General features: G+C 40.6%; 4 protein-coding genes across 21 annotated transcripts; 1 reads left to right on the plus strand and 3 right to left on the minus strand.

The window, feature by feature from the left end:
* Positions 1–1013: 1013 nt before the first annotated feature.
* On the minus strand, positions 1014–22141 carry NFYA (nuclear transcription factor Y subunit alpha). Of its 12 annotated transcripts, none has more exons than XM_048496927.1 (10): positions 22025–22141; positions 15132–15246; positions 13867–13950; positions 11820–11966; positions 9314–9445; positions 8240–8345; positions 6358–6524; positions 5756–5929; positions 5244–5345; positions 1014–3980 (listed from the first exon to the last, which is right to left on the minus strand). In XM_048496927.1, the coding sequence occupies exons 2-10, from the start codon at positions 15204–15206 to the stop codon at positions 3927–3929; spliced, it is 1041 nt and encodes a 346-aa protein (XP_048352884.1). In that variant the 5' UTR covers positions 15207–15246; positions 22025–22141; the 3' UTR covers positions 1014–3926. The 12 variants fall into 12 exon arrangements, with proteins under 12 accessions (XP_048352884.1, XP_048352880.1, XP_048352881.1 ...); XM_048496923.1 differs by having other exon boundaries at positions 13867–13953; XM_048496924.1 differs by lacking the exon at positions 22025–22141 and adding an exon at positions 21553–21944.
* A 107-nt stretch (positions 22142–22248) lies between these two features.
* Positions 22249–31931, plus strand: OARD1 (O-acyl-ADP-ribose deacylase 1). 7 transcript variants are annotated; one of them, XM_048498504.1, is made up of 6 exons: positions 22249–22359; positions 23268–23342; positions 25696–25840; positions 29290–29348; positions 30110–30222; positions 31486–31931. In XM_048498504.1, the coding sequence occupies exons 1-6, from the start codon at positions 22357–22359 to the stop codon at positions 31586–31588; spliced, it is 498 nt and encodes a 165-aa protein (XP_048354461.1). In that variant the 5' UTR covers positions 22249–22356; the 3' UTR covers positions 31589–31931. The 7 variants fall into 7 exon arrangements, with proteins under 7 accessions (XP_048354461.1, XP_048354465.1, XP_048354462.1 ...); XM_048498505.1 differs by lacking the exon at positions 22249–22359 and adding an exon at positions 22360–22483 and having other exon boundaries at positions 31486–31930; XM_048498506.1 differs by lacking the exon at positions 22249–22359 and adding an exon at positions 22360–22429 and having other exon boundaries at positions 31486–31930.
* Positions 31932–33318: 1387 nt separating this feature from the next.
* Positions 33319–42708, minus strand: APOBEC2 (apolipoprotein B mRNA editing enzyme catalytic subunit 2). Its single transcript, XM_048498501.1, has 3 exons — positions 42168–42708; positions 34857–35404; positions 33319–33893 (listed from the first exon to the last, which is right to left on the minus strand). The coding sequence occupies exons 1-2, from the start codon at positions 42329–42331 to the stop codon at positions 34864–34866; spliced, it is 705 nt and encodes a 234-aa protein (XP_048354458.1). The 5' UTR covers positions 42332–42708; the 3' UTR covers positions 33319–33893; positions 34857–34863.
* Positions 42709–51869: 9161 nt separating this feature from the next.
* Positions 51870–60124, minus strand: TSPO2 (translocator protein 2). The gene is made up of 4 exons (XM_048498511.1): positions 59893–60124; positions 58486–58699; positions 56980–57118; positions 51870–54971 (listed from the first exon to the last, which is right to left on the minus strand). Exons 2-4 carry the CDS (start codon positions 58656–58658, stop codon positions 54792–54794), a joined length of 492 nt encoding a protein of 163 aa, XP_048354468.1. The 5' UTR covers positions 58659–58699; positions 59893–60124; the 3' UTR covers positions 51870–54791.
* Positions 60125–66812: the final 6688 nt, after the last annotated feature.

Consider the following 66812-nt stretch of genomic DNA (forward strand, 5'->3'; position numbering starts at 1 on the left):
TATCTGACGAAGGGTGTTTTGACTCTCAAAAGCTTATATTCCCAAAATCTTGGTGGTCTCTAAGGTGCTGCTGGATTTGAATCTAGCTGTTCTACTGCAGATCAATACAGCTATCCCCTGAAACTATTTTTTTGTAATATGTTATGTGTACATAGACTAAGTGTTGTCTTATAATAATTCAAACAGCCCAGCAAGTGGCAAGAGAACAAGTGTGTGTGGGTGCTGATCCTGCCCATTCCTCTAAGGCAGATTCAGCATGGGTTAAAAACAACGGTGTGAAAACAATGTAAAATGGTTTAAAAGGGTTTACACCGTTTTCACACCGCTGTTTTTGGCCCATGCCGAATCCGCCTAAGAGTCACTGCTGTACTAAAAGGAACAGGTTTTCACACCGTCATGCAGATATAGCTTAGACCAGTAACCAAACCAAACAATTCTCCACAATCCTGACATTCATGATAGAGCACATTGAATTTGGACTTTGTCTTGCATAGCAGTTCACATGAATTGCCTAGATGACTGAGAGTATACAGGTATGTATTAATCCTGCCAAACAAAAAAGTTGCGTTGCATCAACTGCTCTTTATGTGCACCCCAGTGTACAACGTAACCGTGAATAAAGTGCAATATTACAATACAAAACAACAGTAGTACGACTATTATTGAAGTCAATATCTCTTCCAGTGAGGCACAATTATTGAGTATTTGAAACAGTCACTTTAAGACGAGAATCCAACAAATGTTGCAACACAACTTTTTTGTTTGGTTGTATTAATGTTGCATCATTGTGGTATATTATACTATGTATTAATCCTGGCCATGAATCTTTAAAGTGAAGACAGAGCCTTCCTGAATTTGATAAGAAGGAGACGTTCTCAGCTTGCAGAGTAGTTCTAAGCATGCATCGACCCACCAACAAATATCACATTGTTTTTCTTCCAGATTGCCTGAAATTGTTCAGCATTCCTGCAATTCCATGTGAACAGCAAAAATTAGATCAAAAGCCAATGGCATATTTTATAAACATTTTTATTGGTTGGATAATGTACACAGTACTTACAGTTGTATCTATTAAAGACAAAATACACTTCAAAATGCAGCATAAAAAATTATAAACTTTTGAACTATATACAAACTTTGTCTTACATTACACAAATATTAATGCCTCCCATCCCCATTCACAACCCCCCCAATTATTTTTTTGTACATGCAAAACATTTGAAAAGGTTTAGCATCACTTGGGAGTTTCAACTCTATCCCGCAAGTGTCAACCCTCTTTAAGTGGGCTCAATATTCCAATGTCAAACAAATTTGTGTGTCAAAGAATTTATACTTTTCTCAAACTTAATACAGCCTTCTTCCTTCCTCTACATCCAATTAAATATTTCATGGTCTTATTTTTCACTTCCCATCAGCTTGTTTTGTCATTGCTTCTGCTTTACATTTCACTTGCAGCAGAAGGTTTTGCAACATGTTGTAGTACAAGGCTCTCACTATGAACAACTATTCTGAAGTAAGGGTAACCTACACACATTAGGTTGAAGCCACAGGCCTAATAGATCCTATCAGGACATCTACACCGTTACAAAAAAACCTAAGTATAGAAATTTTTTACAGACCAAAAATTAAATGTCTATGCATAATCTACACATAGATATCACAAAGACCAATTTTGTTGTTTAAACATGGGGAAGGGCAGTAATGGCTAAGACTTTTTGAAATTGCAAATGTCTTGTTATATTTTACAAATACACAAAGAAGCGGGACAATCCTGCTTCCTTTACTTCCCAATTTGCAGAGTTGGAAGGGGGAAATGGAGAAATAACTTGAATCCAGACTATCAAATCTTCGCCTTTCCATGTCTACCGCTATCTCAGAATGGACCAATGCTCTTAATATTTACAGCAATGCTGAAAAACAATCATACCAAAACAAAGCATTCATTGATCCTTAACTAAGACAGCTTACTTAACTGTCAAATTGGATATTATTGTGAAACCAATGAACAGAACTTGTAGGCAAGTATTGAAGCAGCCAGCTAAAAAATGCCATAATGGAAGCCCAAAACACGGTGGAAACCAATAATGGAAAGGAATGAACAAAAAGATTTAGAACAAACAAAGCAATTCAGAAACATGTAACCTACATGCAAGTTTACAAATGGACAACAGCATGAAATAAGATTTATTTATTTTTAATTTGCTTCCCAAAACATAAGTCATAAATCACCATAAAATATGCATTGCCCAACCTCTACTTCATATATGGAGCTTCACCTGGTTTTGTCCTCCATTGTTCCAAGGCTTAGCAGGGAAAAGCTCACCATTAAGAAATGAAACTAAAGCATTAATAAAGTTAGCCTGAAGGAATATCAGTTCTTGATGACAGTTAGCTGGCCCAAAAAGCTCTAATTCCAATGAACTGGGACAAATCTATAAAATTAATCACAAATCCTTAGAACTGAATTCTACTTTTCATTTTAAGCAATGAAAATGAGGGCTTATAGAGGGTACCTTCCTCAAAATGAAAACCAATGTGTACTTTCTATCTTGGTACTTCTTCCAATGGCATCACAGCCTCCCTATAAAGCTCAGTAGTCAATAACTAGACCCCTTCTATCTTAATGGCTTTCACTTCACAGCTCATCTTCCTGTAATGGCCTGACTCCTGTTCTATAACACTTTCAATCCTGGTGAGCAATGCAGGCTTAACATATGATTGTAAATATATAAAAACAAAACACAGTGCCAGATGAACCACAAAACACTAGCTAAATATAGGTAATGACAAGGGGAGAAGCAGTTGCATGCTTCTTGCTAGAAAGGGCCTCAATTTATCTCCAAAAACTGAGCTATCAACTGCAAAAACAAACCGCACTCTCATACCCCTTAACATACCTAATTACCAGGCAGTCATAACCTAACTAGAGCAGCCACTGAAAAGAAGGCTGCAGAATTGTTATGTGTCAGATTTACAAGGAACATTACATAAAAAGTCGGAAAGGATTGCCTATACTAGCTGTCTTTCTACTAAGCAGGATATAACAAGGTTCAGTTTGGTTAGGGCAATGGCACAGGTATGTCGTCTGATCTTGGAGAAATAACAGCATCAATTATACAAGACAGTTTGTCTGGGAATAATCATTGCCTGCATTTCAGAAGAGCAAGCCTGTCATCCCTAAATGACTTAAACAGGATTTCAGCCAGTTCCAACACCAGCCAAATTTTCTCCTCTCCCGTTCCCTGTGCAACCCTCCCCACCCAACCCCAAGAACATGCGTATATCACTTCAAATCTTTTCCAACACTTTGAAAGAACAGATTTTGTCCTAGACAGATAATTCATGACAATTTATGTATGATAATACTTCAAGAAAAACTTTCAACGTCTTATCAAAGCTTCTCTAGAATTCCATCGGCAAAGATGCTGCTACAGGGTGTTGACAGCAAGTATAAAGTCCAAGGCTGTGAGGTGGGACCAAGAAGACTACATGGAGAAAACAAGGTGAAGGTGTAGGCTTCTCAGCTATAGCTTCTCCCGATATCAGTCATGTGATTGCAGAGCTGTGGCTTCCAAATGGCTTAAAAGCTAGCCCTATTTCAACATGCCAGTTATTGCTGAGGCAGTGGCCGTTTCAAGCTGGGCCACTGTTATTGTCAAGGATGTCAAAGGCCTAGAGAGTGAAACCCGAAGCTCCTTGATCTGAACTGGAAAGGCAGATACCCAAAGTCAATAGGTGTTCCCATTTGCTGGGGGCCTGGCAGTTAAAATCCTAAAACAAACCATTACTGAGACTGTGGAATTTGTTCTGAAGAAGAGAAAAGGGTGTGCATATGGCAATTTTCCCATTTGGAAGTTCATCTGATAGGGAGGACAGGAAATAGGAGATACAGCATTTGTCCAGATGATTTGTTCTATAGCTAATTGTTAAGATACTCTGATCATCTGTGTCATCGCTTCTTCATTTGCTTGGGTTGGATCCTGTACAGAAAGAGAAAAATATAATTTTTTAACTTGCAGTCTTCTTCAAATCATCTATTTAAAGTACACACTCTAAGATCCTGTCTGTTAAGGTAAATGCTCAACTATTCTGAAACAGCAACTGACAGTTCTGGAGGTTAAATTTTGGATAAGTGCTTCTTTTCTTTCTGTTCAAACTTTGTTAAGTAGTAAACTAATACTGCACCAAGAAAACTCAAATTACATTTTCCGAATAAACAGGTTTTGAAAGGCCTGTGTTCTGCTTTCAGTATAAAAGATGGATAGCCGTTCTCATAATGTTTCAGAAAACTGATACAGAAACTGGTAATAATATAGTTCACACTAATTGTCTCTTCTGGCTCACAGATCTGAAAGGTATTACATAAAAAAGCACTTTCCCCCAGTTGTTTTAAGTGCTGTAGCACTAAACCAGAAGAGGAATAAAATGCACTACAAGGAAAAAGTACCAGCTACACTGAAGATTTTGTGCCACTTCTCATGTAGATAAGCAACACAAATTACCACATCAAATATGTGACATGCAGGTGTATAATGTCAAAACCAGCGTTTCTGACCGTTCACTAACAGTCAGATAAGTGTGTCCTATTTCTCTTAAATATTGTCAGTAAGGCATTAATCCAAACTATTCTTTCACTCAGAAAAAGTCTGGGTGAGCGGATGACACGGAAACATATCAGGCCAGCCCAAGCAGGGCTTGAGTCGGCATGGTACAGTGGTTAGGAGCAGCAGACTCTAATCTGGAGAACCAGGTTTGATTCCCCACTCCTCCTCATGAGGGCTGCTGGATGACCTTGACCCAGTCACAGTTCATTGAGAACTCTCTCAGCCCCATTTACCTCACAAGGTGTCTGTTTGGGGGGAAGAAAGGGAAGGTGATTATAAGCCACTTCGAGACTCCTTAGAGATACAGAAAAAGTAGGGTATAAAACCCAACTCTTCTTCTTAAAAGTTGCACAGCAAAATCCTAATGGCAATGTCAGCAGCCCTGCTTCCACAGCATACCTTAATGAACACACACTCCCCTATGAACCTACCCAACCACTGTGCTTTGGCTACCTCTGCCGTGTGAAGTTAAGCACATGACATCCCGAGAACTGGCCTTCTCAATCATGGCACTAACCCCCGCTTTCCTCAATACTTGTGTTTTTTGCCCTTATGGTGGTTGCTGAGAGCAAGCCAGAAGTAAATTTGAAGAATGTGCATATAACTATCTACTAACCAAAAAATAAAAGTTTTGCGTACCTGCATATGAGGGCTATCCTTTTCTTTTGGTGAGAAAAACCGACCACCTTCTCCCCGCTTCCTGGCCATGGCATGACGATGGCGGGACTCATGCAGATATTTCTGCAAACAGAACCATACAGTTGAAAGAATGAAAATGATCCTAACAATTCTTGCATGTTAATGTAGACCACTCATTTTACCGTGGTCACAAGGAGAGCAAGTGCAAACAAGTATCCCACACTAAAAGTAATAGAAGGACAGGTCTGGAGGCCAGGATATGAGATTGCCAATAACAGTGAAAGAGGAAATGGTGTGGGGAAAAGCATAGAGAAGCAGAATTAACATTTCCCATTCTTGTTGGGAATGCTCTGTATTTGCCTTCCTTATTATACTGGTAGGTCAGAGACATTCTGTAATTGACTAAAATCCTTTACTGTTTCAGTGGATGAGTTAACTACTATAAACAAGTGGTTGTGAGGACACACGTATATCCTATTCTGCTTGTCAAGTATATTTGATCGTAACCTCACCCTTCGCTCTTTAGGGATTTTCCCTTCTGCTTCCAGCTTGGCTCTTGCTTGCCGCCTCTTTAGAATCCGGTGGTACTGTTTAGCATTAACATACAGGGGCTCCTCTTCAAGCATCTCTGCTCCAGGCAAAGGTATCCTCTGGATAGCTGGAACAGATCCAGTCCCTGGCACCATCTGTATCAAGGCAAGGAAACAGTTCTCTTACATGAATGCATTCAAGCTGGATACATAAAAAAGAAGTTTTAAACACTTATGGTTCTTAGAAATTAAATCTATTGGAAAACAATCTATTGGAAAACAATCCTGCAGTCAAGAGTTTATTCAAATTCTACAAGAAAAACTTGGCATAAAAGCACAGTCTGACCGTTTACTATACTAGATTTAACGCAATACCAAATAGAAATCACAACAAATAAGACATAAAAGCCTTCTTCTGGCTTTGCTCCATTGTCAGAGAAAGACAGTTCATAAATAACGTAAATAAACAAGTTTCCTAGACATATACATTGTTACTAAGAACAAACTGGGACTTAGAAAACTGAACAAGAAATTATTCTGTAAATAAAATCTGGGGTGGAGTACAAGACAAATTAAGTACGTACCATCACCATTCCACCTGAATTGACCACATTTCCAGCAACAGGCAGTGTCACAGTTACTGTCCCTTGTCCACTGCTGGTTGTGTTGGTGTTCGCTCCAGCCTGAACTATCTGGGCTCCAGCCAAACTGGCTGCTGGGATGGTGATCATGCCTGTAACAGGGACTGTAACTTTAACAAACAAAAACAAAACAAAAAACATACACAAAAGATGAAGGGAACATAATTAGTCCCACTTCAGATTTTATCTCTCTGTTCTGAAATACACTTATGAATAACTGGATTCACAACCAACTTGTACTAAATTATAGATTGGTGTGAAAGAGTTTGTGCTTTGTGTGTGGAAGGTTCAAGAGAGACCCGGGAGCAAATTCCCACTCTACTATGAAGCCTGTTTGGTGACACTGGGCTAGTCACAGTCACTTAGCTTAACCCATGTGACAGGGTTGTTGTGAGGATAAAATGGAGAAGACAAAGAGATAAACTGTTCCCCACTGGGAAGACATGTGAGGTATAAATGAAGTAAATACAAAAATAAAATGTATTTTATGAAAAATACTTTTATCCTGCCCTCCCAGCCAGTTGGTGCCCTCAAGGCACTGAACAGCTAAAACTAAGTTTAAAACAATATATTCATAATAATAGCAATTAAAACAGGAAGATGGATCAATGAGGGAACACCAATGAAAAAAGAAGTCTTCAGCCCTAGAGAGTTTCCTTGCCATGACTGAGAAGGCCCTTTCTTGGGTTGTCACCCATCCAAACTCATATAAGGGGACACCCAAGCAGGGTCCTGACCATAATGATCAGGTATGTTTGTGTGTTATGGTGGCCATGGACATATTATGATCCTAAGTTATATAGGGCTTTAAAAGTCAATACTACTACCTTGACGTGGCCCTGGAAGAAACGGAACAAGAGTAGAGTGACATTCTGTACCAACTGCAGTTTCTAGGAGGGCAACCCCAACCTTCAAGTAATCTGGATATTACTTATGTATTCACCATGGTGGCAAGATTTTTTACCCAAGGATAGTTGAATCTGGCTACCAGCTGAAGGATACTACGATCAATGGAATCGACACCAATGAGGCACGAATCTACACTGCCCATCTCCCCAAACAGGTCATTTCACTCCCATATCTAGACCTGATACCACATTGGAACAATCCACTTCATTCAGAAATCCTTGAAGTTGCCAGTCACCACTCATTCATTCACCCTTGCTCAAGAATGAAATGTGTGAGACTAGACAACAGTCATTCAAATATCCTGGGTCCGCAGTGCATTTCTTCAGAACACACCACTGCCTGTTTCATGCTTGAGGTAACCACTCCCTCTCCCAAGGATTTAATCAGTTCTTTGGTTTTCTGTGTCTCCCTGATCCAGTTAACCAGTTCCACCCCGCAACCCCCGGGGCAGATTTAAGCAACCAGAAGGTGCATGGGTAACAGAAGCACCCTTATTCTTCCTGTGCTGCCCTTTCTCCTGTCTTAGCATACTGCAACGATCTGTGGGGTTTTTTTAAAGCTATATAAAACACATCTCACGTAAAGCAAGCTTTTGGCTTTTCTAAAAAAAAATAAAAATAGAATGCTCAGTTTCAAAAAGAAACTAGAAAGTGACACTTGTGATAAGCCAAATCAATGCTCCACCGCTTAAACTCAACACATCTTGCAATGTGTTCAGAGTCTTCAAATGGCATACATCAATGTAATTTCTTATGTTCTCAATTTCACGGCCCCAAAAAGCTACAAAAATAGTCAAATGAATTTATGAATTTTAATTATCTTGGTTTCTAAAGACAAAAAAGCAAACAATACATATTGTTTTGAAAATGGTCAATACTATTTTTACATCCTTTTCCATGGCATGTAGAATTCTTACCTTGTTGAAGAATTGTTCCATCAGCATTAACTGGTTGATAGACAATTGTCTGGCCCTCAGCTGTCTGCGCCACCTGCTGACCTTGGACAGCAATTTGAGGTTGCGTCTGAGGAGTACAAAAATATTCAATCAGACAAAATACAAAGCAATACAAAACTACAACACCGTATAATTTTCTAATGTTCTAGGAACAACTTTAAAAAGAACTCACATTTCTTGATTAGGAGTGCTCAGACCAGTACTGAGCATTTCATTTTACTTTAGTCCCTCACTGCCATAAGTAAAATCTTTGCATTTTCTATGAACATATTTCCATCTCTTGGAAATGGGGATTCCAGTATCTTAATATTTTGTTTCCTTAAACATGGTAGTAGGTGATTTGATGAGTACAAAGGTGACATGAGAGAAGTATAGAACTTTAGACAAGATCATGAAGAAGCTAGAATTAACACATGAAATGAGGTAGGTGTTTATGATAATTGGGTATACAGGAGCTGTAACAAACTGGCTAGAGAGTGTCAAGTATTAGCTGGGTGATGGTTTGCTGCGTCTAGCTGTATTTTAATAGCTTATTCATTCTTTATCTGAATAGGTCAGACAAATCATGTAAAATCTGTACCACAAGCGCCTGTTTTGGGATAACATACAATTCTCTCAGAAATCCCATCAAGTGGAGCATAACAGACAAAATGATGCAGTATGTCAGTTGCACCTCCTCACATGATTATAGCAGATCAAAAAGAGAACTAGTGATCTGGATGTATTTCTATACAGACTTCAGTAAATTGCAAGGATATGACCATTGAAAACAACAAACTGAACACAAATTTCAGCGAACTCAAACAAATTATAATGGGATGTGTGTGGAATCAGGACTTATAATCATTATAGTACAGATCAATATAGTAAAGCATACAAACTAATTAGATAAATTGAATATCCCCCCCCCCCCAATATGCATGTGAACCAAATTAGATAAGTTAATTATTTCCCCCAGATGACGGCCAAGTCTTTCAAAAGTATATACAAATCCACTTGCTCTCACAAGTTTTCTCTTCATTTTCACACTTTTACCTGTGTCTGGCCAGCAGTAACTGCAGTTTGGGGCTGCTGGATGATGATTTGCTGTGTCTGGCCTTGCTGACCTTGAACTTGCACAGCTTGCCCACTCTGAATCTGAATCTGGCTGGGCTGGACCAACTGAATCTGGGGGGAGAAAAGATAAATTAACTACTGTCACAACCTCAGACTTGATCAATGAAGGAATCAATACTTTGAAAGCAGAATTCTCATTTATTGATGGCAAGCACAGGAAAGCTGTTGACTTAAACTGTCAGAACTGAGTACATTACAACAGGCAAAGCATTATATCCCCCACAGATATGTCAGGCCCACAATCTCCCCTTCTCGCCTCTGAAGTGGGAAGGTACTGTTTCACACTCTCACATGTTCCTCAGATGGTGAGAAATGGGATGAAAACACTGCAGCTTTCTACCCCACCTCTGCAGCTGCAGAGGTAAGGACAGACTGGTACAGGGAAACATTCCCAAGTCTGCTTGAGCAGTAAGCATTCAGTAGATACAAATATGGCAGGACCCAGGCTAAGACACTAGAGAGTCATGACAACTACCATGTAAAACCTCAATATTGGCATTATCTAAATTATTCTCAGATAATCTCAACCTTCAGCTGCCAACAAACCAAACCTGATTTTTCCTCTTATAAAGCCAGAACAAAGACAATATATGCAATTACTAAAGCAAGGTCAAAACAACAGCAAAAAACCATTAATAAAAGATCATTAAATTTCTAAGCAAGCAGAATGGAAGTCTGAATCTTGCTGTAAAAGTTCCTTCTACCTGGAATTTGGAAGACATCATTTTTGATACTTGGGGTACTCCAGTATTCTTCGATGAAGGAAACTAACTGAAGACTTCAGTCTTTGCCCAAGGGATTTGTGCACTAAAACTACCATCAAAAATGCCTACCCCAATAACAACTTTGTTAACAAACAGTTAACATACTTCTAGAGTGTAATGAAGATATTATAGTTTGCTAGAGAATATTGGGAAAAATCCCAGCAGACCAGAGATCACAACTGAGAAAACAGCAATCCATCTCCTGTTGTGCCTGTCTATACCCGGGGGGGTGGGGGGGGGGGAGGATGTCTTCTGAATCCCAGGTAGAAGAAACTTTTATAATCAGTTCAACAAACCATTCTCTGCTGGAACCAGAGTACATGATTTTAATGACTGGGATATTATAGACATACAAATTAGGGGGGGGGGGGATTTCCAATCCCTCACTGATTATATAATTTGCTGATGCCTATTTGCCCAAATGCTGTACCATCTAAGGTAATGGTATTCAATCTGTAGTGTCAAACCACTGTGGAGAATGAAGTTTTATAAATTTCCAGCACCAAAACATTTTTTCTGAAGGCAGCATTTATCGCAGAGCTCTAACAGTGATGCCCCCTCCTGCATGAGAATCACAAACTTGTAGGCTATGTGAATGCATTGTTGCAGACAGTCACCTCAGAAAACCTTTTGCTATGGGATGAAGAATATGAAACAGAAAATGGATTTCCTGAACAGAGCCATCTTTTGAATGTGAATATGTAGAACTCTGTGCAAGTCTGCAGAATGTTAATCTTTCTCCATTGGATGAACTGGATTGGGCAGAAAGGGGGTATTGTTAGTTTCTGAGTCTTATGAAACTGTGACCGAGGCCCCTTCTGCACACGCAAAATAATGCGTTTTCAAACCACTTTCACAATTGTTTGCAAGTGGATTTTGCCATTCCACACAGTTTCAAAGAGCACTGAAAGCAGTTTGAAAGTGCATTATTCTGCATGTGCGGAATGAGCCCAACTGTGGGACAGAGGTGCGATGTGAACAAAAGACCACCTTATCCTTGTGAAAAACAAACAATTCTGGTCCAAGGTAAAGTAGTCCAATTCTGATATACAACTTATTGAAGTGACCCTGTGTTAGGAGACTGGCAAAAATGGCCAGCATAGCAATAAGGATAATTTCACCAGACTGGAAAACCATGACTTTCTAGGTCAGTAGAGTGATGCATATCAATTTGGTCCTGGTCTTCTCCCACTTGAGTTTCTTTATCAAGTCAGAACAGTGCAGAACAGAGACAACATTGATTTGTTCTGTCCTAGTCACTGAACAAAGAACTGTTCTGAGGAGATGCAAACAGCTCCAACTGAGGGCTTTTGAAACATCTGAAAACCCAAGGATCCAAATTCCATTTCCTTGGTTCGAGTGTTCCCTAATGAGCAAGTTTGTCATTGTGAATGCCTCTGATGTGTTCTGCCCTCTGTGTAAGAAGCACTGTATCAGACCATATGTAATGATCTTATGGAATACTCCCAACACCACACAGATGGCTCTTAAAAGGCACTAGAAAAATTCATCAACCATTGGCCTATCAACAATTATTAGCAAAAGTAGTTAAGAATAGAATTTCTGCATTCAACAGCATCAGACTGCTGGAAACAAACATCAGACATTGTGCCATGCTGGTTTGTCCATCAATCTTTATTTCATGGAGTTGGCATACCGACCTGTTGTAGTCCCTGTGATCCTGAAACTGGAACTTGCATAATGGTCTGACCTTGACTCCCTGGTACAGCCTGCACCATGATTGGCTGACCAGTTGATGTGATCAGCTGACCTCCACTCACTTGTACCATTAATGGCTGACCCTGCACCTAAAGAAATAAGGAAAAACAACACAGTGAAATAGAAATCCAATAAGTTGTATATTATCAACTACACTGATACACTACCTACACATAAGTCAAAATATAACACAAATGAAAATAACATATTAGCCTGAACTGAGATGTATTTGCTTCTCAGAAACTCCTAGTTTGCCCTACCATCTACAAAATGCCAGATACAAGAAAAAGAAACCCACCACTGGTCTCTACCTGGATAAAATATGGAGCAACAAAGTATGTACAGCCAGAGTTATAGATCACACAAAGATAAGTCATTACAGAGCCCTTAAGGGTAGTATCTTAAGACCAGCAAATCAAGGACTTTTAACTGCCATTTTCCAACCTTCTTTCATGTACCCCTTTTCAGCTAAGGAGCCTGTGCAATTAGAAGCAGAAGAGAAAGTAGTATATAAGCAGGAGAGGGCAAGCTATATGCTTGGAGTCATGTTTTGCATATCTGTACAGAATTCAGAGTCAGCAATATGATCTGTATCAGAGAACTGATGGTAGACAAACTATTGCTAACCAGCTGAAGTTTCAAGGCAGTTCATATAATAGTCATGGTGTAGGTAATTCTAGATCCCTGAAATATTGAGATCTAAACATATGGTGCCTCTATTAGCCTTTCAAACACTGTACGTTGCGCAAAAAGCTCTGCCTTTTTTTCTTCCCAAATATACTTCAACTCCAATGGCTACATATTCAGGAAAATAAAGTTTAGATATTCAAAATTTTAACAAGAGAGGGATAGGAGCATGCAGATGTACTGTTCACCCACAGATGTCAGCTCTGCTAAAAAAACTATAGCCTGCTGGCTTGACACAAGGACTGTTTTCATGACTAGAGAGATTTTGCCCAAGGTAGATATGATTAAGAAAAATCATGAGGAAAACAAAGCAGAAGAGAGTTTTTTTTAAAGATGACATATGAGAATCAGTTGTCAAAATCTACTTCTCCAGCAGCCAGCTCTTCCTTTCTTAGAGTCTGAAAGGGGATAGTAGACAGTAATGTTTTCCAGAGTGTTAAGCACAGAAAGAAACAGAACTGAAGAGGAGCTCAGGGTTAACTCTGGACTAAGTCAACATAATATAAGCAAGTCTTTTTTTTTGTATTAGTTCACTGGATATTAATTCATTACATTCAGAACTATTGACCTTTACTTTAGAACCAGATGCCAATTTCACAAGCACCTCCTCCCCACAAGCAAAACAAATCACTGTAAACCCCTGAAGAAAAAAAGCCCCCAAAGAGAGAAAGGTGAACAACTTAAGTCATAACATTCACCAATGAAAAATTAAAAATGCTTCAGACAGTCCTGGCACAGCTTACAAATGAGATGATGCTCACAATGACAACCATTTCACAAGAGTACACATCAAGGTCTGAAATATCCCTTCTCAATGGATCACAATTTTAATCTAATTAATTTTTCAGACTAATGTAATACAAATAACGACATCATCTAATCTGCTTTAGTAAGATTTTAAAAAGTTCTGAGCTTCTTTAAATAAAATCTGATTGGGATGAGGGAAGCAAGGGTGCACCAAGTGTCATTGTTTAGGATTTCCTTCAAAAGAAGAGGCTGCACTATACAATGCTTTCTCTCTTTGCTGCCTATTCAAAATAAGGATCTTCCTATTTATAACAACAGAAACTTCATGGAACGGCATGCAGCTTATGGGACACTGCATGCAGATCAGCTCCAACAATTTTGTTAATTGTACTTTTATCCATCTACAGTTAGCATAAGCCATAGCAGTTACAGAGCATTAAAAATGTTACTATTCTTCTGTTCCTATTTCAAGCTCCAGTACAAACACAGCATCAGACATGAGGTGATGGGGTGATTCATGCAGTGCTCACAGGAATACAACAGATAGATCACCACTACCTGGAGGGTCTGGACTTGCTGGCCTGAGGCAGATGCCACCTGAGCCTCAGTCTGCAACTGGACAGCAGTGACACCACCCTGCTGCTGGGAACAGGAACAGGAAGAGCTTGAAACTTTGCAGGAGGGCAGGAAAAACTCAAAACAAAAAACATCCTTACTATCAGCAGAAGAACAGACCTTATGTGGCTTTGCTTGTTGTGATAACCACTAGTGCTTGACTTGAGCTATATTTACTAACAAGAGAACAACAAAGGCCCCATATTAAAATTTGGAAACTTAAAACTTTTTAGGTTTTGCTAAGAACATACATACATACATACATACATACATACATACATACATACATACATACATACATACATACATACATACATACATACATACATACATACATACATACATACATACATACATACATACATACATACATACATATTAGAAGTCTATGAATTCTAAAGAACAAATCTCAATAACCTCTTGGAGGATGTTACCTATATCAGTATACCTTTAATAATGTACTGTTAGGACCCCCCTAAGAAACAAAAACATACCAATCTATGAAAACAGAGGTAGGCTAAGATAAGAAAGGGAAATAAAGTTACACTGACCAGCTTAAAACCACTCACTACATCATTAATATGTATACTACTACACAGAGCCTCACTGAACTGACTATTTTGCTCTTATCTGAACAAGCAAAACTTTCCTTCCTGGTTCAACAAATCAGATCAAAGGGAGTCTGTACTATTACTCAAGAAATACTACAAAAGTCTACACTAAGTGAAGTGTGACTGATATTATGTTTCGTATGCACCACAATGCCTGCTCCACAGACTGAACTGTACAGAAAACCAAAGAACTGATGAAATAGTGTTAAGGCCACCTATCTACACAGATGATATGATCAATCCTTCCATTTTTTAGGCATTCTGAGATTTTTTTCAAACTTTCCCGTATTCTCATAAAAATAACATATCATCTTACACAGTACAGAAGAAAAACAAAACCACTTTGGAAGAACAGGTGGGAGAAAAGCAATATAGAAAGAAACTAATTTAAAAGTCAAAATGCTTTGATACTGTGTATTATGGCACATGCTCAGACTAAGACATATTGATTTACAGGAGATTTCTTACATCTTCAGGCAAAGTAAGCTCTAGATAAAATCACAACCAGTAAAGCAACATCTATGCTCATTGGTGTCTAAAACAGAAGCGAATAACCAAAGCCTTGAGCTCATCCTCATAAATAATTTCCCACACCTGTTGTTGAATCTGGCCAGCTTGTACAACTATCTGTTCAGTCGAACTATTGCTGTTTGTTGTGTACTGCTCCATTTTTTTTCAGTCTTCTGTACAGCAAGCTTCAACTGTAATCCTAGAAAGAAAAAGATTATTCTTAAAGTTGATCAAAAATGTCAGGAAAAATGAAAACAGTACATTCTTCTACTTAGGATGCCTTAACAACGAAGCAATCCAGCTTTCCAATTATCTAATTATTAAAATCATATTTAAATAACTTTAAACAGAACACATATTGAAAATATTTTGTAGCATTCAATATTTTTATTGCCAGGATTGTGGAAATCTATTCTGGAAGTGCAACTTTCATTTTTCTTAATATGGTGTGCTTCATATTTCTTTAGAGCAGGAGCTTAGTTCTATGAACCATTTGGGGTTTTCAGTTAGAGCCTTAGAGCTGAAAGATCTTATCTGAGGCTTTCAACTATAAAGCACACTTGAAGATCAGTTTACAAATTCTGTGTACTCTGTATACTGCGAAACTTTGCTTCCAAGGTCTTATTCTTCTTCAATAACTACTTCAGAAGTCAAGAAAAACTAAAGATCTTCCATTTATTTATTGCCTTAAAAACATACAAAACAACAGATAGCATGAATGAGCCTGCTTCTGCTTCGAAAGTTGGAGGTGAGATATTCTTGTGGGACAATTTTTACATAGCTGCCTGTTGCCCTCTGGCTAGTTCTTTGCAGATTACCAGTTTTTTAAAAACTGACACCAGTGTTCACAAACTACAGATTTTTTAAAAGTAAAAAAACCCACCTTACTGGGACTGTCTTGGAATAAATCCTACTCATAAACTCCCCCCATCACTCATCCCATTTTGGGGGTCCATATGTTACCTACATACAGGGGCCAGCAATAGAACTAAAATAAAATATAGAACACTTTGCAACCAAACAAAATCAGTAAAGTACCATATTACCAAGAACAATATACGTTTTCAGCACAGATTAATCACCTTCAAGGATGATTCAACAGAGAACCTACAGTAAAGATTCCTCATAAAGGTAAACAACAAATAACAGCAATATACCTGGCTGACATGTGAAGGTCACAGCACAAAACAAACCAACAGAAGACAACACACAGAAGTACACCAGACTATAATAAATCAAGCAATTATGTTTATCAGAGGAATGAGCAAATAGCCCCTAGGTCTGTTTTACCTGACCTGCTAATTGATAACCTGAGTTCCTTCTTCTTACCACACACTGAGACAAGCTCACTTAACATTACATTTGATGTTATATGAATTACATTAACTGTGGAAACAGCCGCAGTATGGCTCCTTCCAATGTTCCTTGGTTTATATCAGAAACTTACACACACATGGCAGAAGCCCACAGAAGCCTGTCAAGGGAGCACCACTCCTCCCAAAACTTAGGTGATGCTGGTGAAGGAAGAAACCAGATCATCATGGACTCTGGTTACACAACTTGAGTCTTCTGATACAATCAAGGCAGCATGTAAATGTGTTGCACTGCAGTGGCTCCCGTGTCATATAGGTTGTGTCAAAATGAGAATTTATTGCTTCTGTGCTGTTTCCCCCACTCTGTACAGCCCCATCCCAAACACCCAAGCCATTCTAACCATGTACATGTGTGTGTATATATATCTATCCATAACTGATCTCTGGATGTTGTGCAGGACTAATGAAACTATGATGGATGGTGAAAGGAGGCTGCAAACAGCAAGAAAAGGGTTCATGACACTTCACAGATCTTTTTTGAGTTGGAAAGACTAAATGCCATCTCTCTGGATCAGCTCCTGTAGTTAAAAAAGCAAAAAACTCAAGTCTCCTTAACAGTTGCATTCTCTGAAGGCAGGTTAAGGACAGGTCTCTTACAGCTCCAACCTAAAAAACTAGTGTTCATGATCAGAGGTTTCTGGGAACAGGATTGCTTTCAGCAACACTCCTCAAGTGAAAGCAAATGTTATATAACTTCCTAATGTCTGGGGCTTATGAATGAGACAGAAAGAAGCAATGTATAAAGAGAGCAGAAACTGTTAATACCAAGATCAATAAGGAAGCATTCAAAATAGTTGATAAAAGATTGCCTATGGCATCACTCCCTTTCTGTCCACATTTCCAAGGCTGATTAATATGCACATATCAAGTCTAAATGAAGGTACAAAGATATTCTAGGTAGTGCCTTCACAAAATGGAGCCCCTTTCCTTCAAAACATGCCCAAGTCTGACATCTTCTGGAAGAAATGCACTTTTAAAAGCTGCATTTTCATGTCCATGTTTAAGGTATCTTAAATAAGCAGGTTTTGGAGAATAAATTTTCTCTTATCTCTTAATGTTTTAAGAAGAGCATTATTTTGCATCTGCTTTTCTAAACTGCAATTTGCCAAAATATTTGCAATATACTGGTAGTAGAATGGTAAATCTGTCAGAATTTATTACTAGTTAACTAAATAATTTTCTTTGGCAACTTACTAAAACACTGACTTTGCATCATAAAATGTTTTTTAAATACAGGAAAATATGGTGAAAAGTGTAGGTTATACAGTTCCTTTTTGTTTGGTCACCAATTGTATTTATACAACTCAATTTTATACAAGTGTATTGAAAAGTAATTTACAATGGGACGAAGTATCCATAATGTTACACTCCTTAGGCACAAAAATAAAGATGTACTGATACTAATCTGCAACACAGCAACTGAAAATGTCGCTTCCAGAGTTAATAAATCTCACGTTTTGACAGGAAAATTAAATTATAATATATTTCCAGGTTCAGCCATGAATGTTACTGCCAGATTTTAGCAAAGCTTTTAACAGTTTCTGAACTTCCAAAGAACAAAACATTTATTACAGTTGGGTTGTTTATCAACATTACACCTTAGGATTGCATTCTGAACCTCCCCAACTGTATTACACTTGAGGAAGTAAAAGGTTTATTCAGAAAATCTGGAATATTTTCAAAAAGTTGTAGGATAATGTGTCAAACACTTGGAAACTAGATAACTATGAGTTTCCCCATCACTCTGTCTTTCTTCTGTTTTCAAAAGCATTCTGGAGATGAGCAGTTACGAGCTACTCCACTGCCATAGCTCAGTAGTTTATTTTCATCTCTCATACTCCAAAATCAACAGCTATCAATAAACAAGTGCAGTTTATTGATAGAGAAATGCTTGATATCTTTACTACAGTATGTCTTATAGGCTAATAAATAAAGAGGACACTAACAGTGCAATTCAAAGAAGACTTGAACTCCAGTCGAAGACCACTGAAATTAACTCCAGTCGAAGACCATTGAAACTTCAGTCGAAGACCATTGAAATTAAGGGGTAGGGAACCTGCGGCTCGAGAGTCGCATGTGGCTCTTCTAACCTTGCACTGTACCTCCATGAGCAGAGCCGCCGGCCCCATCCTTGCCCACCCTGCAGGCAGCAGGGCGGGCGCACCAACTGCCCACGGTTGGCTGGGCCATGCCGCGGGCTTCCCCTCTCGCCTGCCCCATTGGAGCGGGGCGGGTGCTTTCCCGGCGGCCAGCGAGGCCGAGCCGCCGGCTTCATCCTTGCCCGCCCTGCAGGCAGCAGGGTGGGCACATCCATGCGCTTCTCAGAATGAGCGGAGTAAAAGGTAAAAAAACCCCTATACATAAAGTGTTATCTTTATTTTAAATGTCAAAAATTATTTGCGGCTCCAAGTGTTTTCTTTTCCCGTGGAAAACAGGTCCAAATGGCTCTTTGAGTGTTAAAGGTTCCCTACCCCTGGACTGGAATAACACTCTTTAGGATTGCACTGTAGAGCACTTTGGTCTCAAAATGGTAAAACCATCTATTGGAAACAATTTATGATTAATCTCTCTATAAGGAGAAACAATTTTTGAAAGTTTTTTTTCTAAATTCAAGTACAATCCAGATTTACCTAACAGAAGACAAATACAGCCTCTTCGTATATAAATTAAATTGTAAAAAGGAATAATTATTATATTGCACTCCCTTTCTTCATGTCGCTGGATGGTACACAAATCAAGTACTATTAATTTCAAGCTTTTTTTTGTTCACTTTCTTCTGAGGAAAAAAATTGCACTAGGAAAAGCGTCATAAAAAATAAAAGTAATTATTCCATAATCTTGTGTTTCAGAAAGATGCTAGATCATTCACTATATGAAAACAAAATGTAGTTAAGAGTCTTAATATCACGAGCTATACCTTTTTCAAAATTAAATAAATCTACATTCAACTTTTTTGCCCTAACAAGGGTCAAACTGACAGCTAACAAATTAAAATATGCATAATAAAATCACCATTAAATATAACAACAAAGAACTAAGCTAAAATATGTACAAATAAAATAACAATTAAAACATTTGGTGAGGAAGGGAGGGATCACTGAAATCAAGCAAAGAAAAAGTCTTCACTTGCTGGAGGAAAATAACAAAATAATCCTCTTTGGGGAGGAGGAAGAGTTCCAGAGTTTGGGTGTCATGACTGAGAAAACCTTCTGGGTTGCTGCTTGCCTAATCTAAAAAAGCGAGTTACCTGAAGCAGAGCCTCAAAAGATGATTACAATGGTTGCGTAGGATCACAAGGGAGAACACAGGTTTTTTTACATATGTTAGTCCTAGACCATGTAGGGCTTTACAGGTCAACATCAGTCCCTTGGATTGTGCCCAGAATCAAAATGGGAGGCCTATGACTTATGCCAGTTAGCATCCTAGCTGTAGCATTCTGCACCAACTGCAGTTTCTGAATGCTTATCAAGGGCAGGCCTATGCAGAGCACAGTACAGTAAATAAAGCCTGATGGCAAGCAGAACAGTGGCCTGTTCTATTTCACAGTGGGCTGAGAAGTCGAAGCTGATAAAAGGCATCCCAAATTACAACTGTAGAACTGTGTCCAAGAACACCCTGACAACTGTAGAACGGTGTCCAAGAGCACCCTGACTACAGACCTGTTCCTTCAATGGAAGTGCAAGCCCAGCTAGGACAAGTGACAACTTTAAAGAAGAGTGGGATTTATATTCCCCCTTTCTCTCCTATAGAGACTCAAAGCAGCTGACAATCTCCTCCCCCCCCCCCAACAAACACCCTGTGAGGTAGATGGGACTGAGAGAGCTCCGAAGAACTGTGACTAGTCCAAGGTCACCCAGCTGGCATGTGTTGCAGTGCACAGGCTAATCTGAATTCCCCAGATAAGCCTCCACAGCTCAAGCGGAAGAAAAGGGAATCAAACCGGGTTCCTCCAGATTAGAGCACACCTGCTCTTAACCACTACGCCACTGCTGCTCCTGATTCCAGATCAGCTGTTCTGCTCACCAGAAGCATTTCTGTCTTGCTGGGATTAAGCTTCAGTTTATTTGCCCACATTCACTTCAAAACATCCTCCAGGCACTGATTCAGGATTTCTACAGCTTTCCCAGAATCAGCTGGAAGCACAAGATCAAACTTAGTGTTGTTCTCATATTGGTGACAACCTAGTCTAAATCTCTAGCTGACGTTTTATGTAGATGTTAAAGATAGGTGATAAGATGAAACCTTGCCAGACTGCATAGGCCAAGGGGTAGAGCAACAGTCATCTACCACCATGTTCTAAGACTAGGAAGGTCCATAACCACCTCAGCACAGTGCTTTCTAATCCCAGCCTGGAAAGGCAGTCCAGGACACCATGACCAATGGTATCAAAGTCCAGGAGAAACAAACTTGCTTTTCTTTGTTCATCTGGCACTGCAGGTCATTCATCAGGGTGACCAACAATTAGGATGGAAAGGACTAAACAATTCATCTCATCCAAGAAAGATTGAAATCCCTTCAAGCTGCAAGACATGTCACTTCTCTTTACAAAACATACAAGTACACTGCACTTACCTCTTACCATTAATGACAAAGATTAATTTTCTTTGTACAAAATGTTATTCTTATCTTGCAAAATATACTGATAATATAATTTTGTAACACGTAAGAGTTCTTGCGTTGAACTAATCAATCACCAGTTAACAGCAACAATGTTTTCTGAGACAATGGTACCATTACTGCACACAAAAAAATACCATCTTGCATGATGCAAAGGGGAGAAGACCACCTTTGTATCCTGAAAAGGCCCTACAGCACCGAGTTAAGGCCTTAGCCAACCATTTCCTAGGGATATACTGCTTGCAATTAAAACACCAGGAAGTCCCGTTAAGACTAATGAATTTATTGCAACATAAAACTTCACAAGCCAGATCCCACTTTCTCAGGTGCAAATTGTTTTCAGAATACTGCCATCATGGAAGAAACATTTCAGTGCAAAAGATCGCATTTAAGAGCCAAGAATTTGGCAGAGAAACTAACAGGACTTACTAAGGACACTGAACTCATTCAGTATATATTCAGTTACTGTCCACGGTTTCTACGCTGCCGTGAAAGGCAGCCCAAGCGTAACTGACCTCGCTGAGCAGGAGCACCCAGAGGCAAGGCGACCAACTCCTAACTACGCGTAACCGCCTCAGTCTGGACAAGGCCGGCCGCTCCTCCCTCCCCGAGAAGCCATCCCCATGAGGGAACTTTTCCATAGGGAGCGGCCGGTGGGTTTCCTCATTTTCCCTTTCAGCAGCTTCGCCCCATCCACTCAGTGGGGTCCACAAAGGGCGCTGCCCCAAAGCTTCTCAGAGGAGGCCACGGGGCCACCGTACCAGGCGGCCTTGCCAATGCTCCCCCACCCCGGAGCCATCCCAGCGCTCTAACCAGCCGCCCCATCGCCACGTAAAGTCCGGGCGCTCGACGGGCCACAAGCGCTCGCTGCCCCAGCGCTCGCCCAGCCTTAGCCCCACGCGCGGCCTTCTGACTGGCCACTCGGCCCCGCCAATCCCGGCTCTTGGGCCGGCGCTCGGGGGCTCCATATTGGCTGCTCGCACTCACCGTGCCTCGCTCCCCCGGTTCGGGTGCCGCTCTGATTGGCTCCGCCACCGGTCCCCGAAACCCAATCAGCGCCTCCACTCAGCCGCCGCGCAAAATGGCGCCCAACCCCCGACGCCCAACAAAGAGAAGAAGAGGACGCCACCGCGCAGGCGCTATACAAGAGCTCCTCCCGCCGAAGCTTGCGCTTGTTTGAAACTCTGCGCGCATGCGCCCGGGTGGGGGTCTTAGAACTCTCGTGCATACTAGGCAGTCCTACTATCGTTTCACTCTTTTCACTACAGGCGACTTCTCTACGCATGTGCAACCGAGCATAATTTTAATGCTCTTTTCCTATGGTAATTCATAGCCCGTACATATCGCCAGCCAATACTGCGTGCTGATACCATAGAGCTTTACGCCTAGAAGGTCGTATTCGTTGGTTGCCATTTTATTCTTTGCATTTGGGAGAAAATAGGACAGGTACTAAGCAGAGGAATGGGATACCTGGGGACAATTTAAGAGTTGAGGCTACGCGAAAGCTTTGCCTTTGTGCATTCTGGGTTGGGAGGTAATGACACTTTTCTCTACAGCGCCATATTATGGGCGCTAAAGTTTTTTGGGTCATGACTTCCATAAGATAGGGGTTGTGTTGTGGAGTCGTCAGGTACAGCAACCGTTACCAAGCTTAAAAACTAGAGCTATCAGACATCCTTCAGAAACTTGTTCTTTACCCTCAATCGTTGTAGCTAAAAACTTTTGATGTTTAAAGGCTCTCAGAAATAGAAAGAACATCCCAGAGGGAACAGCGCTTCCTCCTCCAAACACCATACTTTTAAAGGGGCATTTTACGGTCTGGTTAGTAAGAACGTAAGACAGAGCCTGCTGGATCAGACCAGAGTCCACCTAGTCCAGCACTCTGCTACTCGCAGTGGCCCACCAGATGCCTTTGGCAGTTCACATGCAGGATGTGAAAGCAATGGCCTGCTGCTGCTGCTCCCGAGCACCTGGTCTGCTAAGGCATTTGCAATCTGAGATCAAGGAGGTTCAAGATTGGTAGCCATAGATTGAGTGCTCCTCCATAAATCTGTCCAAGCCCCTTTTAAAACTATCTGTATTTACTTATATTTATAAGTTTTGTATGACTGTAGCTTTCTAGTTCCTCCATTCAAAGGCCATTACAAACTCTTCCCTCCCTTACCACACTCATTACTTCTACTGAAAACTTTCCCAGTAATACGTGTGTTCATTTTATTTTTCCCCATAGTTTTTGCATCTTAAGAAAACTTTGCAAGGCTTTCTCATCGTCATGGCTTCTAAGCAGTCTGGAAAAGAAGAAAGAGTGTGTAGAGGAGTATTTTTATATATTGTAAAGCAGTTTTATGGATGTTGGTTGTGGTTTTAATTTTTGTAGAGGAAAATAGCAGTATTCCAAACATTTGATATTACATAGTTGTGAAATAGGGTGATTTGATTATGGGATTTAGTTTAATGTAATAAACAGAGAACTCTTAAGGACTTATATTCATAAAATTAGCTGAGCCAACCTTGTGCTTGTTCTCTTTCATTTTGGTACACCACACATATTGCTTAATATCCTTGAGCTCTGATTTGGTTTCTTATTTTTAAGAAAGTTGTGCTCTGTTCTCCTTTCAAAGGCCGTTTAGCAGTATTGTTCTGACAGAACACACAATCTTGTTTTCGAGGTGAGCTTCATCTTTTACTGGTGCAGGTTGGGGACTTTGATTCCCCCCTACAGTGCTGTTCTTGCAGTGGTCACAAAGCCACTGACAGTTTTTGCAACATTTCTGAAAATAAACACATTTGATATTTACATGTCACCAGCACTGACTGTAATTTCCATACCATGTCTTTACACACCTGCTTAACTTCTCATCAGGAATGCCTGCTTTTTTTTAACCAACACCTACTTATTCACTCATTTTCCTGTACATTGTGGGTTTAAACAAAGCACACAGTGAGTGACCTCTGAAGTAGTAACCATAGTAACCTCCTCTTCCATGGTGTTAAAAATACTACCTGTATTTATAAAGCAATATAAATAGCAAAATTGCTAGCTAGTTTACTTCAAGTGTGCCTTGTGGCCCAATCCTAAAGGGGCAGGGAGGGGGTGACCAGGCTGATGGAGGTAGCAGGGGGCCATGGTGGCGCATTTGTCCTTTCCCCTGGTGTAAGGGGCACATTGGTAGAAAGGGTAAAGATGCCATGCCCAGGTGCACCTCAGCTCTGTGGCGGCGAAACCCAGAAGAGGGTGCTGCTGCAATAGCATGGGGCATGTGCCAAGGCATTCCCAGGGGTGGACCCAACTATAGTCGGCTTCCACTTAGGCTTTCATGCTGCAAGTGCTGCAGCCAGTGCCCCCAGACAGGTGACATAAGTCCATTTTGCCCCATGGGGGGCTTTCAGGCAACTGGGAGGTTTTTTTTTCCTGCCTCCCCATGCCACCTGAAAACCCTCCAGAGGTGGCAGCACAGCACAGTAGTAGCACTGTCCCAAACTCCCTCAGACTTTGGATTCTCTGCTAGGATTCTCTTCTTGCAGAGAGTAACTTCTACTGAATGCAATATGTTGACTTATTTCTGAGTAAATTTCTGTTGGAGTTTTCTGTTAAATGAAGTTGTCAGTGACTTTGACAATCCTGTGCGTTACATGGAATCAAGGACGTAGGTAAGAGGGGTGGTTCTCGGGTTCAACCCCCCCGTTACATGAACGAAGCTCCACCCCCCGTTTGTGATTTTTTTGGGGTATTTTTTAGTTTTCCGGTTTTTGGCCTGGACGCAGTATTTAGGCTAGCGGCATCAAAATTTCAGGAATTTGTTGGGAAACTCTTCTGATGATACCACCCAGGTTTGGTGAGATTTGGTTTAGGGGATTCAAAGTTATGAACTCCCAAAGGGGACGCCCCATCCCCCATTGTTTCCAATGGGAGCTAATAGAAGATGGGGCTACACTTTTGAGGGTCCATAACTTTGGACCCCCTGAACCAAACTTCACCAAACCTGGGTGGTATCATCAGGAGAGTCTCCTAAAGACACCCTGAAAGTTTGGTGCTGCTAGCTTAACAATTGCACCCCTGACAGCAGGCACCCCCCCCCAATTTCCCCAGACTCTTCTTTTAAATCCACCCCCTTCAGCATGGATTTAAAGAGAGAATCTGAGGTCCCCAGTTTTAACATTGAAAGTGATGCTGTTTCAGGGTGGGGGATAATCCACCCCAAAACAGCATCACTTTCAATGTTGTTTTAATTGGGGATCCCAGATTCTCCCTTTAAGGTGGAGTTAAAAGGAGAAAATGGGCTCCCTAAACACCATTTAAAGTGATGCGATTTGGGGGTGGATTCCAGCATCACAGTGGCTGCCCATGGGAGGGGCGGGGGGGGCACAAAACTCAGATTTTGCACCAGGCTCCATTTTCCCTAGCTACGCCTGCCTGGCCTTGGAGAGCTACTTCTAAAAGCACTGAGGCCGGGGGCGGGGCTTGGGGAGGCATGGCCATGCCCCCGGGGGGGGGAGAGTGGTCCCGAACCCCCCTCCCCAAATCTATACCTACATCACTGCATGGAATGCATGGGATTTCTGCCTTAAGCTTTAGGACTCTTTATGATTCTGCCTTCACATGTTTTCTAAACCAAATGCTTTTTTCTCTCATTCTTTTTGAATGTTCTGGGAACCAGATCAGGTATGTGAAGGGAGACCTTTTTACCTCTCCTGGAACTGATTCCTTGGCTCACTGCATCAGTGAAGATTGCCACATGAGTGCTGGCATAGCTGCCATTTTTAAGAAAAAGTTTGATGGTGTGCAGGAACTCTTGAATCAAAGTAAGTGATGAAGCAGTGTAAACTAGATCTGTTTATAAAATGTAAAAATGTTGGTTCTTTTGGAATCCTCTAGTGCTTTTGGGTTAAATACAGCCCCATAGAAGCTCACAAAAATGAAATATCAGAAGTACACATTCCTGTGCCATCTTTATGGTAGTCTTAAAATACTGACCTTTCTGATATTGAACTCTTGGGAATTGTAATAGTTACTGATTATTTTAGAACCAAAACCTAGACTCATTCCGCACATGCAGAATAATGCACTTTCAAACTGCTTTCAGTGCTCTTTGAAGCTGTGCGGAATAGCAAAATCCACTTGCAAACAATTGTGAAAGTGGTTTGAAAACGCATTATTTTGTGTGTGTGGAAGGGGCCCAAGATTTGTTACTTGGCATACATGAGAGTGTGTGTGTATGTAAATAAATGAATTGACAGAGCTGTTGATTTGACAGTTTTGACAAGTTCTCTTTCTCTCCCCCTCCCCCTCTCTATATGTGAATGAGTTCATCCTCTCTTTTGCTAGCCAGCAAAGTACCAGTAAGTTGTTTCAACCTGGAACCTAGATCAGATGTTTCTTGGCCAACATGTGATTGCTTATGAGAATGCTGGTGCTGGTATGCTTGTTATACAGGTGGATATCTATATGGAAGAAGTGGACTTGCTGTTGTGATTTATGCAATTAATAAATTAATAAATTTTACCTCTGTTCATAGAATCTGCCTCATTATTCGTTAGTGCCTTGATAAAGGAGATTTGCCGTAGGTTAAACAACAGACTTCCTTCAAGAAAATGATTAAGTAATCCAAATACCACTATTGCAGCTCCATGTAATATCATCATTATTGTTTGTATCTGATTATTCTTTTTTCTCGTCTTTTGTTTTTGTAACTTTGTAGTAAATTTTAAAAATTATATTAAAAAACAGGCTTCATTCACCTTCTGTGGAAATATAGGACTGAAGAGTAGAGTTTAAAACACTCATGCCACCATTTGAAACACTTACTGTTAAGTCCCTAAGAAAAGGTGGGAAATCTGACCAGCTCCATCAAGGTGTGCTTAGCCTGCTTCAAAAAGTTAAGTGGGTGAAGGGGTTTGTTGCACACCCATACATAGTAATGGGCAATGTTATAGTGGGAGTTCTCTTAATCTTGGTTACCAGCAACACATCCTTACATTTCCCAGTCAAATTATCCTTCTGATTTCTTTGTGGCTGTCTCCCTTTTGATTGATAATTGACCAAAGAAATAAAAATTCTCTTACAATTTGAAATTCTTACTTGTTAACCTAAAATTTGTGTAAGTCCTTAGTAGTCATTATTATTATTGTCTTAATGTTATGCTGTAATCCTGCTTTGGCATTTTCTGCTTTAACCTTCAAGTCTTCCCTATTTTCTGCCAGTAATATGTTTTCTGCGTATCTCAAATTGTTCATGTTCCACCAATTTTCATTCCACTTTATCTAAATCTAATACAACTTCCCTTATGATATGGTGGATAATGGTTGAAGATTAAAGGGAAATAAAATACATCCTTGTATGATGACATTTTTGCCAATTGGAAACCATTGTGTTTCTAACAGAAGCCTCTTGTCTGGAGTTTAGGTTGCACATCAAAACAATCAGATGTTGTGGCACACTCATCTCTTTTAAAACCAACCATAGTTTTTCATGATCCATATAGTCAAATGCTTTCCTGTAATCTATGAACATAAACTGACTTTCTTCTTAAATTCTTTTGTATGCTTCAGTAACCAGCATAAATTTGCAATATTATCTCGGATCCTCTATTCTGGATCCAGCTTGAATATTTGTCAATCTTTGTTGTAAGATTTTGAGCATTACTTCATTTGCATGAGAAACTAACACAATGGTCCAATAGTTGCTACAGTCTCTGACGTCTCCTTTTATGGAATGTAGATTGAGTGTTTCCAGTTTGTGGGTCTTTGTTTTGCTTGCCATATTTGCTGGAATATTCTTGTTATGATTTTGATGGATTCTATTTCTGTAACTTGAAAAGGCTTTATTAATATCCCATTTATTGCTGGTGATTTATTTCACTCAATTGCTTTGAGTGCAGCTCTCACTTCACTTTCTAAAATTGTAGGTTCTTCTTTGAAGGAATCTGTCATCCTTTCACCTCTTCTACATAGTTATTCAGTTTATTGTTCCCATCTTTTCTTTATTTTGTCCTGTTCAGTGAATGTATTTCTGTGTTGATCTTTCAGCATGCCTAACTGTGCTTTAAATTGCCCCTTGATTTCTTGGATCTTGTGGAACAGATCTCTTGTTCTTCCTTTTTTGTTGTTCTCTTCGATTTCCTTATATTGGTTATTATAATGGTGTTTTTCTTTAGCTTTATTCCAGTTTCCAATATTAAATATTCATTGTTTGTACCACAGTCAACTCCTGGTCTCTTTTGCAGAGGGAATAAAACCTTCCATTTTCTGCATCCAATTGTTAAGTTTCTGTATTGGCCAGTGATGTCCATCTATACAATCTTCTGTTCATTTGCCTAAAACATGGTCTTAATGAACAAATAGTTGTCTTTGCAGAATTCTGTGAATCTCTCTCCTACTTAATTTCATACATTTAGCCCAAATTTTGCAATAATATTTGATTGTACTGTGTTTCCTATTTTTGTGTTCCAGTCACCTATGTTTAGGTGTGTGATCCATTTCTACCTGGACACCTACATAAAAGCTTTCAATTTCTTTCTCTTCAACATCTCTAGTTCTGGTATAAACTTAAAGGATAAACTGAGTACTAACTTTCTGAATTAAGTAATATATATCCTGTCTGTGATTTCAAAGTACTGTGCCGATGGAACAGGAGTCCATCAGTATCCAGAGAGCTTCAGGTTTGATATTTGAGTTTGTGCATTTTGTGGAATGCATGCATGCTTAGTTAGCTTTTTAATGTATTCTGTTGCTGTTAGTTGATTTATAATAGCCTGTTTATTTTACCAAGGCAGAAAATATTGCCTTGTTAAGAAGATGTGGCATGCTGGCTGTATTTACACTGTGATACCCTTTTCAGAAAAACTCTGTGAGCGCTTGTATGTTTAGAGTTTACCTTACAGTTGCTTCAGTATGTGCGTTCATTTGTATAAAGGCAATATGATATAAGAATTTGAGAAGTTAATTTCTATGATTATTTTAATATTTATTATTCAGACACAAAACTTCTTAAATTCTGTTCTGTCAAAGAAAGTCACAGGGCGCAAATATGTATGCGTGTGTATTTATATGCACACACACTCACACACGCATAATTACAAACATTTGTATATTGAATCAGAGTGCTGTTACATTAGTCCAGCGTGTTAGGTTTTTTTATAGAACACCTGTAAAATGTCTCAGGCATTGTTGAAAAGCAGCATACATTTCTGCAGTATTTTAAGGAATCAGCAATTTATTATGACATTTTAAGCTCTCTTTTTATTTCTCCTTAGAAAAAACTACTGGGGAGGTTGCTGTTCTGAAGAGGGAGAACCGATATGTGTACTATCTGGTAAGGGTAGAACACATGGCAGGAGGCTGCACACATGAACTGGTTATAGCAGGGATATATCTGTGCACATAGTAGTGCTGCATTTTAATTTATGAGTGGTAAATCTGTCCACCCTACATCTTACATAGGGGTTGGTGGGTAGATGAAAAGAGGAAATAGTGTGAGGGGGATACAGGAGAAAGCAGGGTTCCCACCCAAGTCCTTTTGGGTCCCCACTGCACAACTGGGCTCAGTCCAGTAGCTGACATTGTGAAGCTGGGCAGGCAGCTGGAACAGTGGCAGGAACCACACAGGCCCCTTTCCGCACAGGCCAATTAAAGTGGGGGAAAGACAGGTTACCTGAACCCCCCTTGCCCCAACCCCTTTGCACAACTGACTGTTCCATGGACAGCCATCACGTTGGTCAGCGCATGCCTTTGCACAAAGGCACATCTTTTTTGTTCTTCCCTGCCGGCTTTTTCCCCCTGCCGCTTCACAGGCAGGCAGGACCGACCCCCTGGGCCATGATACGGTCTGTTTCCCTTGCTTGGCTCCACAGATGGGAGCTGGGGAAGGGTTTTCCGAGAATTGCGTTATGTGCGATACTCTTGTTCGAACGCACCTCCCATGGTTGCGAGCCGCATTAAAACATAACGTGATTCTCGAAAAACCCAGGTTGAACTCAGTTGAACTCAGCGAGGAATTTCATCTAAGCAGACACAACAGACACAAATAGAATCATTCTGTAAACTAATCCATATTTGATCTTGCATTTTATTTAGATTACAAAAAACAAATACTTTCACAAGCCTACATATGATAATCTACGCAGCAGTTTAGAAGCTATGAAAATCCATTGCCTGAAGAATGGTGTAACTTGCATTTCTATGCCCAAGTAAGTAAAAATGGATTATTAATTGGAATTCTTCAAATATTAAATTTCAAGAGTTTTGTCTGTGTAGCTGAAATACTTTGTCAGAGGCATAAAGTTCCATAGGCAGGTCTAATTGTTTCTTCTTTTAGGATCTGGATAAGAAGTTAGTGCAGTATAAAAAATAGCAGCATGAAAAATCTGCATACAGTACCTTTAAGAGTTACTAGAATTCATTAATAAGTGTATATTTACAGTTTCTTTATGCATGGTGTGAAGAGCGTTTGTTTCGTTTTTCATTTTACCTTGTGGAAATTTTAGGCATGTTTCCTCTATAAGCAAACCATGAGTTTTCATTATGATAGTTAGTCTTGGAAACCCTTGGATGTGTGAACTCACTTCTTCCCTTAGTTCAGACATTAATCACTTCTTGATGGCATTTATTTTAATTGGGTTTTTAACTGTATGTGTTATACATTTATGTTGTCCACCGCCCAGAGCCCTTTGGGGGTAGGGCGGTATACAAAACTTAGAAATAAATAAATAAAATAAATAAATGTCACAGAGTGTCATTTTGTGGCGCAAAAAATGTATGTGGAAAACAAAGCCAACTGATGATATTGTTAATGTCAGAGCCTGGAAAACTATACTGATCTCAAAGTGAGAAATCTAGACTGATTTGGTGATGTTTCTAACATGTCAGTGATATTTGTTTTAGCTTGTTGGCATCCCTAGTTGCTGAACATATATTTTATATTATTGAGGATGCAGGTTATCTGTCTTTTTTAACACAAATGTGATAATCAGTTTCTATCAATTTTTACATAGTTTTACATAGGTTTATGCTTGTTTTTAAAGTTTTTATTCTTTGTTCTTTATTGATATAAGTCACCTTGAGTATTATTTATGATAGAAAGGTGGGGTGTACCAATACATAATAAATATATAAACATGGACATTATGGATTTCATTCCATGACTACTTACTATCTACTGAGTGTAGAGGCATTTGCATAATTTCTGATGTGAGATTACAATTACAGTTCTAAGTTTGGTTCACCTGGAAGTAAGCTTAGACTATTCTGGAGTAAATAGGATAAAAATGATGTAGCAGGGAGAATTTTTTAGAACTTTCTTTAGAATGAATCAGCTCTTGTGAAAGACAGTGGAATTTTCATAATGGAGGTTCTACTAATATCACATTATTTAGTGTTTTTAACACCTGCCTTTGCACTTTACAGGAATCTCAAGAAAAATGTCCTTGATGCTTTGGTTGTATGTCTTTCAGGATTGGGTGTGGACTTGATCGCCTGGATTGGACTAAAGTTTCATTAATGCTTGAGGAAGTATTTGAAGATACAGATGTTAAAATCACAGTTTATACCCTTTAAAGTAGCATTCTTGAGAGAATTGTTCTACTTTTCTGGAAGTTTTTTTGAATCATTGATAATGTTCAGTCACATATAGTATGATGTAGTATTATGTATAAAATACACAGCTAGATTTTTCAAAGATACTCTGTTTTAATATTACAGCCAACCACTAGATGTCTCTGTCTACTATTTGGCAAATGAACCTAATTTAAAACAGCAAAATTTCTTGTGATGCAGTGTTTGGTTAATTTTTTTTGACTGGTTTTCATTTTTCAAAATGAAAACTATGAATGGTGGTGAAATATTAAAAATGTATTTGCTGTTTTTTGTTTTTACAGAAATAAAATAAAAATATGTTTCTAAACATGAATTATTATTTTATATAAAGGCTGCTATATCTTGTTTTGCATGTATGAAGGCTGACGTGCCCATGCAATCCCTCTGAAGTTTATGAAGTATCCTCCATATGCTGGAGCCCCTTGTGTATATTGGTACATAGGTGAAGTTTTTCATAGCTACTGTGTTCCCATCATTTATATCACACGGCAGATATTCATAGAATTGGAAGAGACCACAAGGGGCACCCCTGCCATATAGGACTACTAGCAATGAAAAATGGGTGCTGATTTAACTGAGCAACTTTTAACATCCTTCTTTAAAGCGGTCTCTGTATTTAACATGGGAGTTATCCATGTCTTGCCAAAATGAAGCCTTATCTTTTTCTGCAGTACTTGATCTTGTAGTGTAACTTCAGTGCTTTCAAGGTCACATCTGAATTGGTTTTCACAGGAGCATGGAAAAGAAATGTTCTTCCTTGGTGTGCTTGGAACATACATAAATATGTAATGTGTTTGTGTATTTATTTATATCCTGCCTTTCACCCTGAGGGAAACCCAAAGTGGCTTACATTTTATCCTCTCAACAGCCCTATGAGGTAGGTATGGCTCAGAGTGAGTGACTGGCCCAAGGTCACCCAGCAAGCTTCCATGTCATGACTCAAACCTGGATCTCCCAGTCCAGCACTTTAACCACTGCTTGAATTTGGTAAATACTTAATTGATTTTAAGTGCTTTGTTTTTTTCTAGCAGGAGTCCCCAATATGGTGCTTGTGGGTTACCATGGTAACCCCAAACACCTTTCCTAGTGACCACCAAGTGTTTTTAGAAAATGGGCATGGCCTGGTGAGGCTTTTGTCCAGCAAGGCTTTTGATTGGACATGGAAGATTTATTTTATTGTTTATTGTTTACATTTTTATACCGCCCCATCCCCTAGGGATTTGATGGACTGTGTGATTTAAAAAAAATTGCTTTGACAGTAGCTGCCGCCACAGCACAAAGATATTCACTGTGCAACTGAAGGAAACCTATGGCAGTCATTTTGTGTCTGGTTTTGTCCCTACTGACAGCCATTTTATGAACTACAAGTCTGAATTGTTTTTCTGTTGGTCACATTGCTGTTTATGAATAGTTGTATTGCATCAGTACATCAGTATTGTTTTACTGCAATAGCCTTTGTATCTGCTTTGTTTTCCAAGTGTACTCTAGCAAGATAGCTGTAACTTTTTACTATCAGCAGACCTGCTCTGGAGTAGTTATGTTCATTTTTTTTGACACATAGACATGTTTGTCAGGTGAGAGATACACTATTGAAATATTTCTCAGTCTATTTGCATGCCTGTGTTCAGGGACATGATGGAGGAAACTTCTCTAATTATCAAGTCTTGTGAAAGGCATTCATTCAACTTTGGTTCAGCAAAGGGTTCAGCAACTTGTTTTATTTTCTTATTTGCCCTGTTTACAATATGAATATTTGAGGTGCCGAGTGTTACTTCTTAACATTGGTTACAGACCATTTAAACAGAATATTAAACTATGGATTTTAGTTGTACAAGGTGGAAGAAAGAAGAACACATTTATATACTCATTGCCTTTTTGAAAAGATCTGTATTATTCAAAATGTACATTTCCCTACACTGATTTAATTAGCAGTATTATTTTAAAGAAAGGTTTTTGGTGCAATCCACCTTTTCCCACTGAAGTTTTAAAAGATGAAAGAACTTTGCACAGCAGAGCTTTAACTTCATTCCACAGCACAATGCTTTTGCTTTTTTAGCGGGGCAGCCTTATATGTTTCAGGCAGCCAAATCCCTCCATGCAGCATGGGAAAGGTATTTTTAGTCAGCACGACAGCATGTTAACTAGAGACGTGCGGTAGTGTTTTCTGTTTGAGAGTAGCTTTGGAGGACTGAGGGGAGAGTCCCAGATGTCAAAGTATATCATGGTTGTCTCTCCATAGGACTGGCAGATCTTGTACAAGCAGGCCCTGGAGAGAGAAATGGAGACTTGAGTTATTCTTTTTAAATGTTCTGGTGCTTTACTATTCAGATAAGCTGGACACCTTACAAAATGAATTGTATACTATTCTTTCTTTTAATGGGCTGGGGTTAATTGGTTCCCTCCCCTTCACTCCTTTCAGAGTACCTAAAATAAATTCCATTTGACACATTTAATATAGCTACAGAAAATTACGTTCACTCTTGTCTTATAGTAGCATCTCTAGGCATGGCAGTGGACATGACAGCTGGTATTAGACTAGAAGACATTTATGACACACTGCTGGAAAATGGGAAAAGGGGATGTTGTGCTATTTGGTTGCCTGCTTTAAATTGATGAGATTAACATCACTGAATTTGTACGGCAGGAAAAGCAGTATCATTTGAAACCTGCATCTAGATTGATCCTGCTGCATAATGTATTGAAATGACCAGTTTAAATACAGCAGCAGACATAGTCGGGTGCTTTATATGCTGGTGCAGCTTAGGATAACTGTTTCTAAGGCCCCTTCCACATATGCAGAATAATGCACTTTCAATCCACTTTCAATGCACTTTGGAGCTGGATTTTACTGTGCGGAATAGCAAAATCCACTTGCAAACAATTGTGGAAGTGAATTGAAAATGCTTTATTCTTCATGTGCAGAAGGGGCCTAAGTGGAGAGGCAATTGGGCCAAATCATGTGGACTGGCCTTCCGTATTGGAGGAGCTATGTGGGGTCTGTTTTGTAGAAAGGGCTTTCTGTGGCAGCCGTATCTTCCATGTAACTTAGCAGGGCTAAATATGCCTGTTTTGAAACTGGGAAGGGAAGTATTATAAATGTAGCTACTAGCCTGACAATCCTGTGCTTTGTCTAACATTTTGGCCTACTCAATTTTCATTTGTCAAATTAGATTATGAGAAACTATGCCATAAAGAGTAGAAATACCTTTCTTAAAAGTCATATACTTACTTGAACTTCACTGCAAAAGTTCAGCAAGCTTTTCTTCATAAAACTGGAAGTTCTCTTGAATATCCTCCCAGGGCACAAATGCCTTTGCCTCCTCACCCTCTTCCTGCTCTACAAAATTCTTCCAGACGTAGTCAAAGTCTTGAGGTTTCATTATTCTCATTTTGCAACCTGCTGCCTTCATTTTTTTCAGGGCAGCCTGGATCTCAGGCTCCTCCCACATGAAAAGACGGCCAACCAGGATGGAGAGGCGCAGGTTCTTATTTTTCTGCAATGCCTTAGTTATCCGATCAGCACAGGCCATGCAAGGGCTAGAAGAGACGTACCAGGTGACACTGTAGCGCAGACCAGACTCACATGTGGGCAGGATGTTATTGAAGAAGGCATCTTCTGCATGGGCTGCTGCATGTTCATCCTCCAGGTAACCCCGTAAAGTCGTCGACTCCTTGCCTTGAATCTCTATGATGTAACATAGGAAGGTCTTGTTTCTTCCTGAACTGTATTCTACGTTCTTGAATTGGAATTTGAAAAAGAAGGCTGGAAACCGTTCTCTGTTCAGAATAGCAAAAGTAAGGTTTCAGTTTTGCAGTTCAGTTTATATAGTTGTTATGCAGCCGTTAAACAGTTCTTATATACTGACTGTTGTGGGTTTTCCAGGCTATGTTGCCAGGGTCTGATAGGTTTTGCTCTTAATGTCTTGCCTGCATATATGGTTGGCATCTTCAGAGGCATGTCACAGTGAGATGTATTTCTGTCTGTGGTACCACAAAACCCATAGCAGCCAGTTGATTCCAGCTGTGAAAGCCTTCAACAATCCACAGTTTTTATATATCTTATTATAGTGGTGCCTTTCAAGCAATAATTTTAATGACAATTGTGGGCTTTAAGTTAATTTAGTAACAGCTGCATTGCAGTACAGAACAAACTGAGCAAAGTTTAATAGTGCCATCCTAATCAGTGTTACATTCTTCTAAGTCCACTGACTTCAGTGGCCTTCAAAGCCCATTCACTGGCTTTGGAAGGATGTAAATTGGCTTGGGATGGTACTAAATTTTCCTACTGTGTTGATCTGTGAGTAAAGTGCACTTTATCATTTCAGATAATTTGAAAGGTAGAAATTGGTGGGAAAGCTTTTGCATCATGGCAGAAGCTTATTCAGTTTAAATGTTGTGTACATCATGAAGAGGAAATGAGATGCAACTTGTTACTGCTTTGCCTTCAACCTCCTCAGATAGGTGGTATCTGCACTTACTGTTTTTATGCAGTCTCTTGTTGATTATTCACGAGGAAGCTGTCGCCTGCATTCTGCCACACTTTGTGCTCTACTTCATATTTTCTTCTTTTACTTCATTAGGCAGTTACAAGGTCTGTGCACTATTTTAAACATTTTCTTCTTTATATTTCACCTGTTTGCCCATTTACTTTGACATCCAATTAATCTTTCCTGTTAGCAGAAACTTAAATCTTTGCTATGTCATGGTCCAGATGGTTTCTCCTGCCTCCTCCCCTCCACCTGATATGTTATATCCGCTTTACTGAGATAGATATGCATAAACAAACTGTACATATTTATTTTTTTAAATGTCAAGGAGTTTTTATTGGAGGAAGCTCACTAAATGGGAAACAATAAATAAACTAGTACATTGTTGCAATACAATGTTATAATGTCATCTTAATTTTCTTAAGGATTATTGTCATCAGAGACATTCGTCAGTGTTCGGCTTACACCATCACCCCTTTAGCTGGCATCTTCCTTTTCTAGTTGTTTCAGAACACCTGCTAACATTACCCCTCTTCTTGGTTTTGCTCTCACAACTGTGGACGCAAACATAGAAGCTAATTTCATTTGATTCAGTATATAGAGACAGCTTGGTTATGTGGTAAGATAATTTGGCTGTCTCAAGCATTTTGAGTGATGTGAAGGATGGTAGAATGGCAGTGGCATAGTGCCCACAGGGCAGGGGGGCGTGATGCCCCGGGCGGCGCAGCGGCAGAGGTGTGGCCAGGCCGCCAAGGGGACATGGTGGGGGCATTCTGGGACATGGCATGCAATGCTGTGGCAGGGGTGCAGAGCACGTGTGCACCCCAGGTGCAGTTTTCCCCTCGCTCTGCCTCTGTAGAATGGGGAGTAAAGCGTTCTGATCTATGGGGGCGCCATTCACTGGATGGGTCTCTTGTTGTGTAAGCTTTGTAGAAATGAAAGGAGCTACACAAGAGCACAGTAACTTATGAATGTTCCATTTGTTTTCATGAGAGCCAAGTAGGAGATCAAACTGGTGGACTATGGTCATGCTAATTTGTGGGAGGAGCCCCAGTTGGACTTGCTCTCTCAACCACCAATGTTTTGGTATAGTATTTTTTGCATATAAATCTCCTTATATAAAATAAGATTGGAGTTGGATGGAACGTAAGGCTGCTTAATTAATTTATCAGTAAGTATAAATTTGTCTCTTGCTTTAAATAAGGTCTGTGATTGGCTTTCCAAGTCTAGTTAATTTTTTTGCTCAGTATTGTGATTTTATATGAAAATTAATTTCAATAAAATTTACAGCCCAATCTAAAGAGGGGGTGAATGGGTCTATGGAGCTGGCACGAGCTTGCACCAGAACGTTTGCCCACCCCACTGGAGCATTTGGCAAATGCGCTGGCAGGTTGAGCAAACCGGGAAGTCAGCAGACACCGCAGGCCTCAGCAGCACCCAGCCTGGGAGAAAGGCTAACCTTCAGAGCTGCATTGGCATCCATTAATATTTTTGGGGCTGTACCATTTTGTTGTGCTATAATTTTAACTGATAGCATGATTTGAGCCAGTCAGTGTCTGCAAGTTCATTATAGGTTTCCCCCATATATCTCTTGCAGGTGACTATGTCCTCATCACACAGTTGTCTTCTTGACTACATCCTCATCCCACCTTGACTCTTCCGATGAACCCAAAGAGGTTCATATTGTAAAAAACTAAAAATTTAAAGGAGCCCTGAAGTTTTGTTTCAGCATAGGGACCTCAAAGTGCTTCAAGACTCCTGCTTATTTTTGCTGTAGCAGATTAACATGGCTACTCCTCTGGCATTTTAAAAAGTAATTGGTCTTTAGGGTATCATAGCTTGCTTGGTTGTCTTTACAGCTTTTATGCAGTTTTTATCAAAATTCCACTTTACCATTAACTTTGGTATACAGCAAGTTACTTAGAGATAAAGAACTCTAGGATTTGTGGCTGTTTTGACTCATTGAAGAATTTTGTTTTTTGTAGATATCAGTGAAGCCAGTGTACAGTGTGTAAGTAGCACAACATTTTTTTAATGTTTTAAATCAGATAAATATTTTGTGTGTGCCAATATATGGTAGATTCTAAATTTCTGTGCTTAGTAGACATTAAGCAGATCTTCCTTTAAGACTTTGAAGTCTCTGACCTTACCAATTACAAATTGTACCAGATAGCTCCTGCACTCTGCTGTTGTGAAACAGTTATTTATCATTGAAAGGGCAAAGTAAAAAGAAACCATGCATACCATGAATCTGTACAAATGCACACCTCTGCGACACCAGTATCTTTCAAGCTGTCTTGTATGTCTTTGAATTCCCTTCCTAACAATGTATTGTTCATTTCTTAGGAGACTCCATAAAAAGTGATATTCCCAGTTTTCTATGAGATGTCAATAGTCTTCTTTGTGTACAGTCCTGTTTATAATAGAGGATTGAACCTATATATATGTGTGTGTGTCAGGTAACAGATGATGCTGTCTGTTTACTAAGAATAGATCTATGAAGGTAGATGGGCTTAAAAGGGACTGGAGTCAGGGTCAGTGATAAAATAATGTTAATGCTGCTCAATAAATGTTATGTTTTTATGGCATGGGGACTGCATTGCTTCCTTCAGGAACCAAGCAGAGCTTAAAGCATATGGCACCTCCTGTGGATGGGAGGTGCCCATGGGAGACGCAGAAGTAGTAAAATGTACTTTTACACTCCCTGAGGATCCTCAAGGCACTTCATAACAGATGAAAGCAAAATTAATTATAAAATGCACCTACATGTCTCATAAAGTTGACATGCATACTTGGAGACAAATCTTAACTGAAAAGGACACGGGATATTCATATCTGTGAAGACCAGATTCCTAGCACAGTTTCCACAGCTTGCACCTGTGCAACATTTACAAGAAACCCTGGCAAGGCAACATTAAAGTTTCCTAATCCAAGGATAGCAACTGAAATGCTTGAACTTCATGGGACAATTAGGAAGAAATGTTGCTGTGTTTGGTGTTTGTGATTCCCCTAATTAGCTAGATGACTAGCTTCATCAGACTAAAGCTTGAATAAACAGAAAGTCTGAACTGTTATTCTTTTTTGTGGCTGAGGTCTTGCAGCTGTTCCCTTCTATTAGTTAGTGAAATGTATTTAAAAAGAGACTCAGGGAGATTGCCTTATTACATATATTCACAATTTGGACAAATTCCAAAGGAATAGCTGTGTTACAGTAAATTTCTATACAGACTTGTATCCTCTAAATCCATCAAAGGCAATGAGCTTATAATGGTGTAACTGTGTTCAGGTTTGCACTGTTAGTTTGTTACAGCAAACACCTGGTACTTGCAAAGCCATGGCTATCTCTAATAGTCAGATTTTATGTATGTGTGTACTACTGCACGTGCAAGAGAACAGTATAAACAGTTACACAAAATTGTTACTCACATGCTACACTTCATTGTTACTCAGTTGCCAGGCCACTCCTATTCAGATGCCCTCACCTTTACTCACAGGTATATATATTCCACTTGCTTTCCTTTCCAACTATCAGATCCTCTGAAGATGCCAGCCACAGATGCAGGCGAAACATCAGGAGAGAATGCTGCTAGAACACGGCCATACAGCCCGGAAACCACACAGCACCCCAGTTACACAAAATTGAGAAATGTGAGAGGTGTTCGCTCTTTTGTTCTATGACGAGCTCAGATGTCTACAAGACCAGCACAGTTATCATTCCAAGTAGTAATTACTGACAATAATACTGACTTTCTAGGTCTATTAGTTTATACCTGTAATGAGAGCAAAAACTTTGGTCTTGATTGAATGCTGAAGAAATACCACTTGGTGGGACTTCTTGTTCTGAGCAGGAATTTGTCTTATCAATTAAAGACTCATTGGGTGGCCTTTAACAAATTATAATTTTTTTTAGCATTCTGGTCTCCATTTGAAAGAAAAATGGCGTACACGTGTGTGCTACGGCTTTGAAAAAAGTCTGTGAGTTTTTGGTTTTGCTTTTAAATTTCTTGGCCTTTAGTCATACACTGCAGTCATCCTGTTTGGAAGATTTTCTTTTTATCTTAGTTAAATTTAGACTAGATTATAGCCTTGCCTGAATTGATTTAGGATTGTATCACTGAACAAGAGATGAAACATAGTGTGTCACAAGAAAGAGCTGGTGGTCTTTTTTTGGCACCTACTTCTTGGCTGTGTTAGTCTTGCCATTAGACCAGTTCTGGTGTTCTGTCAGTATTCTATGTGAGATTTGCATTGTCCCTGTAATAGCTAAATCTACTTTAGAAAAATATTGTGAGAATAGCATAAAGCAAGCCCCATGTTTGTCACCCGGGACAACTTGGGAAAATCATGAAACTGAATTGTGAAAAATAACATACTACATAATCAGTAGTCCTAAACACACACACACACCCCTCCACAACCCAAACCAACACTGCCTTTTGAAATTAATTTAGTTGTAACAGTAAAAGTTAAAATTCTTAGTTTACCATTTGTTATGATTATAGAATGCAAGACACGTTCATAATAATTCTCTGTAAACCTTGTGTGAACTGATGCTGTTGAAGCAAATCTCATTAAAATGACGGTTGTAACTGAAATAGCGCAATGTAATACATCCCATTATTCCAGTCTTAATCGACTTACTGAGAATTTTACTTTCAATGTTTCCCTAATCCCAGTTCATCAAAAAATCATTCAGCACACCTTTGCCTTCTTAGCAGTTCATAGTTTTCAAAAAAGGCAAACAAAAACATTCCCTTCCAAATTCTGATACGCTCTGAATCAGAACTGATCAGGAATAATTATTTAAGGTGACATGGTATACATGAAGGACCATTATGTAGGCTCCTAGTTTCTAACAGTTTAGCCCACTGTTGAAATGCACCATGAGTGTAAATGGCCTTCTAGTTAATTCTGAAAGCACAAAGAATTAACTTAAACTGTTTTAAAAACCATTACTTCACCTTGACATGGCTTAAGTCCCCAGTACAGAGTGAAGAGACACCTGATCAAAAATGAATAGAACTTCTGACTGCTGTGTTTTAGGTGACAACAGGATATAATCTAAGAGGTAGCAGCTATCTCCATTCATCTGCATTGAATCTTGTGAATTATTATTCTGTTCCTTCCTTTGTGGTTCCAAATGACTTGTCTCATTAATGGAAAATACTGGCTTAAGAATGAAGATAAAAATTTATAAATGTTTGTCAGCAGTCTATTACTGCCTACAAGCCATATGATACAAAGCCTTGCATTTAGGCTGCTGTAACCAATGCTTGTAATGATTAAAGAAAAGAGAGCAGATCGGAAGAATTTTTTAATTGTTCCCTTTCTCCATGTCTGACTGATAGTTGCTGATTGCGTTACATGCATATCCATTGCTGTGGTCACTGTGCAGTCCTACATGGGCCTGCCTGTTTGCAGTTGATGACTCTATTAAGATCAGTTTGCAGGTAAGTGCAATCATTTTTATGTTGTATTTCTTTAGTAATAATCCTTGTAGGATTTTCTCACCTTGATTGGTGTTTCCTTGCCATTTCATTTAGGTACCCAGATAGGAACTTTAGAAATGCAGCTTTAACTTTTAATGTAGGTGTCGGATTAGATCAAGAGATCTTCCAGACCTGCTCAGTAATATTCAGACAACTTCCTCTTTTTATTTTTAACAAGGCTTCTGATGTGGAAAAGTCAAATAGTCCAACTTTTTTGCCTCATGTGAAGTCTCACAGCAGGCAGCATCTGTGGACAGATCAGAATTTTGACCTGTGAGGCATTAGAATCATAAATGATCTCAGAATAAATGTATTTGTTACTGAAGTATTGGAAACTTCCCTGCTTGAAAAATTCAAGACTCATGCCAGAGTTTTATCATAATTCTCACAGTAACCTAGTTCTACCTTTAAACTGAAAAGCCTTACATCTGAAGTAGGGCTTTATTTGTTGATTTTTATTTAAACCTAGTTGTTCCAACAAAATATTGCAAGTCTCTGAGTGCCAATCTCTCCCCCACCCCCCTGCACCTGTTATCATGTAATATGAGAGAACAGATTTCTTACCCTGTTACAATTTCAAACGGTGGCAGCTCCTCCAGCTCTTTGGGCTTTTCTGTCTCCTCTGTATTTTCTGTATTTTCTGTATTTTCTGTATTTTCTGTATTTTCGGCATTCGCAGCATTTTCACCATTCTGGGCAGGTTGGGTCTCTTCCTGTTTTTCAGCCATCTTGCCTAACGACCACTGTAGAGGAAAGGAAGCACTGCCCGGCAATCTGTGCTTTGACTAAGAAGTGGGAATGAGACAGGCAAAGAGCTGAAAGCTCCAGCCGTAATCACAGTTGTCAAGAACTATATATGGAGCCCTAGCAGCAGCAGTAGCAGCAGCAGGGGGGACAGGAGCAGGCTAGGATGACCCCAGTGCTCTCGGATGTCGCCGCACCCTCACTTTCACTCCGGTTCTAATCTCAGTCTGCCCCTTTTATTTTAAATGTGAAGTGACGCATTCAGTGTAGGCAGATTAGGTAATGGGTGGAAAATGGTGAATGCAGAAGGGGCCTATTTATCCATGGCCATGACAGAAATCTGGCTCCAAGCAGGAGGGACTGCCATTGTCCCACGTTCCAGGACTTACTAGTGTGCCCTCCTCCTGCCCTTGAGGGACCAGCCTTCCACAGTGAGCAGGAAGAGGGAGGTATAATTTCACCATTTGTTTATTTTTTATTGGGTGGAGTTGAGCCAAAGGTTAATAGGGTCTTTTACTACAACCTCCATTAGACTCCTAACATGAAAACTGCAGCTCTTTTGATGTCTGATTCTAGAGGAAATATACCGAAGACACTGGAACCCAAAGATTACTTAGAATCAACTTTGTATCATCTCCACACACTGAAAATATTTTGGTGAGAGAAGATATTCAGCTAGTATAACATAATGCGAACCACTGATTTCAACTGTGTCTATATTGGCTGACAGTAAACCTGTTGCACAGGATCTGTCTTTTCTTGAAGATTTAGGCAACATGTAATGTTGCAATGTAATGTCAGTTTAGAAGAAATGTATAATAAAGGGCTTCTGTCTTTTGCGTGATAATTCCAGACAGGCCGTCTGCAGTAGCAAAACAAAGCAGGAGTCTAGTGGTACCTTAAATACTAATGAAGACTTACACCAGAATGCATTTTATTATCTCTAAAAGGAGCCACTGGACTCCTGCGTTGTCTTTTGAGTGGCCTTTTAATTTTTTTGGTTAGCTGCTTGGTTTGCCTCGCTCAGGTGGAAATTACAGTTAAGTCTCTAGGACAGATTGTTGCTATAGCAGGACTGAAGATTTAAAAAATGAATGTGCAAATGAAAACGAGAAGTTGGAAATTGTGCTGCTAACTAGATGAGTTTTGAAAGGAAGCCAAATGGAGAAATTGACTGAGTGTGCCATAAAATATGCATCTAACTTGTTAAGAGAAAAGTGGGTGAATTATTTAAATGACAGTGGATTTGCATATGGATCAAGAAGACTGGGAAGGGTGAATGTGAGCTTGTTGTATTTTGTCTATTGGAATTTACTAAGGCATGCATTAATTCTGAAAAAAATACACTGTACAGATAGGTGTCATGTTTTTACAAGCATGGGTTTAGGATGTTTTCATTGCTGTGCACTGAGCTAAACAAAACTTCCTGGGGATTCCCTGGAGTATTTTGCGTGTTGGATGTAAATCAAAAAGATTTTGAAAAGTAATCAAACATTTCATTCTTAATGTAAACTGCAATGCCATATACAAATGTGTATGTGGTGCTTGTGCAGTAGCGTTGAACCTTTTCTTAATTATATATGGCATTGGTGTCATTCTTAGCCTTATTTTTAAATGTACTTCAGTCTTCTGAATCAATTAATAGCAATCAGACAATGTGATCTATACTTGCAAGTCAGTTTTTCTTTATAAAGCATGTGGGATTTTGATCAGGTTTTAATTGTTTTTTTCCTTATTCATTATTTGGTGCTGTTTTTGCTATATTTGATTGCAAAATCCTGCTGAATGTTCTAACATTTGATAAATAACATTTGTTCTATAAGCAAGTGTCATTATCCAGAAACAGGTACTTCTTCCACATGTCTGTGTGGTTTCCCCTCTCCTTCATCTCATTGCTTTTTAGTGAAGGTTTTCTCTAGTTACTGTTTTAAAAATAGACCACTTACACTCAGGTTAAAAGGTCATTCAGCTGGTTGCTCCACATAACTGTTTCTTTGCATGTTGGTTCTGATGGCCCCTACATTGTGCATTTTGCAAACTGCTTCTGCTGGGGTAAGTTTCACTTGCAAACATGGGACAGCAAAATTTCTCAAGCAGTCCCACACTGAGAGGAATTTTTTTTAGAGGTATGTATGGAATATTTTTCTCGGAGAGTGTATTGTTGTTTCCCCCTCTTCGTGGTAACTATGTTTGAACTGCCAGCATCCAAGATCAATCAGTGTCAACTTTGACATTTTGAGAAAGAATTGTGGGGATGGGAATCCTAAGCTGCTGAGTGATTGCTCTTTCCTACACCTTCTCATGTCCCCCTGACCCACTTTATTTTTGGAAGCTCTTGACTGGTGGATTAATCAGGGTCCCATCATTCTTGCTGCTTTAGCTTTCACTGGAGCCAGCCAAACTGTACAGATCAATGCTAAGCTTTAATCTCTGGAATGTGATGCTGGGATGGTGGTTCTTTCTCTTTCCCAGCTGCTACTGAACTCCTTCTAAGGGAGTACTGTGCTCACACATAGGCAGGCCACTATAGACTATGCACGGACCAAGTCCACAGGAAGGAGTATTAGATATCTAGTGTGTGGATCACAGACTGGCTCTGCAAACTGGAGCAGCATAATCTTCTAAATGTGTATGTGTGTGTGTGTGGGAGGGTTTGATTGCCTCTGTTGAAAGATGCAAGGGCTCTGTTTGTCAAGAGCCAAACTTGTCTTTCCTCAAGCTATGTGATTGATTCTCCCCCCCACAAAAAAGAGGGCATCACAAGTTTTTGGGGTTGGCATTTGATGTCTGTTTCATTTACTGTACTTGAGGCATATTAAGTATCTGGGCTTGCTGAAACTGTTGTGCCTGACTAGTTTGTTTCCAAGTCATAAGAACATAAGGAAGAGTCTGCTGGATCAGACCAGAGTCCAACTAGTCCAGCACTCTTCTACTCACAGTGGCCCACCAAATGCCTTTGGGAGCTCCCAAGCAGGATATGAAAGCAATGGCCTTCTTCTGCTGCTGCTCCCGAGCACCTGGTCTGCTAAGGCATTTGCAATCTCAGATCAAGGAGATTGGTAGCCATAGATCGACTTCTCCTCCATAAATCTGTCCAAGTCCCTATTAAAGCTATCCAGGTTAGTGGTCATCACCACCTCCTGCGGCTGCATATTCCAAACACCAATCACGCGTTGCGTGAAGAAATGTTTTCTTTTATTAGTCCTAATTCTTCCCCCCAGCATTTTCAGTGTATGCCCCCTGGTTCTAGTATTGTGAGAGAGAGAAATTTATCTGTCGACATTTTCTACCCCATGCATAATTTTATAGACTTCAATCATATCCCCCCTAAGAGTGCCAAACGCTGCAGCCTCTCCTCACAGGGAACGTGCTCCAGTACCTCAATCATCCTTGTTGCCCGTCTCTGCACTTTATCTCTTCAATATCCTTTTTGAGATGTGGTGACCAGAACTGAACTGAACACAGTACTCCAAGTGCGGTCGCACCATTGCTTTATATAAGGGCATGACAATCTTTGCAGGTTTTTATTAGTTCCTTTCCTATTTATCGCCAGCATAGAGTTTGCCTTTTTCACAGCTGCCATGCATTGAGTTGACATTCCTCTGGAACCAGAGGCGTTCCTCCCATTGGGCAAAGTGGGCAGTTGCCCTGGGCGCAGCCCTGTGGGGGGCGCAGGTTTGTTTGTGGGATTTTTTGTATTTTCAGTGTTTTTCCATTTTTGGCCTGCAGAGGGCGTAGTTTTTAGGCTAGCAGCACCAAAATTTCAGGGATGTTTTAGGAGACTCTCCTGATGCTATCACCCAGGTTTGGTGAGGTTTGGTTTAGGGAGTCCAAAGTTATGGACTTCCAAAGGGGGTACCCCATCCCCCATTATTTCCAATGGGAGCTAATAGGAGATGAGGCTACACCTTTGAGGGTCAATAACTTTGGACCCCATGAACCAAACTTCACCAAACCTGGGAGGTATCATCAGGAGAATCTTTTACTGATACCACCCAGGTTTTGTGAAGTTTGGTCCAGGGGGTCCAAAGCTATGGACTCCCAAAGGGTGTGCCCCATCATCCATTGTTTTCAATGGGAGCTAACAGAAGATGGGGCTACACCTTTGAGGGTCTATAGCTTTGGACCTCCTGAACCAAACTTCACCAAATCTGGGTGGTATCATTAGGGGAGTCTCCTAAAGATACCCTGAAAGTTTGGTGCTGTTAGCTTAACAATTGCACCCCTGCCAGCAGGCACCTCCCAAATTTCCCCAGATTTTCCTTTTAAATCCCCCCACCTTTGACATGGATTTAAAGGGAGAATCTGAGACCCCCAGTTTAAACATTGCAAGTGATGCTGTTTCAGGGTGGGGGAGAATCAATCCCCAAAATAGCATCACTTCCAATGTTGTTTAAACTGGGAACCCCAGATTCTCCCTTTAAGGTAGATTTAAAAGGAGAAACTGGGCTCCCTAGTTTAAACACCATTGAAAATGATTCTGTTTGGGGGTGGATTCCAGCATCACTTGTTTAAACTAGGGAGCCCAGATTCTCTTTTGAAACATTGAAAGTGATGCTGATTCCACCAATTGGGGGTACTGGATACAACACCATAAAATGTTTTCATAGCAGTAATAAAACATTTTGAAAGCATTTTAAAAATGTTTTCAAAAATTATTTCTGCTGTGTGGCATGGCTTATTGCTGTGCTCAGATTTGTGAGTTGGGGCATGTTCTATAATGTGATGGTGACTTTGAAACAACCTGGTGTAAAAAATCATTGCTTGGTCACAGTGGGGGAGGGTGGCTGCCCATGGGGGGGCGCCAAACTCCAGTTTGCCTAGATACGCCACTGGTCGTAGCTACAAAGGGGGGTGCACGTTGCATTGGGCACGCGCCTGGGGGGGCATCAAACTCAGGTTTTGCCCAGGGCTCCAGTTTGCCTAGTTACACCACTGTATGGAACTATTAACTAAGACACCCAAATCCCTTTCCTGGTCTGGGACAGATAGCACTGACCCTTGTAGCATGTATGTGAAGTTTGGGGTTTTTTGCCCCAATGGCACGACATGGGGTATGGATCCCATTATTGGGGGACCACCTTGTTTTGCTGGTTGAATTGACTGTGTAATTTGCCTTGAGTCCCTGTGACAGAGGTAGACAATAATTAATGTGAATAAAAAGTCTTGTCTAGTTGTGCCAAAGCATATCGAATTCAGGGGCTTTCTCTGCACAAGTGGCTGTGTAACGGAATCCAGTAGGAGGCTGCAGAAGTCCTATGCAACAAACAAATCAAACAGAATGAAGGGGAAACAGCTACTATCCTATAGAATCATGCACAGCAGAACATACTAGCTGATAATAAACATTAAATGTATTGGAGATATACCGTAAAATATATTAACTACACCTTTGGGGGCCACAGGTTTATATGTTCAGTCTCTTTCATATGAAGTAGAATCCTTCATCAGGAAAAACTGAATTTGAAACAGGTCAGTTTACAAACTTTTCACTGGAAAAGATTGGATTGTCAAATAGAATGAATGCCCTGAATGGGCCCTGAATAAGATCCTCCAGTTTTGTGTTTTTGTTTATATATTGCTGATAGCTATATGCACTTCCTGATGTTATTTTATTGGCTAACGTTTTGAGGATCTATTTTTAAATGTTCCTTTTTTCTATCATTATGTGTGTGCTTATGCCTTCAGTTCTGGGGGGCTGTACTTCTTTATGATATTCTCTGGCTGTAATGTAAAGAAATCTATAAGGAACAGAGGTTTGCAGTAGCATATATGTTTACATGTAAACAGAAGCTTTTAGCACCAATATCTTGCCACGCTCCATAAAATCTCAGGTGTGTGGAAAAACCCTGTGATTCTGACACTGAACTCTGAAATTGCTAGTAAAGCATCTAGGCCTGAATAACTAAGTGAGCACTCTCTCTGATCCTGTCTCAAATAAATATTTAGTTGGCTAGCAGCAAAGGTGAAATAAGACACTGTCTGCAGCAGAAATGGGATGTGCTCTTTTTATTCTGAAGGACAGCTGGTTATCAAAACAAAACATATCCCTGGATACGCTGTCTGGTTGTGAGTCCTGTGCTCCCTGTTCCCTCAAGTTGTAACTACTGCAAGGCAAATAAACAATAAACAAATGTACTTAGTAGCAACGCGGAGGACAAGACTTACTTTCCTCAACCTACCAACTATCTCTTTTACCTCCAGGCACTGGGAGATTTTCCATAAGATCTCATACCTTTGTGCAGATTTGCTCTATAATATAGAGCCATACTTCAATGGTGCAGCAATCCAGAAAAGCTGTAAAGAGAGGGGTGTCGGTACCTTTGCTTCTTGTTGCAAACTTAATTAATTGGTATCCTTGTTAAGATTCTGAGAAGACAGACAAATGTGCTAATCTACTGTAAGCTATCGCTATGTATACACTTGAAACAACCAGATGGCTTGAAAATCATAGTCTAGAAGCCAGCACTAAGGAGATCATTTTCAGTTATCAGGTTATTACATACCAGAGTAGCAGCACTGACTCTGTGTCCTTTTCCTTCCTTGGAAAAGGTTTGTGCTGGTTTATTGTATTTTTTGTGGTTCTTATTAATACTACTAGTGGGGCCGGGCCAGGCGTTGCTGTGGCAATTGTCCTTCTCATCACAGTCCGCAACCCACACAGATGTCCATGCAGGTCCAATGATCCGCAGCATAGCCTTTTGGGGTGGTCAAATGGAATCCCTTTTCCCCTTTTCAATTCACATTGTTATATAGTGGAGTCTTGTTTTTTTAGTATAATGTAACCCTTTCCATTCCACAATGGAACTGTCCAGAGTGCGAATTCCGCTGTCCATGAGGCTGGTTGACACGCACAGTCCTGGCTTGGGTAAGGCAGAACTGGGGCAAGGAGGCTATCCCAGTCAGGCAGCAGAGGCAGGGTGGTGAGGCGCTCAGATCGAGGCCAGCTCTCTGGGTTCTTAAAGCGACATGTGCAAAAGAAGCGGAGCCAGTAGTGTTGGTTCGCCCCCACCCGGTGGATTTTCTTATAAGAAAAAGGCAAACTCCAGTTCGCGTTTAGTAAAAGAGAGCTGTGGTGAATATGGGTGAGGAAGTGGGTAAGTGGTGGTTGGATGTGAGGGAGGACAGAGTGAGGTGTGTGAGGATGAACTGGATGTGTATTGTGTGGTAGCAGTGGGTGAGGCACAGAGAGTGAAAGTTACCTGCGTGTGAGGGGGAGGACCCCACCTGACGTCTCACACGGCAAAGTGTATATATGTTTCACTTCCACTCGTATTACCTAACAGTATTACCTGTTTACTGTTTTCACTGCTCATCTCTGCCCAGCTGCACGAACATTCCAAGCCCTCAGGCCACAGACAGACAGGCTGCACGAACATTCTAAGGGTGACAGTTAAACACAGCCAGCTTCAGGGCCTGGTGCGCCAGGAAAAAGATGTTTTACCTGACTCAGGTATGGACTTTTGGCGATTTGAAGGTCCCATTACCTGCCCGCAACAGGGAGGAACGTCATGTGAAAATTTGGGGCCGTTTCAGCGTTAGAGAGTGACTAACAAAGTCACTGTTTGCTTTTTATATATATAGATGAACTGCCTTGGGCAATACAATTGGAAAGGAAAGGGGGATATTTTTAAAATAATAAAAGTTTCTCCTTTGCTTACGCAGATACAATCCTAAGTGTTGTTCCTGGGAAATACTGTATCTATATATCTATGAGCAGCACTTGGTCTCTGGATAATATGAAGTGAACCATTTGGATCTATGACTTTGAAGAACAAGAAATATCAGATTGTTTAACTCTGGCATTTATCATGCTCCCCATCCCTGCTTCAGCAAGTTTTGCTATAGAAAATATAGGGGATGGTTTATGACCAACTAAGGAAACCCCAAGAAGGAGCTTCAAAAAGGCTGTTTCAAGTGCTAATTTGTACTTGCATAATAAAACTTTTTAATGTATATCTGATCATCATGTGGCAGCTACTGTGCGCGGCATGTAATTATGCATACTACTTCCAGACATGTATTTTCTGTTTTAATGAAAAGTTATATCCATTCCTGATTCAAAATCACTTCCACTGCTGAGTGTGGAAGCAAGCAAGCAAAGACCCCTCTGGATTCCAAACAGAGAATTAAGAAGCCTTCAAGGAGCATAAACCCTCTTTAACTTGGAGACAGGATCAGTGAGAGTGCTCAGTTATACAGGCCTAGATGCTTTACAGATTGCTTGTCAGAATCACAGGGGCTTCCCCTGCTTCTGAGATGTTATGGAGTGTGGTAAAAGCCTTTGTTTACATGTAGAAGTATCCTGGTTACTTGCAAATGTGGGTGTAATCTTTTGAATAAAGTGAAGTGGGGGATTAAATGAGTAATTCAGTACACCATGTCCCTGAGGCAGGGGAAACTGGCAGGGCAGTGGCTGGGTGGGGCAGTGGAATTCGATGGTCTTGGGCACATGCCATCATTTAATGATGTGCGTAGTTTTTAGATTCACCAACAGCAGAATAAATAGAATGTTAAGCTTCTATCTAATGCACATGTGTTTAATAATAAATATAGTATTTCATATAGGTCAGAGTTCTGGGGATAAGGGCAGTGGACAATTCCTCTAGTTGGCAAGCAGAGCATGATCTATTAGAAATACCTTAAATGGTGGCTTTCTCCATTCAGTTGTTTTATTAATTCTTTCTTACAGAAACTCAGCCCTAAAATGGCATTTTTAGCTTGCTACTTTTATCAGGCCCTGATCTGGATATCCCAGACAATCCCGATCTCATCAAATCTCAGAAGCTTCGCAGGGTTGCATGTGGCTAGTGTTTGGATGGACAACCTCCAAGGAATACCAGGATTATGATGCTGAGGCAGGCAATGGCAGATCACCGCTGAATGTCTCGTCTTGAAAACATGATAGGGTCATCATGAGTATGAGATTATCACACTTTTCACCACCACCACCACACTTTTATCTTAATAATATTGTTTGTTGATCACTAGATGGAGCTACAGCTCTCTAAATAATCTAATTCTATAGTTTGCACTAAGGAAGACCACATGATATGAAATGTGTGTTGATCTTTTAAAAAGACAACCTCGGTGTAACACTGTATTTCAATTATATTACTTTCCATCAGGACAAATTAGACGGGTGCTATGAGTGCATCATTTTTTTGGTTCCCTGTAGCACATCATTGCTGCTCAATGTTATAATTCCATCCTCCTGCTTGTTGTGTTGTGGCAGGTGTGTGTGAAGAAGTTATAAATGACGGGAGGTAAGAAATGGTCACAATTTTTTCTAACTGTAGGCTTAACAAGGCAACTCCCACTCTGGTTTCCTTTAAAGTAGCTACCTGCTAAAGACTTCTGAATCAATACTGTTATTCCTTTAGATGACTCTAGACTCTTAGCCACAAAGTGACAACCCTTCTGGTTTATTCCAGAAAATCTACTAATACATCGACATATTTACAGACTAGGGGACCCAAATAATCGTGTCCATTTTGAATACACCAATCAGTAACACAAAGGTTGCCCTTTAAATTATTTTATTTCATTTTTTAAAAGTCCACTTCACTCAAAACATAGTCATGTTGAATCTTAAATGGAGTGAAAGAATAACATTCAGAACAAATTGTCTTTTACAAACAATAAAAATAAAACCCATTAGCAATGAAAAGGCAGCATATAAAAAGCAGCAGAAGCAAAGTTGTCTTAAAGGTATTAGTTGCTAAAAGACAGCACCTAAAAGACAGTAATGATGGCCCAAGGCAAATCTCTCTGTGAAGAGAGCTCTAAAACCACTGATGTGGAAAATCTCTTCCCAGCAGCCACCTTGCTAACTTCTGAAGCTGGGCTGCATTTGGAGAAGGGCCTCAGAGGCAGGTCTTAGTGCTGAAATATTGTATGGGAGAAGACATTCTTTTAGGTACCATAGTCCCAGCTTCTTTAATTGTTCCCAGAAACAAAATGAAGGAAGATCTTACAATATTGGAATTATACAATCAATGTCTTATACTCTAATTAACAGTGAAGTTCCCTTATTCTAGCTCAGCTGAAATTTTCAAACACTTCTGAAGTTACCTCACATCAGTGCACTGTAGTAATCAAACTTGGATGTGACAGTAGCCAGATAATCTTCCCCCACAAAGGAATACAACTGGGGCATGAGTCAAATGGAATGAATGTTATTTGAGTATCCACTAACAGCAGAATCCAGAAGCCCCCCAAAGCAGCAAATCTGCTCTAAGGGGGAGTGCAGTCTCATCCAAAAAAAAAAAGCCCTTATCTAGCATAGTAGCATTTACATAGCACATCCTTACAACATCCCTGTAAATGTGGCTCACTATTACCCCTAAATCATGGAGATTGAAACTACCTATTGAATTCATGGCTGAGGTGAGATTTCTTTCAACCACTGGGCTATGCAATCATCCAGAAGTGACTGACTTGTTACCATCATATTCTGATGAATCACATAAGTGCTGTGAGATTGAATTTAAGGGTAGATTTCTATGAGACAGAGTTCAAAGGTTGTGGATTCTGGATAAAACTCTGCCATGCTATAAGCGATCTGTGTGTCTTCTCTTATATAGCACATGGGCAGAAGGAACTTTAATCCCTCATTCTCTTTCTCACACAAACATGCCTGTGCCACTATTACTCGAAAGAGAAGTAGTCCAAGAAAAGAACTTTTAGGCCCATTGCAGAAGACCTTCTGCAATGGGCCACGCAGCTGTCCCCTGGACCATGTCTGTTCAGGTCGACAGTGTGCATGATGATGCTGAAGTTCCTTGCACCTAGGTCTGATCTAGAGTGGGAACAGTGTACATGGGAAGACAGGCAAATCACAGATCACGTATAACTGTTACAGAGTTTGTAAATTGTGTTTGGGGTGCCCACCATCTTGTACATTGTAAACTCCTGAAAATCAACTCAAACACAGGCGCCACTGCCAAATCGCTGCAGCGGCGCTCTGTTCCAGCCAAAACGGTGTTTTCAAACCTCGCTCGGGGATCAAGGTTTTTAGCAAACACCAGCTTCCATTCTGTGCCATGTTAACGGCACCGGTCAAAGCCGGCGTTTCTCGCCCGGCCCTCCCAAACATTGCTTACCTCCAGTTTCCTTCCATCGCGTTGTGGAGGACAGGAGACATGCCTTCTGGCCTCCGACTCCAGGGTTGTCGTTCTGGCTGGGGGGGCGTGTCCCCTGGCCTCCACAATGCGACAGAAGGAGACAGGAGGTAAGCAACGTTTGGAAGCGGCGCAGCTTGTGCGAAGGCTGCTCTGCAGGCGGTGCGAATGGTCCCATGGGGGTGCATCAGCATAAACTATGCCAATGCACCCCCACAAGCTGGCCGTGCAGAAAGGGCCCAAGCTTATTAGCTCTCTTTCACTGAGACTCCAGGAACCTGTGAAAACATCCATATCCATAGCTCAGGTAGAGATCACACCTGACCCCAAGTCTCCAGGCACTCTCTTAGTATACATTGAATAACATAGGGGATAAAACTGAGCCCTGTGAAATATAACATAAATGCTGCAGTACATAACAGCAGTCCCCAAACAGTCTCTTCTGGCCTGCAAGGTAAGAGCAGTACCACCGGATTGCCTCTAATTCCCAGCCTGACCAGTTGATCTAGAAAGATATTATGGTCAAGGTTATTAAAAGCTGCTGAGAAATTTAGAGGAAGCAACAGGGTTACACTCCTCACCAATGACCAAGTCAGAAGGATCAGACTCTAAACCTAAATCTGATAGGACAGCAATGAAACAAGCTTTTAATACAAAACCTAAGCCATGTAGATTGATTGGGAAAGGAGACAGTCCTAAATGTTGCTGAAAGGTAGGAGCCCCCCCCCCCCCCGCCGCCACTGCAAATGAGAAAAATAGGCTGCCACTGAGGACATTCATGACTACTTGAAATATTTGAGCACAATCTTACCTACATAAAAGGCAAGGTGTACTGACAATGATTCACTTTTTAAAGCTCTGTGGAGGCACGTGCGTGGAAGAAGGTGAACATCTCTTTCCCTGGGAGGTCCCAAGAGGGGGAGACTGAATCTGCTCTTGGAAGAGGACACCACCACATTGGTGGATTCACCCTCCCTGGGGCACTCACCCCAGTTGAGAGGCAATGCAACCGGTGTGTGGCCGCCCAACCCCCCATGTCCAGGACGCCAGCCTCTGCTGCCGCTGGTGTAGCGGGGGTGGAAGCGTGGCCAGGGGAAGAGCCGAGCATGGTGGGCTCCCTTTGCCTATATGAGGAGCGGGAAATTTTCAGATTTAAAATGTATAGCAAGCTCATCTATATCCCTGCATTTTGTAATAGATTCCCCATCCCTCCACACTGACATGGAAAATGCCTTAGTATCAACAAAATCAACCCCCTTCCATAACACCAGAGTCAGAGTCAAACAGCTCTACCAAACGACTTCCCTTTTGCCAAATTCTCTCATTCTTTCTTCTTTCCCTCTTCTGGGTTGTCTCTCCATATGTAGTAGGTGAGAGAAGAAGCCAAGGTCAGCCAGGCAAGGTAAGGCAACATTAGCATGGTTGCGGTCTTGTTAATAGGGTACCAGGAATACATGGTGCTCAACACTAATCCATATAGACCCACAATATCTAGCAGTGCCTGGAGGAGAAAAATAGAAAGGACTAAGCATCCTGTTTCACACAACAATCAGTCTGAAAGACCAGCGAACAAGGCGTGGAGACCCCTGATCTTGCCTCCTCACACTAGTATTCAGAGGTTTACAGCTTCCGGATGTGGAAATTCACTTAAGATATCCTGACTATAAGCATGCTGAATCCATGTGGGCCATATTCTCCCCTCCAGCACAGGATTCCACTTGAGAGGGTAAACTCCTAATCCTTCTTTTGCATTTCAAGATCTGTACTGGCATCTCCCAGTACCCTTGAACTTTAGCACTACTTGCATCCCAGAATTCAACTCTGCCTAAAAATTCTCGCCCTCAGTTCCACAGTAAGTGTACATAGAAAACCAATTTAAATAAACAGTTTACAATTTCTTAGTCCTTGAATAATCACACGATTGTAGTCAACATGACTAATGAATCAATGATCCCCTGAACAGATATTGCCAAGGAAGTCGTCCTAGCTCTTCTAGTGGCCATATTTTAAAGACAAGGCATGAATGTGGGACTGCGTACACTGGCAACGTTCTGCTTTCTATTTCTATTGTAGCCAGTTGAGTTATCAAAGACTTATCTCTCTAGTGAAGAGAAATTACAAAAATTCCTATGGCATAAGTAGCTGTGTTTTTTTAAGTACCTTCTGAGCCTAATCATGAAGAAAATCATGCACTGCCATCCAAAGTAGAGTTACACTTTTCTAATGGACTTAAAGAGACTTGGAAGAGTATAATGATGTCAGGATGGCACTGCTAGTATGTTTGTTTTTCCCACGTGCTGTTTTTTGATACAAAGACAGCTGCCAGGAATGTTCCCATGTGATTAATATAATCTAAGAAGAAACAGCCCTCATTTGAAGTCACAGCTGGACAGACTCTCAAGTAGAGCAGCCAAGATAGATTATACAACAATTTAAGCACTTTTTGAATCTTCTATAAACATATCACCAAATTACTATTTGGTTTCCATAATTCTTCCATAGTTCCTTAGAGTAGCTGCTAAGCACTCCTTCCTTTTCTCCTAGATGCAGGAGAAAATCTAACATAACTCCTAAATCTAACATACACTTTTTCCAGTTATCATATTAATCTTTTGGTTTTTTCCAGTTTAACAAGCCATACATGAATGAAGAGTTTACACCTCAAAGGGACATCTGCTTCCTGTTTGGGCCAAGGTGTGGCATTCAAAGCTGTTTATCTCAGACACTACTCTTAACAGAAAAAGTAGAACGCCCAATATAGTAGACTGCTAACTCCCATCCTTCTGAAGACAGCCTGTTAAGCCTAAACTCCAGGGAACAAAACTGCAGTGAACTGATACCATTAGCAGGATCCATCTGCATAGCAAAGACAAGCAAGGCAAGCCTTTTGCCACAGCCTGGCTGAACGGCTCCTGACTCTGGCAGTTCTTAAACTACACAGTTCTGGAATATGTTGCTTGGGGGACTTTCATATTTGGCAACCGCATAACTTGAATATCTTCTAGTGGGATATTTTAGGAATATAAATGCATATAATTTGCCTGCTTTGTTCTATGAAACAATTTTGGTCCCTGGGTAAATTTTGGCAAAAATCACAGGAAAACAAGGACAGAGGACCAAGAACAGCACAGCGAGGAGAATAATGAATGAAGACACCCCAATCCTTAGCTCTTCCTGGTTTTTGACTTTCTGGAGGGAATTCCCAGAATAGTCTATCAGTGCAATCATAAACAAGGTTATGTCCTTCTAAATCTAGGGAAGTCAATGGCCTTAGAATTGGGCTTAGAATCTAGGGAAGTCAATGGGCTTAGACCTGCACTTTATTGGACAAAATTGCACTTTGTGGCACATTGTACAAATAAGAATGAATGCTGGAGCTCCCAGGTGACTGCACATTCCACTGCCCCATCACAGCCCCCTGGGATTCCAGGCAATATGCTTAGACATCCCCAACAAGTAACTGAAATATATGCAAAATAAGAGTACTGTAAATGGAAAAGGATTATTACCAGAGTTAGGTTATGTGCACCAAAGAATATAGGAGTCCATGCCCAGTTCAAAGCAAGCTGAGCTCCATAAAGGCCCAGTGGAACAATGGCTTTGCTGTTGAAGCCACCAAGGTCCGACCACACCAGATATGAAGCATAGCTGCAAAAGGGAAACAACAGTCAGTATTTTGCTTTCAGATGTCTAAATTAATAAAGGCAGATGTTGTGACATTTGAATCCTGAGCTCTAAGCTGACAAAACGTGCTTTAAGGTAGCTTAAGCAAACATTAATACCAAAATAAACATTAAAAACACAAAATGAAGATCACTTCTAATATCAGCTAAATAATAAGAGCAGGAACCCAAAACACTTTAAAACCAGCAAATCCAAAGATTTTAAAAGGCAGCATAAATATTATATATGTGTTTCTGAACAATAGCCACATAATGCAGATTGAAAAATATGAATAATGCAGCCTCTGATAAGGGGATTTTTTCTCCAAACTTAGCACAATCCCTAGGTTTGCTGAAAAAATCTGAAAACCTTTTAAACAAAACAGTAAAGGGAAGTCTTTTCTAGTTCAGACCTCACAATTCAAATGGGACATCCAAGTAACATCTTGATCAGAACTACAACAGATTTTTTTTTAATCCACTGAGTGGATAAAGTAGTGGCAGGAAACCATGGCAGCTGGATTCCTTTTTAATTTCCTGCCACTATCCTCAATGGCTGTGGCTGATTTTAACCCCACTCCCACCCCCATTGTGAGGGCTGTCAAGGATTATAGTCTGGAGCCTGGACAAATTAAGTGGACTGATCTAATATAAACTATAGATCCCACACAGCCCCTCCTAAACTTTCTCCTCAATCTATAAACAAATCTCCAAGTTTCCACTGACTGAGAGGCGAAGGGTAGTATTTTATAAACATCTGGTGGCAGGCAGGCAGTGAGGGTAAATATAATTATTGAGATGGGTTGGGTAACTTGCTGAATTTACCCAGTGGATCTGGGGCGGGCAGCACCAATTTCTGAAGTTCCCTTTCCTTTTGACTCATACTCATGTGTGCGTGCGTGTGTGTGTGTGTGTGTGTGTGTGTGTGAGAGAGAGAGAGAGAGAGAGAGAGAGAGAAGAGCTGTCAAGTCACAGCTGATGTATGGCAACCCCCACCCCCTTTTTTTTTCAAGCCAAGTGACTTGCAGAGATGGTTTGCCATGGTCTTTCCTCTGCATAGAGACTCTGGTCTTCCTTGGTAGTCTCCCATCCAAATGCTAACCAGGGCTGACTCTTTTAGCATCATTAGGATACAGATAGAGAACATATTTTCTTCTGGACTGCTCTTTGATTCATATGCAAATATATGCAGATTTGACTGATTTATTATAATTCACACAATTAGTCAACCTTGATTGTTTAGAAACTGAGTGGCATCCCTAATCATAAGTAACAGCTTGATGAAGCATCCAAGGAAGTGGGTTTAGGATTGCAGTTTTAGATGAAGATGAGGACAATTCCAGAAAGTCTTACCCCATGCTTGTGTAAAGTGCAGTCCAAGCAACTGGGAATATTTTATTAGGTGGCCGCCATGAAGGTTTCTTCAGACTTTCATACCATGTGGGCACTTCCTTTCGGGTAATGAGCCAGCCAAGGAATCCACCAAGATGGGGCAAGGCTGTGAAGCCAAGAGCATGAGTCCACATCCTTGACCAGACAATTCAAGCAAATCTCTATGACTCTTGTGCTTATGAAAATGAAAATTGATAATGAAACACAGTTAGTTATTTCCATACATGTATATTCATACACCCTGTAAAATCATGCTTGAGACTCACTGTGTTAAATAAACTAACTTAAGATCATTTAGGTGCTTTAGATCACCTAAGAAATTAAAGCCAAATAACTTCTCTATTGTGTGTATGTTAAGTGCCATCAAGTCCGTCCCTACCCATTGTGGTGCCCAATATTTCTTTACCAAATATCCAGCCAACAGAGCAGAGTTTTAAATAGCTTTATCTGCAAAGAGAGTCATCCCTACATTGGCAGACTCCGCCGAAACAGTATATCCACAGCATGTTTATTCCCTTCTCCCAAATTCGCCACACCCTCTCTGTTCCCCCACAACTTTCCCATCCGCCTATTTACATGTTACTCCTTAATATGTGGCCCACTCTTTTCCTGCCGCTTCCAACCTTTCCTAGCATTATTGTCTTTTCCAGGGACTCTGGTCTTCTCATAATGTGATCAAAGTATGAAAGCTTCCCTTTAGTCATTTTAGCTTCTAGGGACAGTTCAGGTTTGATTAGAATCCATATTTTGTGGGGAAGGTGGTCCACACTGTTCAAAACACTCTTTTCCAAGGCCACATTATACTATAAGTGATTTACTACATGAAACATCCCTTTTCTTGCCATAATCACTTTGGGAGTTAAGAGCAAGACAGCTCAGCTCGAATTCAGGTGTGTGTGAACATTCAGAACACAGCTTAGAAAGGTCATGATTTCTTTCATACTTGGTCTTCAAAAACAAGGCTGTGGCCTTTTTGGTGGGGCTCATTTTTAACAGGCGCAAGAAATCCGGAAACTCAACCGGTAAAGCTATTGTCTTCCATTCTGAGAAAAACAACCCTGTTGACTTGTTTTTTGCCTATTATACAGCAGCCTGAAGGCACAGAAATGCTGTCAAGAAAAAAAGAGGGCATTGTGCAAACAGTAGGGGGTGGGACAATGTTACTCTACAGCTGCAGAAAAGGGTGCGCGTGTTTTCATTTTCTCCCCTGCAGAACCAAGTGTTTCCCGATTGCTTGGGATTTACGCAAACAAACGCTCCTGTTTGCCTTCCCAAAGCAGGACTTGTTGGCTGGATACTTTCAAGTGTCCGAAGTCCGAATATCTATGCTGGAGCCAGCAGGCCGAGGGGCACTCTCGTTTTTCTTACCTTCCGCAGGCTCAACTTCCCCCATTTACAGGCAAAGCCAACAAGCGAGCAACTGGATTTCGACGGCCACTCTTGGTATCCCTTTCTACTGCGTTTGCATACTGAAGGAAATTGCCAGGGGTCTTACGATACACGCAGAAGGGGGGAGGGGAGGGAAGCCTGTGCGCCTTGGCAACACACAGCAGTACCCCACCGAGTCTCCTCTGCTTGTGTAACAGCGGGCAGAGGCTGGGTCGGGTTAGCCTTCCCCAAAGCGCGATTCGCTGAGTCACGCTCGTGCGCCCCACCCTTCTCTCCCGGCTCCGTGAGTCAGCATCTACAACCCCCCATCCCCTGGCGTACGTTTGAAACAGGTTCTTTTCTGTGTTGGGCTGATGCATCCGAAAGTTGCATTTGCACACTGAATGACTGGTGTTGTTTGCAGCAGAACCGTATGAATTTGGAGGCACCTATGAGCCAAATGTAGCATAAGTGACTTGAATAAATAATGACATCACAGATCCGGATGAAATGCAAAGGAAAGCTAAACATCAGTCGCTCAGGTTAGCCTGTGAGGCACTGAACATTAAAGACTAATTTGCTGCGCCTAGTGATAGTTATCTAATTTTATGGGCAGGAATAGGACTGATGCAGCCAGATGGGATTTAATTCTTTTGCCACAACACAGAATTAGGGTATGTTTTATTGCACATGAATGGTGCTGAATAACATTATTTTGTGAAAGGGATTTGCTTGAAAGAACAGATGTCCAGCTGGTGAGAACCCAACACGGTTCCTGTAAGGGCTGTAAACTTTCTTCAAGCATCTGTCACATTGAAGTGGCAAATGAAAATGTATGCGTTAATCCAAGAATAAGCATATGGATACTGTTCCAATGCTAGTTCCAGAAAAGCTCTTGAGCAAGCCAGCCACATAATTCAAAAATTAGCAGGTATTGTATTACTAGAAAGTAGCACTGTACAGCTGTGATATGGTTAGCTCAGACTAGCTAGATCTTATCAGATCTCAGAAGCTAAGTAGGGTGGCCCTGGTTACTATTTGGATGGGAGACTACCAAGTAAGTTCAATGTTGTTATGCAGAGGCAGGCAATGGCAAACCACCTATGCAAGCCTCTTGCCTTGAAAACCTTGCAGGATGGCCCAGAGTAACCTGTGAAACCAAGTCATTGTTGAACCCAATTTAGCCAGGGAATGGGTGTGACCTGGGACTGCCTCAAATTGTCACCTATCATCTGGCCAGCAAGGGCATTAGTGGTGACTAGGAGCTGAAAGTACATAGTGCATACTTTTAATCCCAAGAATCTTCTGATTGCTTGGCTGTCAGGCCATCAGAGTGGTCAGTAGCAGTGAGCAGAATAGGACTTTACGACACCTTGGGCAGGTTTTGCAGAGGTGACAAACATTTAGGAAATAAATATGCACTGATCACTTAGAAATCTGGTAGTCTAAATATTGCTTGGATCACACTAAACTCACCTACAATTATTATTCCAGCAGGCAGTGTCTTTAGTGAGGATAAGTATAATCAATACAGAAGGAACTTGTTTTAACATTGCTAACGGGATCTCAACTATCCTTATAAGATGTGATGTCTCTACCATGTCTGTCCTTATCATACCAATTTTGGTACAGGTAGTGGTTCCTTGCTGTAGCCAAACAAAACAGCTGCGATTAAATATCGAAGTAACAGATTTATTTTGTCTAGTGTCAAAGTGACAGTATCATCCGGAAGGCACAAAGATAGTGTTCTGTCTATAATTTGTATCAACTGAAAAAGTTACTAAACATAATCTTGTACATAGTAATATCTCTAAAACCAGCTTACTTTATACCTATATACATGTGTGTGTGTGTACACAAAGAAAGCAAATAAATACATTTTGTTGCTTCAACTTTACAAGCCTCAGTTGCCATTTCTTTATTTAGTTTGTGACAGAAAGACAATGGATTATTTTAGTTTTCTTTCAGAGATACTGCCATGCCTACCAGACAAGTGTTCTGGAAGAGCAGCTAAAGACTATTTAGACGGCGTCTTAGAAAAAATACATGTGGGGAAACTAAAAAAGAAATATGAACTCTTTAACATCTTATCTACAGTACTAATAAAAAGCTGCTCAGAGATTTTGGAGGAAAAAAATTCCCACAGGGCACAAGTAGTTGGCAGATGCTTGTGTGTGTGAGAGGCACACCCTGTCTGTCTCTCGCTGAAGAGACTAGGGATTGCCTCATTATATCTCAAAATCAATTTAGAAGCTCCATTTGGTGCAGAATGTTGCAGCTCAGCTATTATAAGAAGCAAGATGGAACATGCCCCTGATTCCCATTCTACAGATATTTCATGCCCATGATTCCCATTCTACAGTTATTCCACTGGCTGCCCATCTGTTATCAGGCTCAGTTTAAAGTATTAGCTGTCACATAGAAAACCCTTCATGCCTTAGAGCCTCATATTTGTGAGACTGTCTCTCCCACTATTCTCTGCCACAACTACTTCAATCACGTGAACATCTGAATAAGGCCTTCTGCAGATATCAATCTGAAAATGGACCAAGTAAGCTTCTGCCTATAAATGTGCCTTCTCTGTTGTGGCCTTCACCTTGTAGAATGGCCTGCATGAAGAGATCAGGAAGGCTCCCACTCTCCTGGTTTTCCACAAACTGTGCAAAACTTGTAATTATTCAAGGGGGCTTTTGTACTCAAGCACTAATACAAAAGGTTTCACAAAGTTACTTGGATCAATTATTGAGGACTGTGGTCTGTACTACTGTATATGGTTTGCTGAGAGTTAGGTCTCGGTTTGTAATGTTACATCATTTAATGTGTCATGTTGCCACTTAGGCTCTTTTTCAGTTATTTAGACTTTTGGTTGGAGATACAACCCAAATCCTACTTCATTGTTTATTGAATGTCCTATCTTGTTAATGTTATTCACTCACTTTGTGTGATTTACCTTAAGTTCCAGTGAGAAAGGCAGATTATAGATAACATAAAAAAACAAACAAATACATCATTTCAATGGAGGTACACGAATGCAAAACCAGCCTAAATCAGCTTTGCATTCTAGCTCCAAAGAAGGCGGATTGAGACTTTGACCCTGATCCACAGCTAAATTCCACCACATCACACAGTGCCAAACAGATGGCAGATGTTGCTAGTTTGACATTGCCGGCCCTTGCTTGGGGAGTAGGTCAGTTTTGTCCCCCACGTTTCCAATGTCTGATTGACACTGTCCGTGTGGGCCATGTGGGGAACCTTGCACTCTTCTGTGCAGATAGATGCTGCTGCACACGAGCAGAGGGCTGTTTCTGCCTACAGACTGCCTTGCTGGATCTGGGAGAGGGGTCGAATCCCAACTTGAAGCGAGCGCACAGCAGACACACCTGGTTGCAGAATTCTTAGCAATCCTCACTTCCAAGCGAGCTCACTTCGCCGGTCTCCCCTGATTGGCTGGGGTGCCTTGATGAGGCGGGACCTTTTCCCACTGTGGAAACATACATTGTAGTGGGGTGATTAAAAAAAACAGCGTGTAAAAGTTTAATGTGGAACTGTTTAACTGTGCAAACAGTTAATCGTTACCTGTGTAAACGATTAACTATTCAAAGTTACACGTTTGACTGTTTAACGTTTGCGTCCCCATCTGCTGGACGATCGCAAACGTGGAAATGAAACCAAGGAAAGGCTGTGCACGCATCGCAGCGCTGATTGGTTGCCTGAATTCTGCGTCACACTCCAGGGGTGGGAAACAAGTCAGGGTTTCAACCCTCATCCCTCCCCTCGGATCAGCTCTGAACCACGTTAATGGGGTCAATACCACTTGCAACCAGGTCCTGCCGGAACACGGATTAATGGGGAGAACAAGCGCCAAAAACGGAATCTGCCACGCAAGCAATGGGGAGGTCGTCCCTCAAACCTGGTTAGTTTGTGTTCTGAAACCTGGCTAAGACGGCAGTGGGGATTCGACCAGGGAGGAAGATTGTGGGAGCCCGAGCTGGAGGCTGACTGAACAAGAGTGTGGGGAGAAGTCTTCCAACAGTCATGTCTGTTTAGACATTGCAGGTTGCTTTTGAATGCAAAATGGATTCTTACTTGTCCATTTAGAATATATTTGATGCTTTATTAAGATACAAGAGATTTGTCTTACTTTGTTTCAGCTATAACCCCGGGGCTTCTTTGAAAGGTGCTTCCTGTATCTTAATGATAGCACAAACTGAGGAGAAAAACTGCACCAGTTGAAATTCCCCCTTTAAAATCTTTTAACCATTGAATCACACTCTCAGTCTCGTTTTCTTCTGCATGCACTGACATTTGAGATAAATGAAGTAAAAAACGTGACTGTGTCTCATGTGCTGAGAAGTACTTTAGGAATAAATTCGGACTCCTGTGTTTTCGTTCCAAACAAGTGTTTGTTCAATTGGTTCTGGTGGGGCCATCAAGTGCCTTTTACAGACAAATGGAGATTAATGATGTTCAGATCAGCATGTGCAATAGAAATGCAACAGCCCTTTCCTTTCTAGGCTCTTAGTGCATAACATATTCATGTTCCTTAGGAGAGGATCTGGAATGCAGTGAATTCCTGGTTTCCTGTGAGATGTGGGAGGATTTTGTGCCGTCAAAAACAGTTGGCACATTTCATTGTGTTTGGTGTCATAGCAGCAGATTCAGTGTGTGACCAATAAAACAGAAAAGGACTCTGTAGAATGTCTATAACTGCCTCTCTATGCACAGAGGGCTGTGCATAGGCTCTGGGCATATGAGGCAAATGGAGCACACTGACTACAAAAACTGATAATGGCATAAACTTCCGTAGACTTCAGCTAACCTTCATTTATTTCATTGCCCAACCAATGTTGAAATGGGCCTTTGTTTCCCATTATTCTGTTTTCCTGGGACCACAGGTGGCTACTACTTGGAAATATACCAGTAGAGAGACCAAGGAGATATGAAGGGTCCTAACAATCTGGAGCAAACCTCACAACACAGGAATCCCTTGGTTGCCTCTAACGCCCACTTGCTCCTCATGCATCTCTTCCCCGTGACAGCCTGTTTAGATTCTCTTATGGATGGAGGGCAAGCTGATCTTGGGCTGATTATGGAGCTACCAAAAAAGCAACAAAGACTGGTGCCCAAATAGCTTTCCTTAAAGGCCACAGGTGCAAAGTTTTGTCTTAGCATTGCTTGTTATTGCTAAATGAATTAAACTAGGAGCTTGAATTAGGACAATAAATTCTAGTTGGTTATAGAGGCAGCTGCTATTTTTATGAGGCCCATATATTTATTTTGTTACTATTTAACCTTTTGCTTAACAAAGAGAGAGAAGGCACAGTGGTGTTCTGTGGCAGCAGGTGCAAGCTGGTAACATTCTCTATGGGTCATTTATTGGTGTCTACTAAACCTGCTGTGAGACAGAGAGATTAAGAATAGACAGTGATCTCACTTAGGATCTTCATGCAGCGCTCATTTGCCTGCTTGGCATGTGTTCCAAATGGTCACTGTGAAGAGACAGGTTTGGTGGATATCCATGGGCTCGTTTTCTGCGCTGTGACCCAGAAACGTTTAGTAAAGGTGTGTGTGTGTGCTGTTTTCTCAGAGACGTATGTGGCAGACAGAATTCAAGAGCATTCCTACACCACAGAGCAAGAATCAATGTTCCTCCAGCACTGTTTGGCTGCACTAGCATTCCATTAGCTTTTGAGAAACATTTTAAGAGAAGATGGTCAAAGTGCTGCTTTTGACGTTTCAAGTTCACATTCGTGTACCTCCCAGGTTTTCCCAGATTTGTTTCTGATGTTTTTCAAATCTGCTTTGCTGTGAGGTTTTGTGAAAGATCACAGCAAAGCCTAAATGACTGCGGTGGGGGTGGGAAAGTTTGCATTTGCACCACATTGGGAGCAACACCAGCAACGGGGAACCACATAAGCCTCCCCCCCGCCCCTGCGAAAAACATCCCGGTATGCGTGAAATGAAAATCAGGTAATTCAGAATGTGTGTGCAGTGATAACTTTGGTCACCCCCCACCATCAGGGTTTTTTTTTTTTTTTGCCTTTAGAAATACAAGATAGTTGTCGCTTGAACAGACTAAGCAGAACTCCCATTTCTGACTATGGATTCCACACAAACACACAATTAACTGGAAGAGGCAGACATACATCAGCAAGTACCATACCAGGCTTTGAATGGATCCAGTGTGTGATAAAGGGACACACAAACTTGAAACTGATCAGGGCTGGAGTTTTTGTCACACAAAGGCCCCTTCCACACATGCAGAATAATGCATGTTCAATCCACTTTCACAGTTGTTTGAAAGTGAATTTTGCTATTCCACACAGTAAAATCCAGCCTCAAAGTGCATTTAAAGTGCATTATTCTGCATACGTGAGTTTATTAGGATAGCACTGATATTGTCTAGTCAATATCCCCACATTTTTTTCTATTTACCTGGAAGTTCTCAAGTCAGCAATCAGAACAATTTTATTACTGTTTCCTTTGATGGCCTCTGCAGACCAGCAGTGTGAGAGATGCTTATTCTTAGATTACAAAAAGAAGGCGTGACATCCATGTTCCTGCTGCTCTTTTACACAGAGGAATTCACTCCTCCTAAATCTTTCCCATTTGAAAAAGCTTTGTCCCTGCACATTTCTTGCAATCCTATATTTCTACAATCATGACACTGAATATGTCTGGATTTTTACAATATTTTCAGAGTTTTTGCAGTGTTTTAGGTTAACAATTGAATTTGGTTCAGCGAAGGCCATCTAGCCAGATTACAACTGTAATTCAGGCCACTCATCTGATGTGCAAAGTTACCGTGTTGCACAGTATTGCATAACCATTTCCTGATTTTAATCTCTCACATACTAAGTCTGAATGCCAGCTTATACTAGTAATTTCCATATGTGCTACTTGGCTCTAAGAGCATCTAG

The sequence above is a fragment of the Sphaerodactylus townsendi genome, linkage group LG05, assembly GCF_021028975.2.
Source record: "Sphaerodactylus townsendi isolate TG3544 linkage group LG05, MPM_Stown_v2.3, whole genome shotgun sequence".
Taxonomy (NCBI): Eukaryota; Metazoa; Chordata; class Lepidosauria; order Squamata; family Sphaerodactylidae; genus Sphaerodactylus; species Sphaerodactylus townsendi.

Coding starts and splice junctions, on each gene's coding strand:
- NFYA (XM_048496923.1), bottom strand. CDS start 15,206: ATGGAGCAGTACACAACAAACAGCAATAGTTCGACTGAACAGATAGTT. Junction 9,446..11,819: donor GATCACAGGGACTACAACAG/GTCGGTATGCCA, acceptor TTCTCCCCCCAG/ATTCAGTTGGTCCAGCCCAG. Junction 5,930..6,357: donor ATTCAGGTGGAATGGTGATG/GTACGTACTTAA, acceptor GCCTTGATACAG/ATGGTGCCAGGGACTGGATC.
- OARD1 (XM_048498504.1), top strand. Junction 23,343..25,695: donor AGTCTGGAAAAGAAGAAAGA/GTGTGTAGAGGA, acceptor TCTGGGAACCAG/ATCAGGTATGTGAAGGGAGA. Junction 25,841..29,289: donor GCAGGAACTCTTGAATCAAA/GTAAGTGATGAA, acceptor ATTTCTCCTTAG/AAAAAACTACTGGGGAGGTT.
- APOBEC2 (XM_048498501.1), bottom strand. CDS start 42,331: ATGGCTGAAAAACAGGAAGAGACCCAACCTGCCCAGAATGGTGAAAAT. Junction 35,405..42,167: donor CCGTTTGAAATTGTAACAGG/GTAAGAAATCTG, acceptor TATTCTGAACAG/AGAACGGTTTCCAGCCTTCT.
- TSPO2 (XM_048498511.1), bottom strand. CDS start 58,658: ATGTGGACTCATGCTCTTGGCTTCACAGCCTTGCCCCATCTTGGTGGA. Junction 57,119..58,485: donor GCACTTTACACAAGCATGGG/GTAAGACTTTCT, acceptor TCCCTTTTGCAG/CTATGCTTCATATCTGGTGT. Junction 54,972..56,979: donor GTGCACATAACCTAACTCTG/GTAATAATCCTT, acceptor TTTCTCCTCCAG/GCACTGCTAGATATTGTGGG.